This window comes from Emys orbicularis, chromosome 16 (genome assembly GCF_028017835.1).
Source record: "Emys orbicularis isolate rEmyOrb1 chromosome 16, rEmyOrb1.hap1, whole genome shotgun sequence".
Lineage (NCBI taxonomy): Eukaryota > Metazoa > Chordata > Testudines > Emydidae > Emys > Emys orbicularis.
Window position 1 is genome coordinate 2,672,985 of NC_088698.1, and position 70,691 is coordinate 2,743,675.

Sequence of the window (70,691 nt, forward strand, 5' to 3'; positions counted from 1 at the left end):
CTACCTGGCTGAGGCCCGAGCCGTCCTGGCGTCGCGAGGGGCCTCAGAGCTCGACAGGGTCGTGAGCCACTGATCCGCCAGCCTCTTACCCGGGGCCCATCCTGGGGGGCCCTTGCCCTCAGGCACAGTCAGCACATGGCCGGGCCTTTGCTTACTACCTGTTGGGGGGTCCTGGCTTTCCCTGTGGTCCTAGTCAGCTGGGTCCCTGTGCTTAGAACGGTTGATGGTTTAATAAATACCTTGGTTGGTTACCCCCACACGTCCTCGGTGGTTAGCTTTTTAAGGGGCTAACAACAAATCCTGATGCTAGATGCGGGCATGGGGACGGGTCTTGAGATTGGTTTCAACAGCAGGGCAGACTGTGGCCGGGAAGGGGTGGGCTCCCCTGCCTGTGGCTCAGTTTGGGGTGGTGCTGAGGGCAGAGGTGACTGAAGGGGTGGGGGAGGGGAGGCGTGTGAAACCAAATGTACTGCACTAAGCATGGGCCACAGGAGAGCCTGGCTGGGGGCGGGGGGGGGGGGCAGGGTCACGAGGCCTTGGGGCCAGGCGGCAGGTCATAGATAGGCGGGGGACTACTGAGACCGGGGTGGGGCAGGGAGTGGGGAAAGCATCTCTCGTTCTCCCCAGGAGTAGCTGCTCCCAGCCTTGGCCTGATCATGCTCCCCAGCCCGATTCTGGGCAATGCAGCAACTGGTCCAGATCCTCCACTCTCGCAGGTTCAGCCCCACTCCCCAATATTCCCATTGGAGGCGGGGCCGGCGCCAGCGTTTTTGCCGCCCCGAGCGGCGAAAGAAAAAGAAAAAAAGCTGCGATCGGTGGCACTTCGGCGGCCGGTCCTTCCCTCCGAGAGGGACAGAGGGACCTGCCGCCGAAGAGCCGGACGTGCCGCCCCTTTCCGTTGGCCGCCCCAAGCACCTGCTTGCTGCGCTGGTGCCTGGAGCCGGCCCTGATGGCAGGGCGTGCAAGCCCCCATAGCCCCTCCCTCCATCAGGCTGGACAACCAGCCCCTGTGGTCAGGCCCTCACTCCTCCTAAGGGCTAGTCTCATGCGCTGCTCCTCTCCCGGGAGCCACACTGCTGCACTTGGAGAGAGGGAGGGGAGAATCACACACAGGCAAACGGCTCCAGGAGCTGGGTGTGTTTGTCCTTCTTGACTTGCGGTATACGCTGGGGGGAGGGCTGTTGTTCGGGGGCCCGCTGGTTACCTCACTTCATAGCACTGCCTGATACCTACACCTGGCACTGAGCCAAATGGGGTTTGGGCATGGACACCCCCCAATTTCCAGGGCCTGGCTTCCAAAACCGGAAATGAGGTCCAGGGCATCCCCTCTTGCTTTGGGGAGGTAATGAGATGTTGGTTTGCAATATACTCTTCAGCCACTAGCTGTCTGTGTGCTGGACACAGGCTGTGTGCACCCTGGTTAACAAAGGAGACAAAACTGGGAATTGAGTAAGGTGGAAGCCTATTAGATTGGGGGTGGGGGAGGGCTGTAGTGTTTGTTAATAGCTCCTGTTTAAGGATGACTCTGGTTCAAAATAGGGTAGTGGGGGTGAGGAGATAGCATCACCAGCTGGTGGAAAATTTAGTTGGCTTATCAGGAAAATGCTCCTAAAATGGGATGGATTGGATGGGGGGAAGGGAGGGCACAGGCTGAAGCCCCATCCCTGGGAGAAAAGACAGGGGCTGGGGTAGGAGGCATGGTGTTTGGGAGTCATTACAGAAGCCAGGATGTTAGTCACAAGGATTCCCTCGCTCCTCTTGCCCTTTTAAACATTAGCACAGGCAGAACTAGCTTCTCATGGTCAAAACAGCTGGGGCAGCAAGCATGGCTCCCCCTTGGATACTGCACTCCCCATCCCTTGACAACAGCAACTGCTGCTCTAGGTGTGCACGCCCCAAGGGACAGCACCAAGGAAGCTTTCTTAATAGTGCAAACTGCCCACCCCCCCCATCCCTCCCTGTGAGCTACCTGCTGGGACAATAGCGCTTGTGTTTGGAGAGAGAGAGAGTGTGTGTGTGTGGGGGGGGGAGGGGTGTCCAAGCCCTGCCCTCCAGCCTGGGTGCATCAGATACAGAAGGGGCCAGGCAGCAGCACCAAAGTGCAGCTGGGGTTGGGGCTTGGCTCTTGGGGTCTCCCCCTCACCTTATTGAAGATGAGGGCAGCTATTCTGATAGTCAGGCCCAGGTGTTCTCCCCTCTCTGGAAGGGCACAGCAGGACCTGACCCATGGAACTTGTGTTCCCATGGCCATGTAAGAAGGGTCATCTTAGCTGGCCCCCGGCTCCCTCCCACCCCCAGGGGACTCGTTCCACACTCCAGCGCTTGGAGCAGCAGTTGGATCACTGGCTTAATAGTAGCATCCACAACACACCTTTCCTAGCACAGGAGCGTGGTGGAAGGACCTTGACCCACTGAACAGTGCCCGGTGCCCGCTGCCCCCAGCCCCTTGCAGGTCTACATTTTAAAAATCCCCTCTCGACCTAGGACTGCCAAGGCAGGACTCAGGGAGGCAGAAAGCTGGGGTGGGTCAGGAGCAGCAGCTTGTGACATGCTGGGCAATTGGCCCACGTCAGGCAGGACGCTCCTGAGATGCTGGCCTCTATCCCAGCAAGTAAATCCCCTCTCCCTGCTCCATCGCTTTACTTTTTACTGTAGTTCTCCCCTCTGGCCAGCAGAGAGCGTTGCTCTGAGCACTGGGAGCAGCCAGCTTCCCCCTGGCAGGGACACAGCCCCTGGGAGGAGGAGAAGGTGGAACAGCACCTGGAGGGGATGGAGGAATGACGTGGGGGATTTCCCCCAAAGCTTCCAGCTCCCTCTGGATGGAGTATGCCCCCTCCCCCCACGGCACTGATGCCAGGACAGTTTGATGGGGAGGGCACAGAGCTGGGGGGGGGGGGGGAGGGGTAGATTTGGGGCATGGCCGAAGCCTGCCTAGATTACACCTTTGGGGTTGACCTAGGGACAGTTCTTCCGGCGCCCTGCCCCCACCCTGGCAATATACAAACCAGGCCAGACAGGACAGGGGGGTTTGGTTCATTATTTTTATTGTCCAGCTCTACGTTCCTAGGGTTGAGGCCAGACATCGAGGGAAGCAGCAGTCTATGCAGAGTATTTATATGTACACGGACACTCAATATATTATCTATAAATACAGATGTTATTAACAAACATACAGTACGTCAGGGTCAATTAATGCTGGGAGCCCCAGCTTACTGGAGGCCGGCAGGTGCTGCCGAAAAGATGTGCAATACGATTCGCTAACCCTCCCTCCCCCCGCCCACCCCAAACCCAGAGTCAATAAAAAAAAAAAAAACATAACTAAAAATAAAGTCCAACTCCACTGCCTTCCCCTCGGGGAGACTGCTGTGCAGCTCGGTCCCTCTCTGCTACTGCTCAGAGGAGGTGTGCCCCATCCACTATGCTCTCCCCCCCAGCGATCACAGCCCTGAAGAATGGCCACCGAGCCTCTTGGGTTTCAGTGCAGAACGATGGGGTGCCTTGAGCTGGAGATCCAAGCGCTTTGGGGGTCAGAAGGCCCAGAGGACATCTGAAGGTGTTCAATCCCAGACCCCCAGAACACTTCTGGTCTGAAACCAAGGAAGGTCTAAGACACCCAGGAATCCAAGGCTCAGGAACGTCCCCCTAAGATCTCAAGTTAAATCAAAGCCACCCAGCTTCCCAGCCCTCCTCTGAGCCTCGGCTCTGGCCCTGCAAACGGAAGCTCCATCCAGAGATACCTTGAAAAATAAAAAAAACTCTGGGGCATCTGGCCGCCCACCCCATCACAGCAGCAGCAGCAGCAAGGCCAGGGCCACCACGGCAGCACATCCAAGGCAGCAGGGCGGGACATGGGGATCTGGGAGCAGCAGTGGGGAATGCTACAGGCCGGTCCCTCCATCTTGTACAAGTGGTACCAGCCCATCACGCCCAGGCGTCCTCGTCTGGCCCTCCTGGCTCCATCTGGCCCTGCGGCGGCTCCATGAAGGAGGAGAAAACGCTGTGAAAGGCTCTCCAGGGCTTGTGCTCAGCTGGGCGCTTGGGAGGGCTCCCCTTGGGTGAGGCGCCGGACGTCTTGTAGCTGAGCGGCGTGGGTATCTTGGAGGGCTTCTTATCTGGCTGAGTGTCTACACGTGGCTTGGCCTTGGGCCGCAGCTTCAGCTTGTAGATGGAAGGCACTCGGCCTGGTTTCTTCAGGGACTTCTTTTGCCTCAGCACCACCTCCTGTGTCTGGAGTACATCCGGCATTCCATCTAGGGACGTCTCACCAAAAGGCCCCTCCACGGAGTCCTCCTCGGTCTTCATCAGCTCATCTGGGGCCGAGGGTCCCAAGTCTGTGTCAGAGCCCGCAAGCTCCAAGATGGTCCAGGCCACATCCATGCCCGGACCTGAGACCTCTACTCCCTCGGCCACCTCCTGGAGGTCATTCAAGGCTGTGTAGTAGTTACTTTCATCTGAGGAACTTGAGAGAGCCGGCTTCCTCCAGCATGTGGCCGGCTCCAGGGCCATTTGGGAGTCCCAGCCAGAGCCATTCTGGAGCTCAGTGGGGCCTGTGCTACAATTGGAGGCCCATGGGCGCTGGGATGCAGGGTTCCTCTTGGGGTCGTCTTTGGACCGCTCACCAAAGTCTGCCTGGAAGCCGTGCTTGCTGAAGAAGTTTAGCGAGGAGGAGGAGGAGCTGGAGGAGCAGTAGGCAGAGTCAATGGCCCCTGGGTCTGGCGTGGTCTGCTGGAGCTGCCCTGGATCGTGGGCGCAGCCCAGGGGCTCCCCATCATCCCCGGCCAGCTCGATCATCTGGGAGTTGGCCAGGAACTCTTCCTCCAGGCACCGGTACAGCTGCTGCTCCTGGCTCGGGTCCAGGCGCAGAGGGGTCCGGAAGCTCTGTGCCAGCTCCTCCAGCTCCTGGTTGAAGCTCTCAGACAGCTGCCTGGCCTGGAGGGTGTCCCCAGAGAGCCGCTCCCTCACAGGGACCCTTGGCTCAGTCTCGCCCGCCTGCCACTGCCTCACAGACCCCAGCATCTGCGGAGGTGCCCGGACCGAGGGCTCTGCCAGTTTGTTGGCAGGAAGGGATGCTCTGCGACCGGTGGGGGCAGGGCTCCTGGAGCCCACCCGAGGGAGGTGCCCGCGAGTCGGGCTCTTGGTCCTGGGGGTAGCTCGGCCAGAGTTTAGGCCGTTCTCCTTCACCTCGTTGGCCCGTGCCCAGGAGTGCTGCCCGTCCTTTCCTCGGCTGATGAGCAGCACTGGCTCCCCGCCACCTCTCCCCTGGCTCCGCGCTCTGGGGCTGGGCCTGCCAGGCCCGTTCACCAGGCGAGGCCGGCTCCGCTCCTCTGGCTCTGCCTTCCTGGCCCCCACCGACGGTCTCGGTCCCAAGAAGGCCCCGCGCTCCCGTGACTGGCTACGGCTTGAAGGCTGACTCTTGGGGGCCCATTCGGGCATGTGCTTCCCCACCTCCTTCCTGTGCGTGGTTCGCAAGGCACCATCCTCGCCGCACCTCCTGCCTAGGGTGCCACTCTGCGTGGATGATGCGGAGGAGTCGCTGTCTCCGGAGAGGCGTCTGGCTCTGGGGGGCAGCTGGTCTCGAAGCCTGGAACGAGAAGAAGGAAAGGACGTCAGCGCCATCTGCGGCCAGGGGGGGGGGAGGGAGAGAGAGAGAGACTGCTGGAGACAATACATTTCACTGCCCATCAGGGGCCATTGCTGCACTGCATGGGCTGCCAGGGCAGGGCAGCTGTTCAGGCCCCAGCACCGGTCTGGTGGCACCTCAGGAGGGGTACGGCACCTGCATGGCTGAGATACAACGTCCCCTCCCCGCAGCTGGGATGTGGCATTCTGACCCAGGCCCCAGCTCCAAACTAAACCCTTGTAACATCCCTCTAGACCAGGGGTGGCCAACCTGGGGTGCCGGAGCCGCATGCGGCTCTTCAGAAGTTAACACGCGGCTCCTTGTCTAGGCACCGACTCCGGGGCTGGAGCTACAGGCACCGACTTTCCAGTGTGCTGGGGGGTGCTCACTGCTCACCCCCGGCTCTGCCACAGGCCCTGCCCCCATTCCACCCCTTCCCACCCCCTCCCCCCACCGAGCCTGCCGTGCCCTCGCTCCTCCCCCATTCCCCCCCCAGCCTCCTGCATGCCATGGAAGAGCTGATCGTGGGGAGGGGGAGGCTCTGGGAGCAAGGGGTGGGGGAGTTGCTAACGTATTACGGTGGCTCTTTGGCAATGTACATTGGTAAATTCTGGCTCCTTCTCAGGCTCAGGTTGGTCTCCCCTGCTCTAAACCCTCCGTGTGGGAGTCTCGGCTCGCAGGGCTCGCCCTGCCGAAGGCAATGCAGCACGCCGGGCTCGAGTTGGCCCGAGACCAGAATCGGGCCTGGCCGCAGAGCTGGCGTGGAGGCTGCTGCTGCGTCATGCCCCAGCTCACACAAGCTGAACAAGCGGCGTAAGCGCTTTAGCACAGATAACACCTTATGTTCCCAGTGCAAATAGCGGCACCATTCCCCATCCAGCCCACCGGAGGGCAGCCTCCGCCTCCACAGCAAAATCCGCTTTCAGATCCATCTGCCGGAGCTTTTCCCCTCTGCAGTTCCCAAGCTGGCAGCACAGAGCCCAGCCTCTCCTTCCTGGGCTACCAAACTGCCCCGCGGAGCACTTTGTTCTCAGGAGAGAGAGAGAGACAGGCCCTGGAATAACAACAGCCCATTCTCCGCTGATCCCTCCCAACTGGGACCAGCCGCATCTTACAGACCCCTCTGTCCATTCCAAGGCAGCCCAGTTCACCTGGATGCAGAGATCAAGTGCTCCACATTCCAACCTGAGGCTTTCCCCTGCTACGTTAAATGGGGCACATTTCATTTCCTACCCAGATTTAACACAAGAATACAAATAATGTAACATAACACAGCTAAACGTCCTGGGGCAAAGCCTTCGCCACTGTGCTTTCCTGACTTCCAGTTCCTCCATCTTAACGCTGAATCCCCCACCGCCCCTTTCTGATCTGTTCAACTAGCAGGACATACAACCTCCATGTGCAGGCTTGGGGCATTTTGGGCTTTTGTCACTAACAAATGCCTCTAAGCAGCTTTAAAACTTTACTGTTCCATCAGCACCCAACCAAGATCAGGATCATTGCGCTAGGTGCTGTACCAACATCTACGTGAGGCAGGTCCTGCCCCAAAGAGCTTACAATCCAAATAGACAACGGTGAGAAGGGAAACTGAGGCACGGAGAGGGGATATGACTCAGCCAAGGTCATCCCACAGGTCAGTGAGAGCCAGGAGTAGAACCCAGTCCCAGCCCAGCATCCTGTCCATGGGACCACACTGCTCCCCAGACAGACTTATAGACTTTAAGGCCACCGTGATCATGTAGTCTGACCCCCTGCACATCACAGGCCACAGAACCCCACCCACCCACTGCTGTAACAGACCCTCAAATCCTGATTTAAAGACTCCAGGTGACAGAGAATTCTCCATTGACACGAGTTTAAACCTGCAAGTGACCCAGGCCCCACGCTGCAGAGGAAGGCGAAAAACCTGCACATGGATAACTACAGATCTACAGGCGCTGACGTTTGGGTCTGCCGGCGGGTGCTTTGGAAGAGGTGTGTGTGTTGGGGGGTGGGGCACTCTGCCACTTTCGGGGGGAGGTTATTTTCAGCATATTTATACACTTCTTTCATATTCTTGTTATTGAATGGGTCTGTCATTGGTATCTTTACTATTTAATAATTATTCAATTGTTATAAACTACATCATTACATTAGCATGAATTACAGTATATTAAAATCATTGCAATCACAAGCTGTCTTCACTAACCTCCCAGTTTAAAGACTTTGTCTCACTGTAGCTTTCTGGATGAAACTGTCAGCAATCTTATTCACATCTAGTTCATAGAATCATAGAATATCAGGGTTGGAAGGGACCTCAGGAGATCATCTAGTCCAACCCCCTGCTCAAAGCAGGACCAACCCCCAACTAAATCATCCCAGCCAGGGCTTTGTCAAGCCTGACCTTAAAAACCTCTAAGGAAGGAGATTCCACCACCTCCCTAGGTAACCCATTCCAGTGCTTCACCACCCTCCAAGTGAAAAAGTTTTTCCTAATATCCAACCTAAACTTCCCCCACTGCAACTTGAGACCATTGCTCCTTGTTCTGTCATCTCCTCCCACTGAGAACAGTCTAGATCCATCCTCTTTGGAAGCCCCTTTCAGGTAGTTGAAAGCAGCTATCAAATTCCCCCTCATTCTTCTCTTCTGCAGACTAATCAATCCCAGTTCCCCCAGCCTCTCCTCATAAGTCATGTGCTCCAGCCCCCTAATCATTTTTGTTGCCCTCCGCTGGACTCTTTCCAATTTTTCCACATCCTTCTTGTAGTGTGGGGCCCAAAACTGGACACAGTACTCCAGATGGGGCCTCACCAATGTTGAATAGAGGGGAAGGATCACGTCCCTCGATCTGCTGGCAATGCCCCTACTTATACAGCGCAATATGCCATTAGCCTTCTTGGCAACAAGGGCACACTGTTGACTCATATCCAGCTTCTCGTCGACTGTAACCCCTAGGTCCTTTTCTGCAGAACTGCTGCCTAGCCATTCGGTCCCTAATCTGTAGCAGTGCATGGGATTCTTCCGTCCTAAGTGCAGGACTCTGCACTTATCCTTGTTGAAGCTCATCAAGTTTCTTTTGGCCCAATCCTCTAATTTGTCTAGGTCCCTCTGTATCCTATCTCTACCCTCCAGCATATCTACCACTCCTCCCAGTTTAGTGTCATCTGCAAACTTGCTGAGAGTGCACTCCACGCCATCCTCCAGATCATTAATGAAGATATTGAACAAAACTGGCCCCAGGACCAACCCTTGGGGCACTCCGCTTGAAACTGGCTGCCAACTAGATATGGAGCCATTGATCGCTACCCGTTGAGCCTGACGATCTAGCCAGCTTTCTATCCACCTTATATTCCATTCATCCAATCCATAATTCTTTAACTTGCCGGTGGGAGACCATATCAAAAGATTTGCTAAAGTCAAGGAATAACACATCCACTGCTTTCCCCTCATCCACAGACCCAGTTATCTCCTCATAGAAGGCAATTAGGTTAGTCAGGCATGACTTGCCCTTGGTGAATCCATGCTGACTGTTCCTGATCACTTTCCTCTCCTCTAAGTGCTTCAGAATTGATTCCTTGAGGACCTGCTCCATGATTTTTTCAGGGACTGAGGTGAGGCTGACTGGCCTGTATTTCCCCGGATCCTCCTTCCTCCCTTTTTAAAAAATGGGCACTACATTAGCCTTTTTCCAGTCATCCGGGACCTCCCCCGATCGCCATGAGTTTTCAAAGATAATGGCCAATGGCTCTGCAATCACATCCGCCAACTCCTTTAGCACCCTTGGATGCAGTGCATCCGGCCCCATGGACTTGTGCTCGTCCAGTTTTTCTAAATAGTCCCGAACCACTTCTTTCTCCACGGAGGGCTGGTCACCTCCTCCCCATACTGTGCTGCCCAGTGCAGCAGTCTGGGAGCTGACCTTGTTTGTGAAGACAGAGGCAAAAAAAGTATTGAGTACATTAGCTTTTTCCACATCCTCTGTCACTAGGTTGCCTCCCTCATTCAGTAAGGGGCCCACACTTTCCTTGACTTTCTTCTTGTTGCTAACATACCTGAAGAAACCCTTCTTGTTACTCTTAACATCTCTTGCTAGCTGCAACTCCAAGTGTGATTTGGCCTTCCTGATTTCACTCCTGCATGCCTGAGCAATATTTTTATACTCCTCCCTGGTCATTTGTCCAACCTTCCACTTCTTGTAAGCTTCTTTTTTGTGTTTAAGATCAGCAAGGATTTCACTGTTAAGCCAAGCTGGTCGCCTGCCATATTTACTATTCTTTCTACACATCGGGATGGTTTGTTCCTGCATCCTCAATAAGGATTCTTTAAAATACAGCCAGCTCTCCCTGGTATTGTCTTGATGCACGTTAAGGACAGCTACATATTCAGTTGTGTCTGTCCTATTGATGATTGGAGATAATTTTTAAGTCTTCTGAAGCTGGTGAATGAGCATTCTGCAGTTTAGGATCATACAGGCACAGAGAGAAGGATTCTTATGAATTTGCAGTACTCTGGAAACACAGTGCTTCCAGAGTACTGCAAATGACTCCAAGATCTCTTTCTTGATGGGTAACAGCTAATTTAGGCACCATCATTTTGTATGTATAGTTGGGATTACGTTTTCCAATGTGCATTACTTTGCATTTAACATTGAATTTTGTCTGCCATTTTGTTGCCAAGTCACCCAGTTTTGTGAGATCCATTTGTAAATCTTCAGAGTCTCTTTTGGACTTAACTATCCGGAGTAATTTTGTATCATCTGCAGACTTTGCCACCTCACTGTTTACCCCTTTTTGCAGATCATTTATGAAGATGTTGAATAGGACTGGGCCCAGTAAAAGCCACTGGGAACACCGCTCTCCATTCTGAAAATGGATCATTTATTCCTACCCTTTGTTTCCTAGCTTTTAACTGGAGTGCCTGGCAATGCTTTCAGGTTCATCTACCCATGCTTAATTTAATGACAAGCCTTTTGCTATCTTAATCACCCTTCCTCTGTTTAGAAAGAAACTCCCTGCCCTAAGGGTAGACGTTGTTAGCAACACAGAATTCATCATATTCCACACTCAAGCACTTGCTCCTGGGTGTTGAGCACCCACTATTTTTTTCCTGTGGGCACTTGAGCTCCGACTTAATCCACCTCCTCCAAACCTGGCTTGCTTTGTAAACCTGAAGGAGGCTACCAAACAAGCCAAGTTTTAAGGCATTTGCTCCAGCTATTTTTTAGGCACACCACTGCAACAGTTCTGAATGGCACGTGAAGTATTTTTATCCCACGCTCAAATAACTCCTTCAACAATAGCTGTGCTCAAGCTTTCCAGAAATGTTCACCTTTGAGCTGGAAAAAAAAAAAATTCTGCCCAAGAGGAAGTCTGAGTTGGAGAAAGTTTCTAGCACCAAGAAAATGGAAAACACATTTCAAGAACGCCTACTTCGATGGAGTCCCCTCTCGGCTAGGTGCTATTTAATACAAATACCTTGGCGGTAGTGATCTCTAACATAACATCCCAGATTGCATGGTATGGATGAGTCATTTGTGCGTAACTATATGGCTGGATAAATATCACACACACACACACACACACCCCCCAGCAGGCTGATCCTGAGCAAAGCTGATAACGAGAACTAAGAATAGATCTACAATGCAAGTGAGCTCCTGGCTGGTGGGGAGGAGCAGCACTTGGTGCCATGATACTATAAACTCACTGTGGGCCCAGGATTGTGGAAGCCCTGCCATGGGGGTCCCGTGGCCCCAGGGGCTGGATTCACCAGTGGGCAGCCAGAGCCCAGCACTCCAGAACGATGAGCCAGGCCCCAGACCACTGGGAAATTTAGCATTGTGTGACTTCAGAGCCCGAGAGAACGTGTCTGGGCTCTTCCTTTGTCTTCTGCTGCTAAGCCGTTAGGGGTCACGTTTTTCAGCTTCTCTGCCACCAGGGGGACTAGAAATTTGGTTTTACTGTCAAGCGAAAGCCGAGATTCTCCCCTCACATGCTGACTCCCGGAACTAGGCCTTGGAGAGAAACCCCAAACCTCACAAGAGAGGGGGCCACGCAGAGGTGGTGGACTCGGCCCCTGGTCCAACTATCCCCATGCCCTGGGAATCCAAGATACACTCAGGGCCGGTGCTACCATTTAGGCAAACTAGGTGGTTGCCTAGGGCACCAAGATTTGGGGGCACCAAAAAGCGGTGCCCCCAATTTTTTTTTTACATCATTCCTGCACCCCCTCCCCGAGCGCGCCGTTGCTGCTCCACTTCTCCCGCCTCCCAGGCTTGCGGCGCCAATCAGCTGTTTGGCGCCGCAAGCCTGGGAGGGGAGGAGAATTAGAGCGGGGGCGGCGTGCTCGGGGAGGAGGCGGAGCAGAGGTGAGCTGGGGTGGGGAGCTGCCGCACAGCTCCCCGAGGGGGGAGCTGCCATGGGGGAGGGCGTCTCAGGGCGGGGGGGGGAAACTGCCGCGGAGGGGTGGGGGGGGCAGAGAGCTGCCGCAGGGCTGGAGGGGCGGGGGGCGCAAGGTGGAAGTTTTGCCTAGGGTGCGAAACTTCCTTGCACCAGCCCTGGATACACTGCCATGGCTTTGTGCCCACTCTGACAGGATGGCAGGTCCTCTAGAGCAGTGGTTTTCAAACTTTTTTTCTGGTGACCCAGTTGAAGAAAATTATTGATGCCCGTGACCCAACGGAGCTGGGGATGAGGGGTTTGGGGTGTGGAAGGGACTCAGGGCTGGGGCAGAGGGTTGGGGTGCAGGGGTGAGGGCTACAGGGTGGGGCCAGGAATGAGGGGTTCAGGGTGTGGGAGGGGGCTCTGGGCTGGGGTGCGAGAGGTGGTCAGGGCTCTGGGGTGGGGGTATAGGAGGGGGCTCTGGGCTGTGGCAGGAGGTTGGGGTGCAGGAGGGGGTCAGGGCTCTGGGCTGGGGCCAGGGATGCGGGCTTTGGGGTACAGGAAGGGGCTCTGGGTTTGGGGTCGGGAATTGGGGCCTGGGGGTGGGGCACGGGTTTACCTGCGGCAGCTCCCAGTCAGTGGGGCAGTGGGGGTGCTAAGGCTGGCTGCCTGCCTGTCCTGGCACCACAGACCACGCTGTGCCCCGGAAGCGGCCAGCAGCAGGCCTGGCTCCTAAACGGAGGCGTGCAAGCGGCTCTGCGTGGATCTCCCCCGCAGGGACCACACAGATAGGGACTAGCCTGCCTTAGCCGGGCAGCACTGCCGACAGGACTTTTAACGGCCTGGTCGGCAGTGCTGACCAGAGCCGCTGTGACCCAGTGCCTTCCAGTCCGCGGCGCAGTACTGGGTTGAAAACCGCTGCTCTAGAGTGCAGGGCACGGTGGGAGAGTCCCCTGGGATTCTCTTTGAGACAAACTGGCCTGCAGTTGCCAGCTTCTGACAGTGGAGGGCGCAGGAGGATGACCCTGGTTCAGCAGAGAGCTGAGTTTAGGGGGCGTCTCATTGCTCAAAAGGGGAGCAGAGAATGATGCTCGGGGCAGCAAAGGGGGGCAGGCAGCTCCTGCTGGCCACGTGGGGGGGCTAGAGGAGAGAACGCACCCAGGGGAGCTTCAACACCCAGCTCCGAACATCCAGGGGAAGGTTTGAATCTGGGTCTAGGCATCTCTGCCTTGCCTCGGGATCCCACGGAGTCACGCCAAGAGCCCAGACTCACGGGGTCGGAGGACATTGCTTTCAAGAGGCCAACAGCTCCTCCCTTCCCCAGCAGCCAGCCCTGGGCTGGGGATCTGGGGCTGGGAGGTGCCCACGGGGAGCGCTTGGCCTTGGCCTAGAGAAGTTGTTATCGTTTGGGAAGTGGTTGCCATGGCGGCCGGCAGCTGCTCGCCTCCCCCATCCTGCAGCGGCTCCCAGGGAGTGAGTCAGTGGCTGGCTGGCTGAGCAGGCCCCTGCCTGCTGGGTGGGGAGGGAGCGCCTCTTCCTCTGGGAGGGGCAGGACGTGACAGCCACCACCAGAACTGGGGGTGGGGGTGGGGGGCTGGTTTTCCCGACACAGAGGCCCTCCTGCCAGCCCACCCACAAGGAGCCTGGAGCCCCCCTTCCCCCAGTAACCACCCCAGCCCTACCTACTCTACCTTCCCAAGGATATCGGGGTGGCTGGGCAGCCACCATGTCAGCCCCCGGGCAGCCCCTCCTCCGGGGCTGGCAGCACAATGTGCCCAAAGGACTGGAGATGCTGCACCGCTCCTCCCCTGAGAGTGCCAGGCTGGGGCCCAGACACACCCCAGGGACAGCCTGGGAGCGAGGCCCCCTGATGCCCCAGGGTTGGGGAGGGGCAGAGTCAGTTGCCCCAGGACAGTGCAGGGGATTCTCAGAGCACAGAGATAGGGAGTATGAGTCTGCCCGCAGCACACGGGGGTGGCACTCTATTACCTTCAGGAACTGGGGAGCGCCCTGTCCCAGGACACACCATGTGTGGGTCTCACTGCCCCCCAAGGCAGGGGGTGAATCCTGGCCCTATTGCACGGGGGGAGAGAAGTTCCCTAGCCATGTCTGTGCTCTGGGGACATAACCTGCGCCTTGCCCACCTCCCTACCAGGCATTTCCCTGTTCCATTGCCTGGGTATGAACACACCTAGAGCCCTCTCTCCCAGATCCCCTAAGTTTTGCCAAGTCAGGTGGCCTGAGGATGCAGAGATGGGTGGAGTGCGCGGTTCCTACTTGGCATCGCTGGCACATGCTACCTGAGAGTGGTTGAAGCTCGCGGCTCAGATACGTCGCGGTGCGCCAGTGGCGTGGAGCTCCTCGAGAGACCGGAGGAGCTCTGGCCAGATGAGGGGACTGTGCCAGCCCTTGGGGGGAGCCCTTCCAGCTTCTCCTGCCTGCCGTGTGATGTCACATTGGGGATCTGCCTTGAGGAGTCCGATTGGACAGACAGATCTCCTGCCCCCCTGGCCGGATGGCTGGACCGGTCCATCTTGGCCTGGGTCAAGTCCCCACCAGCTGAGAGCCGCTTATCCCCCGTGCGGAGGGTCTCCGTTGGCCGGTAGGGGTTCATGCCTTCCGAGGGGCGCTGGGAGCTGGGGCTGGCAGCTCGGGGGCTGGGAGAGAAGCTGCCAGGAGATGCCATCTTCTGCGGGGAGAAGCCCAGGGCACGTGTCTGCATTAGACGATGCGCTGCAGAGGGAACACAGTCATCAGCATGTTGGCTTAGGGAAGACACTGCAGCAGAGCTTCACGGGGGCCTGGCCGGGATCAATGGGCCCTTCACGTTTCCCATGACCCTCCCTCGGGACGTCTGCTAACAGGCAGCCGTTCCCTTCCCCGCTGGGCCTTCCTGCTGCCTCCCCATCACCTTGTCCTGCTCGATCCTCCAGTGCTGCAAGTGGCCAATGGATGCCACCAGCGGATGAGGAGAGCTGCACCTGTAGCAGGATTTGGCCAGAGACAGCCCTGATCCCAGAGAACAGTGGGAGCATGAAAGGGAACTAGCCTTGGGAAGGAGCTCGTGCTACTGGTGGGGCCAGAGCCTCTGCCATGGGGGCCAATGTTCAGCCACAAGGGGTCGCTATTGCAGCGCTGCACGGTCCTCTCCTCTCAGGCCAGCATGGGCCAGCCAGGCTTGCCTCTGTAGGCTTGGAGGAGCAAGGTGCAGTAACCAGCCAAAGGGACCGGGGCGGTAGAAGGGTCTGCTGCAGTGTCCCAAGAAAACTCCTCCACAAATGAGGTTCCCTGGGAAAGGAGTGAAAGTGACTGGCATGCACAGTGAGTATGGGGTGGGGGAGTCTCTCTGGCCCCAGCCCCTCTGGTAACTTGCTGGAAGGGACGAGTCCTCTCCCCACACACTCACAGAGGGATGCGCATCGGCAGGGATCGTGCTTGTCCAGGTAGTGCTCCAGGGTATCCCATCCGCCACCTACTCGCACCATCACGTGGCTTCTCAGCACCTGGCAGGGCACCAAAGAAACAACGCCCGTCAGGGTCATTGTGGCTCAGTCAGCTGGCACACCCACGCCTGTCTCTGAGCAACACTGCTCCCTCTCTCTCCGAGCAGGCCTGCAGTGGCGCTAACTCACTGCTTACAGTATTACTATGTGACACACGGGATTTTACCAATCAGACTTTAGAGGAACCATTACATCCACTGCATATGCAGGCACTTCTGGGGTGTAAGCTGGCAGCACATAGCAACCATACATAACACTTCAGGACAGGAAGTGCAAAAGAATGCTGTATCCAATTAAAGCTGCAGCAGGAATTTATGCAATGACTAAAGCTAGAATTTAGCTGGGGCATTACAGTGATTATTTCTATAGTGTTTTATGTTCAAAGCACTTTATAATCATTTAACTAATTAACCCTAAATTATACCTGCCTACCTCACAGCACTATTACCGTCCCCTTTTTACAGAGGGGCCTCAGTTTCCCTCACTTGCCAAAAGCCACACAGTGAAAGAGTAGCAGAGTTGGGACTAGAACCTCCTGAGTTCTGCAGACTGCACTGCCTCTTAGCACCCCTAGCACCATAACAGGCCATTTGTTCAATGCGGACGCCTCAGCACCATTTCTAGCAGCATCTGCATTTCCCTTCAAGGTCACCCATCCACATGCTGACCAGGCCCAACCCTGTTTAGCTTGTGAAATATGATGAGATCACAGCCACAGATTGTTAGAGCTACCAAAACCTAGCCTGCCTGGATAGTAAAGCTCTCGTTTAATAACGCCTAATTAAAAAGGTCCCTGATCATGGTGGTGTTACTACACCTATCCTCCCCTGGTCTTTTTCAGGATGAGGAGGAAACTGCTTGGCTCAAGATTTCACTTCCTGCCGTGCATTCCCCACTTGAAATCCCCATCCTGTTTGGGATATTACAGTCCGTTACTGTGGTGAGGACTGGTTGTAGCTCCAGCTGAGCTGTCAGCAGCAGCTTTGCAACTGACTGTTATACAGGGTATGGAGAGTCCAGTCGCCCTGCTTGGCACTCCCCACCATCCATTCACTATACCAAGCATTAGGCTTGTTCTACAGATGGGGAAACTGAGGTATGAGGTGAAAAGTTGAGCGAGTGACTTGCTCAAAGCCACAGAGGTTTTCAAATCCCAGCTCTGGCACAGAACTCCATAGGTTCTCGCTCCCAGTCCTGAGCTCTCACCACTAGACTGCGCTTCTTAGTCCTCCCCATACATAGCTATGGAGACCTGCGTTTACGTTTACTTTGTAGCAACAGGACCTAGGGCCACCTACAGCAAGGAGGTCGTGTGGTTAAGGCACCAAACTGGGACTCAGCAGATCTGTCTTCGATTCCCAGGTCTCCACCACTGAGTTCTTGTATGACCTTGGGCAGTCACTTCTCTCTCTGTGCCTCAGGTTCAATCTGCAAAAGGGGAATAATACTTCCCTATGTCCCAGGAAGGCTGCAAATTTGCTAATATACATAGATTCCAAGGCCAGAAGGGACCATTGAGTCTGACCTCCTGTATTACACAGGCCAGAGACCTGCCCCAAAATAATTCCTGGATCAGAGCTTTTAGAAACACATCCAGTCTTGATTTAAAAACTGGTCAGTGATGGAGAATCCACCACAACTCTTGGTAAACTGTTCCAATGGCTAGTTACTCTCACTTAAAAATTTACACCTTATTTTCAAACTGAATTTTTCTAGCTTCAACTTCCAGCCATTAGATTGTTAGACCTTTCTCTGCAAGACTGAAGAGCCCATTATTAAATATTTGTTCCCCATGTAGGTACTTATAGTCTGTCATCAAGTCACCCCTTAACCTTCTCCTTGTTAAATTTAATAGACAGACTCAAAGAGCTCAATCACTAGCAGGCAGGTTTTCCGATCTTTTAATCATTCTTGGGGTTCTTCTCTGGCCCCTATTCAATTTTTCAACATCCTTCTTGAACTGTGGGCACAGGACGGGACACGGGATTCCAGTAGCGGTCGCACCACTGCCAGCCACAGAGGTAAAATAACCTGTCTGCTCCTACTCACAGTTCCCCTGTTTATGTATCCCAGGATCACATTAGCCTTTTTGGCCACAGCTTCACAGTGGGAGCTCACATTCAGCTAATTATCCACCACAACCTTTTTCATAGTCACTGCTCCCCAGCATAGAGCCCCCCATCCTCTAAGTATGGCCTGCATTGTTCCTGGGGTATATATTTACAGGTAGCCATATTACAATACTTTGCTTTCACCCAAGTTTACCAAGCACTCCAGCTCGCTCTGAACCAGTGACCTGTCCTCATCATTATTTACCACTACCCCAATTTTTGTGTCATCTGTAAACTCAATTCTATATTAATCAGGTCCTGTATCAGCCACTCCATTACCTGGCTGGGCTCAACATCAGGCTGACAGGCCTATAATTACCAGAGTTGTCCCATTTTCTGTTTTACAGATTGGTACACCATTAGCTTCCTTCCAATCTTCAAACCCCACAGTGCTGGGGGAGGCACACATGAACCCCGATATAGGGACTTGCTGGACTTGAGATGCAAATACTTAGTCCAAGTGCAAGGGCAGCTACAGCTTTCAAATCTGCAGAATTGCTAGATCTGAAGTTTTTAACCACCCATTTTACTTTTGCAGTTCAGCTTTAAGGGCCAAAGACCCTGTTTCCCTGAAGAACAGGGTCCCCAATGAACCAGCGCTACGCAAGTGGACTTGTTTCTGCAGCACACGGGATGCATTACAAGTATGGGAGGGCCAGCTGCTCTCCAAAACCCAAAGCCAGGGGTCACTCAAAGCCTAGCTCTCCTCCCTGAAACTCCCTCCCGGTGCCCCTGGCTGTACTATGTCCTGCAACTCTAAGGCTCCACTCTTAGGAGACCCCATTAAATGTGTCAGTGGGTGTGGGAGGCATTTCACTGCCAGGGAAATTTGCAACCCCGTATCCTGCAGGTGCCCAGATATTTCAACTCCTCCCCAAATAGCTCAACACTCCCTCTGGGATGGGGCATGCCCCGACCTCAGAGATTCAATAGTCGGTTTGCGAATAACTAGTCCCAGGGATTGGGAAATGGAAATCCCATTTGAAATGAGAGCCCACATGGTACCTTAACTACAAGAAAGGCTAGTCATTCTCAGCCCATGTACTACGGAGTGATGATCTACACAGTCAGAACCAGCATCAAGAGACAGAAGAGACTGGAAAGGAAACACAGACAGGAGGGATGGGGGGAAAGAGAAAGATAGGAAGTGGTGTGCTTCAGACGACAGGGAACTGGACTTCGGAGTCAGGAGGCCTGCGTTTTATCCCTGGCTCTGCCACTGATCTGCTGTGTGACCTTGGACAAGTTATTTAATCCCTCAGTACCTTTGTTTCCCCTTCTGTAAGAGCTTTTCTCTGTCAAGTTTTTTGAAAGAGCTGAGATAACTGCGGTCTTGTTGACAGTAGGATTTTAGCCATCAAAGCAAATCAGGTCTACACTGGATGGGGGTTTGGACCAGAGCAGATACATCAGTGGCTAAAATCCTAGACAAGAGTTACTCTCACAGGTAGTAGCCATCTGAAGATCTAGCTACCGTGTGACTCAACACCCCAAGCTAGGGACTTTAGGTCTCAAAATCAAGGTTTCTGCCATATTAACAGAAAAGTTTTTCATGGTGGTTCAAAAGTTTCCATGAAGACTCTTGACATAAATACATCCCTGCCCTGTGCGGCAGCCTAGGCCAGTGGTTCTCAATCTTTCCAGAGTACCATATCCCTTGCAGGAGTTGGATTTGTCTTGTGTAGCCCCAAGTTTCACCTCCCTTAAAAACTACTTGCTTACAAAATCAGACATAAAAATACAAAAGTGTCACAGCCACTCTTACTGAAACATTGTTAGTCTCATTTTTACCATATGATTATAAAATAAATCAATTGGAATATAAAATGCACTTACATTTCAGTGTATAAGATATAGAGCAGTATAAACAAGTCATTGTATGAAATTTTAGTTTGTACTGACTTTGCTAGTGCTTTTTATGTAGCCTGTTGAGGCAAATATCTAGATGAGTTGATGTACCCCCTGAAAAACCTCTAAGTACCCCAGGGGTACACATACCCCTGGTTGAGAACTACTGTCCTAGGCGAATGCATAGGAGGAAACTGACCAACAAACATGAAACTGACCGCTCTCTTCTTCTCATCCAAACTGAAGGGCAAAAAAAAGGGGGTAGGGGAAGAGAGAGAAGTATTTAAGATTTGGGATATTCTCAGAGTTTTAATAATCTCAGGTGTCGTGAATAATGCAAAAAGAGGGTTTTATTTAAAAAATTACCAGTTTGAGAAGTTATTTAATGAACCCTAAATTAGTATTTATTATTTGTATTACATTAGCACTTGGCTGTCTTGGAGATGGCAGGTGCATTGTGCTAGGATCTGAAGTACACGTAGTACAGGGTGGGTATTTGTATACACTCTCTAAACAGACAAAACAAGGGGCAGGAGAAAGTGATATTTCCTTTCCTGATTTTATAGGTGGTAAACTGAGGCATAGGGAGGGGACACGGGGTTTGCGGATTTCTACGTCCAGAATCCCAAACCCTCCAGAGGCCCTCCCTGCCTTTGCTGCTCTGTATCCATGCGCGGAGGCCGGGCATAGCTTTTGGGTTCTTGTGGTTCCGGCACTGAGCAAGGACTCAGGACATCTAGGGCCCATTCCCAGCTCTGCTACAGACTCTGTGTGTGACCTCGAGCTGTGATAATGTTCCTGTCGGGCAAGGCACCTACCCGCTTCAGCCCATGAAGTGAGGAGATGGAGGCAGGAAGGGGACTGGCCTCAGGGGAGAAGTGGCCAGCTTTCTCCTGGCACGTTAGGCATGGACTCCCAGAGTGCCGGCCCCTTCTGGGTTGGCATCGTGAGGCTTGGGTCTGTACAGCCCTAACCCAGCCAGCTCTGATGGGCATCAGCTGGCATCAGCAGAGCTCTTCACGAGAAGCCAGCATGGCACCAGCCCCTTGGAGGCTTGCACCCTGTGATCTCCTCCATTCCCATCCCCAGCATGCTAACATTTCTCCTGCTGCCCCCAGGCCACCCACCCTCAGCATCGCTGCAAGCTCTCGTGCCAGTCAAAAAGGCAATACTGGGGCAGCACTGGGGAGGAAATAAACCTGGATGCTGTTGGCCATGTAGAACCAATGGCATCTTTCCAGCTACTGCAGATCAAGTGGTTAGCAGGACAGGGGATCGTGACCAGCAAAGAACCACGACATGAATTACGACAGGCTAAGAGATCCCATGACACAGACAAAACTTCAAGCGTCATCTGGCATCCCCCTTAATCCAGCAGCTACCAGAGCAGAACAGGAATACGGACCACTTGATAGCGGCTACGTGCTGTGCAGATACTTACCAACCCTCACAATCCCAGGAAGGGGGTTGGGCATTAGGATCCCCACTGTTGGGCTCATAGGTGTGGCAATTTGCTATAAGGTCACCCAGCGAGCCCAAGCAAAGCTGGGATTAGAACTCAGGAATTCCTGGCTCCCGTCCTGTACTCCGGCCACTAGACAACACTTCCTCTCAATGAAGCAGAACCCCCCATGCCCACAACCTCTCGTAGCAATGTCTAGGGAAGAGAGGAGGGAGATCAGCATTCTATTATTGCTGGGGAACAGCTAGTGCTCGAAATAGAAGAGACAGGGTGTGGGGAGAAGATGGGGCGGGTTAGAAAGGAAATGTGGCAATGGAGGATCTTACTCGAACAAAGATCAGCGCGTTGGAGTCTCCCACTTTATATTTACCCTCTGAGACTTTGATCATGGGAAACTGAGAGGGGCAGGTACAGCAGCCCAGAATCTCTCGCACCTAAGAGAAGGAGGAAATTAAAATATTAAGGGTCAGTGCCACATACAGGAGATGAACCCCCAGCCCACAGCAGAACCAGGAGGTGACTGGACTCCCAGCCATACACAGCGAGAGCCTGTCCTTCTCGAGCTGAGGCAGGGCACGTGACACCCAGAGACACCACCAAGAGCACCCCCAAGAGGGCCACATCCCCGCGCCCACCTGCAAGTGACTCTGGCTACAGGCCCTGGACGGGAGTAACCCAGGCTGATTTCGGAGACCTGGAGCAGATTCTGGATGTGGTGCCTGGGAGGAAAGGGAGCCAGGTCGGGTTTCTCAGCTTGCCTGGATTGAATTCTGGGTTCAGTCCATGGGAGAGGAGGACCCAGGCTGGCAGGCCGCCTTCTTTTGGCCAGAGAGTTCTTATAAGCAAACACTGCTTTGTTTGCTTATAAGATATCCCGTGTTATCCCATGCTGACCCACCCCAGCGCTGTCCCGGTTATCCCATGCTGACCCACCCCAGCGCTGTCATGGTTATCCCGTGCTGACCCACCCCAGCGCTGTCCCGGTTATCCCGTGCTGACCCACCCCAGCGCTGTCCCGGTTATCCCGTGCTGACCCACCCCAGCACTGTCCCGGTTATCCCGTGCTGACCCACCCCAGCGCGGTGCCGGTTATCCCGTGCTGACCCACCCCAGCGCGGTGCCGGTTATCCCGTGTTATCGTGTGCTAAACCACCCCAGCACTGTCACTGTACCAGGCAGCTCACGTTAGCCATGGTGTGCGAGAGGGTTACGAATCTACTACTGCCTTCTAGCGACCCAAGGAGCATATCGGAGCCCCGATTACCTCAGCGCCTTGAATGGATTTACCCTCCTAGCAGCCATAGGCAGGGCTATCACCCCCTTGCACAGACGGGACACAGGCAGAGACTCAGGGAACATCTACAGAACTGGGCCAAGGGAGGGGCTATTTAATATTTTTTTTACATGGAAGTTGAGATTCTCAAGTAATCACAGGACTCCGGTAGCTGGGGCTTTAAGTAAAGCATCAAATATTGGGAGACTGGCAATTAAAAAAAAAAAATCGCTAGAGTTGACGACACTGTATCCGTAGTTTGGGAGCCTGGCAAGCGTGCTCAGCACTTTCCATGCCTTCTCGTACAAATTGCTTTGGAGAGCAGCACAGACATTGTGCCCCCAGTTCCCACCACTTACACCTTCTCTCACACACACACAGCCCATTCAGAGCCCCAGCAGGGAGGGAGCCAAGGTTAAAGCGCTCAGCAGCCAAACCCAGCACACAAATGCAAGTTTAGAACAGATAAAAAGGCAGAGATCCTGCAGCTTCAGCTCTTTTGCTCCTGAACAAACAGTTACAAAAATATTAACCTCACAGTAGGTGGAAGGCAGCCAAGCAAGCCAGGGATGGGAAATGGACACATTGTGCAAAGTCTAGCTCCTCCATTATGAAAACTGCCCGCGCTGCATGAGCTCTGGTGACCCTTGGACACCTTGTTTATGCCAAGCTGAAAGGAGTGAGTTCCAGGAAGGCTTGTGCAGGGACAAGGTTCCCAGAGAGAATCTGGTGCCCAGAGATCCAGCTCTCCATTCCAATCCCTTTCCGCCCTCCCCCCGGGCTCTAACAGTCTGGTGGAATCAGCCCCCGGGGCAAATCGATCTATTTCCAACCAGTCTTCTCTCCGTGCTGCTACTCACAGCAGCCACATTGGTCACTGCTCCGGCGGGAAGCCACTCACTCCACGGTGGCTTGCAAACGATTCTTTTAATTGGGTTGGATCTTTCCAGCTTCTTCATGCTGGATAACGACAGGGGGCGTTCAGCTCCTATTTGCTCTTAGAGATCTTGGGACAGGCTGGCTCGTTTCCCCTGCTTTTGCTTTTTGAGAGGATTTCAGAAGATGCACAGTCTGAGCTCTTCGACGCTGTCTGAAAGGGCAAGAGGTGCTGTATTGCTAACAAAGGCCTTGTCTGCATGCAGATTTCAATCCAATGTTGGCCACTCTTGCCACGTTATCCAAGGGCTCACCATATTTGATGTTTACTTAACACTCAAGCTCCTGGAATCCCGTGATTACATGAGACTTTCAGGTTCCAGTTAACACGAAAATGGAAGTTTCTAGCAGTCAGTGTGTTGGAGAAAAAGCTTGAAAATGTGATCTGGACGTGGCCCAAAGGCTTCACAAACCAGGAGGCAAAGGCCCAGGCCCAGCACTGGCGGTCGCCTAGGGCAGCAGGATTTGGGGGGGCGGCATTTTGCCGTCCTCGGTGGAAATTCGGCGGTGTGGGTTCCTTCCGCTCCAGATCTTTGGCGGACATTCGGCGGCGGGTCCTTCACTGGCTCCGGGACCCGCCGCTGAAGTGCCCCGAAGACGCGGAGCAGAAGGACCCCCGCCGCCGAAGACCCCAGGCCCCCTGAATGCTCAGAGGAGGAGTGCTGCCACCTAGGGCGGCAAAAACCCTGGCGCTGCTCCTGCACAGGCCACAATATTTAAATAATTGTATGATTTTTAAGCCAATCTCAGGGGCTTTGGGGACCCCGACTCAGGATTCTGGAACACACGGGGACAGCAATCCTGTAAAATCAATTTAGCTAGACTAGTGCAAACTGGTGCCACTCTGCCTTCAGTGAACTTTAAACATATCCATTATTGACTCCAGCTATCTCAAAATAAGGCACTCACACCAAAGTGCGTCCACACAAGGGTTGGCAGCGGTTTAACTACGCTGGTTTAAGTGTCATGTTCTCAGGCAGACAAGCTCAGTCACCTTTAAAATGCCCCAACCACAAGCAGCTGGTGCTTTTGAGCTGGAAAATGCAGTTTACCTAAATCACTCAGCTAGGAAGTGGGCCGAGTTCGAACAAAAACACAGACAAGAGAGCGATCGCAGCGACGGAAGGGCCTCTGTCTCCATCAGCACAACCTGCCATCAAGTGTCTGCAGCAGGGTCTCTGATTTACCCTGGCTACCGCTACTGCCTGGTACGACTTCCCCCAGGGAAATGTACGGGACAGCAACGAAACTGACCAGCCTTTGGGCGCAGATAGCGGCACATGGAGGAGAGGGATTTTGCTGCTAATTAGCAATGCAAAGCCCTGAGCCTGACTCCATACTGCCATGCTAGGGCATGTGCATTCCAGTGAGACATGACAGGACCTACAGAGTCACACTCGCCTCAGGACTTGCAAACCTCTCCTCCATCTGGAAGTCCCGCTCACAGAGCTCAGTTCCCTCAGCCAGCACTGCCATCCCGCTCCTGCGGCCCAGTGTGGAATTATTGCACCCGATGTATCACAAAACAAACTGAGCGCTGGTGGAACCATTCCCAGATTGGCCTGTATGGGGAGGATGGAGCATCTGTCCTCCAGATGGAAATGCGCGCCACACGGCTGATTGATCACCACCCCTGACAGCTGCACTCCACTAGAACAAGGGGGGGGAGTTTTGTCTGGTACTTCCCCCACTAAAACCTGAACCTAGACTATGGAACTCCTTGCCACAAGAGATAGCCTTGCTGAATTCAGAAACAAACCCAGCTCTCTGACCACAGCCTTGTCTGCACCGGAGCTTCCAGCCATCAGTGACCTGTAGCTGATATAGTTGCACCAAGGCAGAAGGGCAGAGTCCTGCTAAAGCTACCATTTGCACTAGGGAAGGTTACCACTGCTTGAAACCAAGGGAGGCTGTGCTGCTACAAACTGGCTCATAGCACCCATGCCGGTTTGCACTACGGGTTGGCATCAGCACACTGAAATCAGGGCAACCCCAGCAGAGGTAAGCCCATAGCTTTCCCGTCAATTTCTGCACGGTACTTACACTAATCAAGGTGGGAAGGGAGGGGAGAGAATGTTGTTATCCAATTTTTAAAGGCTTGGCAGGTGCAGGGACGCCACTGGGAGGCTGGGTGAGTACCTAGATAGACAAAGCTTCACTGCTGAAGACAGGAAATTAAGAGACAAAATCCCCTGTCAAACTTCATCTAATCCCCCATGCTGCAGAGAACTGCAGCTGGATGCAGTGAGCTGTGGAGCTCCAGGCCACCCCCAGCCCCAGCGCTCCCTTCTCCACATTGTAATTATTCTGCAGCCTGCTCAGCCTGCACATGTGGCACAGCTGGCTGACTGTGCATCCTCCGGGAAGGCAAGCGTCCCAGCCTTGCCACGGAGACTGGCCCTCAACAGCTGTTGGCTCCAGGCCAGAGCCAGAGCATCAGGGAGAGGCAGATCCCAGACCCCAGGGTGAAGTCTGCTGTCATCTTCCACCAGGGGGATGGAGCCCTGTGGCATTTAACACAAAACAGATTTCTAACCACACAGATCAAATGGGACCCAAATCCTCCTGGATTAGCCCCAGCACCGTGTTTGAATTAATGCAGGGGCAGCTTGTGTCCCACAGAGCCAGGAAGTTCAGCAGAGAGGAAGGGCCCATGGCAGGGGGCCTCTGTCCCACATCAGCAGCAGGGCTGATGCCACACGGTGGGATCTGTCCTCTTCTCCCCTGGGGAGCTCCTCAGACCAGGGCCCTCCTCCCTCTAGATTGCAGCTCTTCGGGATCATTCACTTCAGCCCCAAGAAGTGGGTTCTTCCCCACTACCACCCACTTCCCATACCCAACCACTTGCCCTCTGACCTGCGGCAGCGACAACTGGACTTGGATTTCCCAGCAAGCTCAGAGTGTGTGTGTGTCACAACCCCAGAATGCACAACTGCTTGGCCAGAAGGTTCACAGCCCCCCACCCCCAACCAGCATCTGGGGTGCAAAGTACATGGGAACATCACTGGGGTCTGACCCTACTGCCCCCACCCCAGCAAGACTCAGCAGTGTTGGCAGAGTTCTACCTGCAGCTTCTGGTTCAACCCCAATTCTAGGGGCCGCCCTCCACCCTGAGCCAGTTACCACATTTGCTCAGGGCTAGTAGCCAGACGGGGCTCCTTTCGGAGCCCACAATGCTTCCAAATGGGGTCGCTGACAGTCTGAGGAGCAAGCCATGAGCCGAGGGCCGCTTGGGTGCCCAGACAAACAGGCGCAAGAGACCCTCGTTCCCCAAGGGATTGGCTTAGCACTGCCATCCCCAGGCTGGAGCCCCCTGGGAGCACGGACTCCTTCCCTTCATTCCCACAAGAAGTTCGGTAGTTTCCTGTCTGGGGATCTTTCAGCCGAGACCCTCAGCCTTTGATGCCAGAGGAACCAGTTGCTCTGGAGGATGTTAAATAGCTCGTGGCTCTTCCCACACAGGCCCCAATGTCCTTGGTGAGAATCAGAGAATATCAGGGTTGGAAGGGACCTCAGGAGGTCATCTAGTCCAACCCCCTGCTCAAAGCAGGACCAATTCCCAACTAAATCATCCCAGCCAGGGCTTTGTCAAGCCGGGCCTTAAAAACCTCTAAGGATGGAGATTCCACCACCTCCCTAGGAAACCCATTCCAGTGCTTCCAGTAGTCACCCTCATGCACACTAGCGTGCTGCACTCCACCCCAGAGCTGGCTGCTTTCTCAGCAGTGCAGCATGTGTCTCGCCAGGTGGGGAAGGCGCCAGGTCTGTCATACTTTCCATGCTGTAACCCCAGAGTACCTTCTCCAACTTACTGGAGGTTTCATGGTGACAAACTCAGAGTCCAACTGGCCGCCAGGAAGCAGTGATTTAGCTACTTCCACGTGGCAGAGACACTAACCCCCCCCCTCCTCCCCCACAAGGGCGTGAGCATGAGACTCACTGCGAAGGGAGAGCACAGAAGGAAAGAGAGAAGCCCAGGAACTGGCACTGTGCCCTGTTTACCCAGCTCCCTCCCAATCACTCTCAGGGTGGCACAGATGCAATGCCAGGCCCAAACTGAATGGACCCCCGGGGCCAGCAGAGCAGAAGGGAAGAGAGGAGCTGCTAGCGCAGAGAAGCAGCAAAATGCACCCAATAAGAAGGATGGTTTCCAGCACCAGAGGGCAGGGTCTGGCACCACGGTTTTGGCCCTTTAAAACGCCATGTGTCCTGCAGGGAGAAGGAGGCTCGCTCTACAGGAACTCAGTGTTATTCAGTGGGAGTCAGCCAGCAGGGTGCAAAGGATTTTAAAGGGTCAGGATGGGTTGATTTCACAAGCACAGCTTTCCCAGCCTCCATTTGGCAGTTTGCTTGAGCAGGGAGAAGGAAGGGGTTATGCAGGTCACCAGCCTGATTGCTCTGGCAACCTGGATATACCAAGGCAGGGTGATCATACCCCACACCGGAAAGGGGGCCCCCCCGACGGTGCTGGGAATTCCATGCCAAGGCAAAGGGAACTGCGAGTACAGTGGAAGCCGGGGAGCCGGTCCTGGACGTGTCAGCCCAGAAGCACAGAGCGGGGAAGCAAGATTGTGCAAGGGGGGAGGGAGATCAGCAGTTGTAACAGGGCACGTGTTGCACAAGGGAGTCATTGGGGGGGGGCTCTGAACTGTCCCTCCCCCACCCCCAGTACAAAGATCCCAGCTATGGAGGCTCCAGTTTCCTAAAGCGTCTAATGTATTTAGATCAGCACAGCATCAGGGCACCGTGACGCCAAGCAGTGGGTGAGGAGCAGCAGGAGCCCAAGTCACCTGCAGGACTCAGCCAGGGGAAGAGGCTCCCCAGGAAGAGAGACTGTGGCTCAGCTGGGGACAGGAAACTCCTGCTGCCTTCCCTACCCCAGGAAGCACCTGGTTAAGGCGGAGAAAATGACGCGACGCCATCCTTCGGGGCAAGGGGAAAGCAGGACGGCTCACCTCACCGGGCTCAGAGACGTCTGAGAATGGGAATGGGTGAGGGGATGGATCACTTGATGATTCCCTGTTCTGTTCATTCCCTCTGGGGCACCTGGCATTGGCCACTGTCGGCAGACAGGATACTGGGCTAGTTGGACCTTTGGTCTGACCCAGTCTGGCTGTTCTTATGTGTGAGCCCTGCTGGACGGTCACCCTGAGAGAGGTGGGGCAATCCTGCAAACAGCAGGTGGGTTCAACATCTCCAGCAGCAGTACCCAGGGGTGGGACTAGAACCCCCAGCTGGGCTAACACAGGCCTGGCAAGGACCTCCTAGAGGGGCACGTCCCGGCCCCTGCTCACGCAGGCAATGCCGTCATTTCATCCCATGCATTAACTTCTCAAACACCATCTTAAAACACTGGAGCCACAGCGATGCTCTAGGAGCGGAGAGAACGACCGAATCCAGGGGGGTCGGTCAGCGCGCAGCCGGTTAACCTCATCAGTAAATGGGCACAAGTCTCCTGTGACGGCTGGGCACTGCTTCCCCCAGCCCCAACAGCAACCTGCCAGCACACAGGCAGGTCGAGATCTTTGGCCAGGGGTCCCAGTCCTGATCCCTCACTCTGCAGCCGCCTGCTAAAGCAGGCTGTGTTTATATGTAGGGTGTTAATGGCTCTGCTGTCCTCTCACCACTCTTCTTCCAGTGCCACATAACCAGCTATCCCACTAACAACCACTTCCTCGAGCTCCTCTGCCCTCACCTACCACCCACGGACTCTCCATTCTGCTTTCCCCAGCCACGCCGCTGCCAGCTGATGGCTATCTTTGGGAAGGCAGTTTGAAACACGTCCGAGTCTCAATGGAGAGAGAGAGCAACGTTTACGGCACAGATTACGCAGCAGCCTGCCTCTCTCTGCCCACAACCCGGCGGGCGTTCTAGGACACCTCTCTAAATCAAAGCCTTTCTGCTCAAAATACTTCACCATGCAGTGAGGAATTCACCCATCCCCATAATGCAGCCACCTCTGGGGTAGGTAATGGCAGCCTTTTAGCAGCACACAGCAACACTACTGACAGATGAAAATAGGAAGCGCAGAGGAACAGGATAGCCAGCTGAAAATGGAAGGGAAGATCAGGGAGCGGTGCATTTAGTAGGCAGAGTTTGGTAACAGATTACCAGAGCTTGAGGCAAGAATCAAAATCAAATTCCCCACCTGGAGGCGGTGAAGAATGGAACATCTGATGTAGGTATGAAAAGTAGGCGTGCACGGGGGCTGAGCAAACCGCAGCAGCTATAGCTCGTCTGAAGAACGGGCCCCCCCAAAAAGTCTGGACCAACTCCACCCCCAGGCAAAGATTTCAGACCCAGGACACTCAGTGCTACTACACAGCTCACAGGCAGCTCGATCTGGAGCCAGACAGATTTTCTCCCAGTCCTCAGGTTGAAACCAAGTTGCTCTGCATTAAACCCTCCATCCTAACCACATGGCCAGCACCCGCCCTCGCTGGAAGGAGCCCGCCGGCCTGTGCTGCAAGGCCCAGTTCTGCAGCGATTCCCCCCTCCCAGGCAACAGGCCGGACAGGAGCAGTGTCTCTCCCAGCTCCGGGCAGCCTGATTGTCACAAAACCTGAGCCCCCCTACGTCACACCGAAGCCAGTGGGAGCTGCTGGGTGCTCAGCACCTCTGAGAGCCCAAGCAGGGCTGGGACAGGAGACTGAGCAAACCCTTTCCTGTGAGCCTGAGGCACTTCATCTACTCCAGGGCTGGCTGGGCAGCAAGAGAGCATTTCTTGTCACCAGGCCTGCGAGACAGACATCAGGTTTTCCTGGAGCAGAACAGTGATGCCAGGTGCTGCTGGCGCCGGGGGCTTTGCTGCCCACGGTAACAAGGTGTCAGCCTGCCAGGTGCAGCGTTCTGCCCCATCACAGTAATACTCCCCTTTCCTTGCAGTGGGCTCTGCAAACCCCACTGCAATGTAGGCACTATCCCCATTTTACTGACAGGGGAAACTGAGGCACTGCGGCGCTGCAACCTGTCCACGCAGTGAGTCCAGAGTGCTGACTCCCACTGCCTGTGGTAACCACTAGAGAACGCTGCCTTTTCCAGCTGCTGCTTGCTGAGACTCTTAGGACTGCAACAGGAGCGGGCATGAGCAGACACACAGGGTCACTGGCTGCCACGAGGGTCCGTACACACAGCTCTGGGTCTGGGAGCAGCCTCCTGCAGGAAGCTTGCTCTCTACTCCACGCTCCGCCCCACTTCTCCCGATGCCCATAAAAGCCCAGGGCATGTCACACGGCTGGTCATTACAAAGCAGAGAAAAATGTATTTCAGCCAGCTCTGCTTGGAGGAGGCTTGTTTAAACCCCAGAACGACAACGTGGTCACATCTCTTCTGGGGGCACAGACGGGCAGGGACGCAGCAAAACCCTGTTCGGTCACTGTAGGTACAGCCCTGTAGTCAGCCGTACTCTGATCGCTCCTGCTAGCCGGGGGGGGGGGGGGGGGGGGGGGGATGATCACCCCATCCCAGACCCCTCCCCTGGCCCCAGGGTGCAGTCACATTGTCCCACAGCAAACACCCCTTTAGACACACCCCCCCACTGCGAAACAGTCAGCCAATGAGCAGTCACTGCAGCAGAAGTCCCCAGTGTGCTCTGAGGTCACCCCTCCCCCCCCCCCCGCCCCCAGCAAGCTGGAGACTTAATGAGGAATGGGGGCAGGGAAAGGGTTTACATTAAAAAGGCCTTTGAGATTAGGGAGTCAGGGGAGGTCAGGTTCCCCCTCCTGCTCACCAAGGCTCTGATTAAATGATCCCTCAGTAATCCGGACTCGGACACACACACACGCACCGTCTTCTCCTTGGGGCTTCAGGGCTCACCAACAGCAAATGGGAGCGGGCAGATGGGCGGCAAGGCGGGCTCTCAGCTAGTGCTGTCTGCTGGGGGGCACTGCTGCTCCAGTCGCTGCCAGCCCTGGGTCCCCCATCTCCTCCAGCGTCCCCTTCCCCCATGCGGAGCCTCTCCTCTACTTCTCACCCCACCCCACCCCCCTCCTACCCACAGGCTGGATCAGAGCAACCCAAAGCCAGTGCTGGAATGCAGCTGCCAGGCTCTGGGCTCCCAGGCCGAGGGGAGCTCCCCAGCCCAGCCGCCCCCTTCGCAAGCGGGGCTGAGATGCCTGCTCCAGCTGCTGGGGCTCAGCCCAGCCTCCGGAGTGCTCACAGCCCAGCCCCCGCCATGAAGGGCTCAAGGGAACATAAGAACGGCCAGACTGGGTCAGACCAAAGGTCCATCCAGCCCAGGATCCTGTCTGCCGACATCGGCCAATGCCAGGTGTCCCAGAGGGAGTGAACCTAACAGGTAATGATCAAGTGATCTCTCTCCTGCAGTCCAACACCACCCTCTGACAGAGTCTAGGGACACCATTCCTTCCCCATCCTGGCTAATAGAGAGAGAGAGAGCAGAGGCCTCAGTGATCTTTCACCAGGGCCACTGCAGGGCCCTCTCCCCAGTCTGCTCCCTTGCACAGACACTTGGAAAACTGCCCTGTCTCTACTGTGAGGCAGCAGCACAGAGCTGCTCGCTGGACCTGACTTCCCAGCTGCACCTACACGATCACGGGGCCTGGGGAAAGCCCAGGCTGCTGGGTGCCCATGGGGCAGTACCCTGTGTCGCTGCTGCCCCCTCACCTTTTCCTGTACCCCAGCTAGCCGTGCCCTCCTTGGAGCTGATCCGACCCCACTACGTCAGGAACGGATGCTGTGCGTCGGCCCTCCAGAAGCCAGGCCAAAAGCAGCCCAGATGCCTCCTTAGCTCAGTGGAAGCCCCCTTGGAGCAGTGGAACACGGGGCCCCGTGGGCACGACCCAAACAGCACACTCCAGCCCAGGGACCTCGCATCTCCAGTGGCCATGTGGCTGGCTGGTGGCAGGGCCGGCTCTGGCTTTTTTGCCGCCCCAGAGCCGGAGCCCGCCGGAGCCCGGGGGGGGGGGGGGGGCGGCGAGCCCCGGTGGGGGCTCCGCTCTCCCCCCGGCGGCCGGGGGCAGGGCGCCGGGGGGGGGAGGGCGGTGAGCCCCGGCGGGGGCTCTGCTCTCCCCCCGGCGGCCGGGGGCAGGGCGCCGGAGGGGAGGGCGGCCGGAGCCCTGGGAGGAGGGCGGCGAGCCCCGGCGGGGGCTCGGCTCTCCGGCGGCCAGAGCGCCGGGGGCAGGGCGGCGAGCCCCGGCGGGGGCAGGGCGGCGAGCCCCGGCGGCCAGAGCGCAGGGCGGCAGCCGGGGGGAGGGCGTGGGGGGGGGGAGGGCGGCCAGAGCGCCGGGGGGAGGGCGGCGAGCCCGGCTGTGGCCCCGCTCTCCCCGGCGGCCCGAGCGCCGCGCCGCCCCCCTCCAGGTGCCGCCCCAAGCACCAGCTTGGGTGCCTGGTGCCTGGAGCCGGCCCTGGCTGGTGGGCACAGCTGGGACAGTCAGTGTAGGGCCTCAGAACCCCCCATGCAGACCTAGCACTGCTGTGCTGGCTACGCTCCTGGATCTCCAGGTGGAAAGTTCCAGTTGCTCCTCGCCGAGCCTCCGGCACTGACCTGCTGTTGGAGCAGCTGCGAGCTCCCACCACAGCACAGCTGCCAGGCGCTGAGAGCCGGCGGCCACTGGCTGCCAGAAAGGCTATAATTTTACCCTGCCCTTTAGAGAAGAAAAACATCTTAAATTGGTGCCGAGACAATAAGTGATCAGGTTTCTAAGGGAACACCGAAATAGATGGGCAAGCAGTGGCTAAAGCCAGCTCTGCCGCCATACAGCCAGGCGTGGGGTAAAGAGATCGAGGCCCTCACTAGACTACCGGACTGTGCTGCCCCTCCCTGCTACTGAAGGCCAAGATCGCCTCATCTTCCTCACCAGGTTCCTCTCCGTGCCTATTTTCAGGGAAGCAGCAAATATAGCGCCCAGACTAGACACAGCATCCTCTCCTGCTAGAGAAAGCTTCTTCCCCACCAGGCCTCAGGGCACCCCCACTTAGCAATGCCAGGCGCTCCCCCCTGACAGCAGGCTCCTAGGCCCACTGCCTGCTGCAGGATGGCCCTTTGTGGGAGTTAGGGGAGGAAGGCTGCCAGCCAGCATTGAGATCCACAAGGTTGCTTGCAGGGCCCCAAGGAAAGCCTGCCACCACTTGTGGGCACCGCCGCATCACCATGGAGCCAGGAGGCTGATGACTGTCTCGTCGTCGGGGTGGGGCCTCGTGGCCCCATTACCCAGCCCGCAGGTGGATTCCAAGAGGCAGTAGATCTAGCATGGGCAATGGGAAGCCAGTGTCCCGTTCCCTAAACAGTGCACTTCTGCTCCCCACGGCAGAGAGCTGCAGCCCTCCTGCATTCGCTGCACACCTGACAAAAGCGGCACACACACGCCAGTGGCAACAGCGTCTGTGGATGGCCGGTGCGAGGCTGCAGCATGCACAATGTCATTAAACCCCCAACACTGCTAGCCACCAGCCTCAGCCCAGCTGCAATTAGCCCTGCCGGCCATCCCCAGCCCCCTCCCCCAAGGCCAGAAGTTGCTAGAGGGACATCAGCACAAACACATGACCCACCATTACAATTATAAAGCACTTGATAAGGAGCAACTCCAGTTGGTTGGCTGGCTGCTCCCCAACCCTGCAGCGAATAGAAACAGGATCCCTGGTTCTCTCAGCTGGGAACAGGAGGCAGCACCCAGCAGCTCGATCTGGAGCCAGACAGATTTTCTCTCAGTCCTCAGGTTGAAACCACGTTGCTCTGCATTAAACCCTCCATCCTTCCATACTAACCACATGACCAGCACCCACCCTCGCTGGAAGGAACCCCGCCGGCCTATGCGGCAAGGTCCAATTCTGCAGCGATTCCCCCCTCCCAGGCAACAGGCCAGACAAGATCAGTGTCTCTCCCAGCTCCGGGCAGCTTCATTACACCAGTAGAGAACAGAGCTGAGGGAGGAAACAGCAGCTGGGACATGGCTCCTTAAACCCAGTATTACATGGCCCAGCCCAGGCCTCAGAGGAAGGATGATCCAGTGGTTAGGGTGCTACCCTGAGACTTGGGAGACCAGGGTTCAAATCCCTGACCTGGCACAGTTTCCCTGTGTGACTTCGAAGGCATCTCTCTCTGGGCTTAAGTTTCCCATCTGACCCCTGGGAGAACAGCCCTGCCCCACAGGGCTGTGTAGGGATAAATCCAATAAAGATTGTGAAGTGCTTGATACAGCGGTGATGGGGGCCAGAGAAGAACCATAGATAGACCCCTGCAGCAAATGGCACCCATTTAAGCACTGGAATGGGTTACCTAGGGAGGTGGTGGAATCTCCTTCCTTAGTGGTTTTTAAGGCCCGGCTTAACAAAGCCCTGGCTGGGATGATTTAGTTGGGGATTGGTCCTGCTTTGAGCAGGGCGTGGGACTAGATGACCTCCTAAGGTCCCTTCCAACCCTGATAGTCTATGATTCTAAGCCCCTCCCAGCACCCAGAATGCACCACATCCCGCCTAAACCTTATCAGCGCCCAAGAATACACTAAGCAAAGTCACTGGCCTGGTCTACACTACGAGTTTAGTTCGAATTTAGCAGCGTTCAATCGAATTAACCCTGCACCCGTCCACACAACAAAGCCATTTACTTCAACATAAAGGGCTCTTAAAATCGATTTCTGTACTCCTCCCCGACGAGGGGAGTAGTGCCGAAATCAACATTGCCATTTCAAATTAGGGTTAGGGTGGCCGCAATTTGACGGTATTGGCCTCTGGGAGCTATCCCACAGTGCACCATTGTGACCGCTCTGGACAGCGATCTGAACTCGGATGCACTGGCCAGGTAGACAGGAAAAGCCCCGCAAACTTTTGAATTTCATTTCCTGTTTGCCCAGTGTGGAGCGCTGATCAGCACAGGTGACCATGCAGTCCCGGAATCAAAGAAGAGCTCCAGCATGGACCGAACTGGAAATACTGGATCTGATCTCTGTATGGAGAGATGAATCTGTTCTATCAGAACTCCGTTCCAAAAGACGAAATGCCAAAACATTAAAAAAAAAATCTCCAAGGCCATGATGGACAGAGGCCACAACAGGGACTCAACACAGTGCTGCGTGAAACTTAAGGAGCTCAGACTTAAGGAGCTCAGTACCAGAAAGCTAAAGAATCAAATGGACGCTCACGGAGGGAGGGGCGACTGACGACTGTAGCTATCCCACAGTTCCCGCACTCTCCGAAAACCATTTGAATTCTGGGTTGAGCTCCCAATGTCTGAAGGGTCAAAAACATTGTCGCGGGTGGTTCAGGGTATATGTCGTCAGGTCCCCCCCGTCCCTCCCTCCGTGAAAGCAAAGGGGAAAAAATCGTTTCTCGCCTTTTTTCACTATCACCGTATGTCTACTGGATGCTGCTGGCAGACGCGGTGCTGCAGCGCTACACAGCAGCATCCCCTTGCCTTGCGGACGGCAGACGGTGCAGTATGACTGGTAACCGTCATCGTTGTCCCGTGGGTGCTCCTGGCTGGCCTCGGTGAGGTCGGTCGGGGGCGCCTGGGCAGACATGGGTGCTCCTGGCTGGCCTTGGTGAGGTCGGTCGGGGGCGCATGGACAAAAAAGGGAATGACTGCAGGTCATTCTCTTCTTTAAGTTTTGGGTAATGGAGATTCAGTCCTGCCTGCTGGAGGCTTCTGCCTCAGGCTGCTCTCCCAGTCGGCAGCACCGCGCGGTCGCACCTACCCCAGCCTACCCCTTGCTCCCAGGGCTCACAATCAGACACTTTTTGCTGCAAATAAAAAAATAAAGCTGCCGTTTAGAACTGTCCCCCAACATACATATCCTGGGACATTTTGTATTTTACCAGTGTCAACCAAAGGCCCCCACACAAATGGAGATTCAGTCCTGCCTGTGCTTCTATCCTAGTGCTCATCACAGAGTCCCATTTTCAGCTATAGGCTGAGCAAGTGCAGAATGGTGGTTCACTCGACTTCGCTGTAAGCCAACCGCCCTCCCCTCCCCTTTGATCTCTGCTTGCAGAGGCAATAAAGTCAGTGTTGTTTCAAATTCATGCATTCTTTATTACTTCATCACACAAAAGGGGGGAGAACTGCCAAGGTAGCCCGGGAGGGGTGGGGAAGGAGGGAAGCAACGGGTGGGGCTGTTGTAGGGTTACCCCCTAGAATGGCATGCAGCTCAGCATTTCTGCGGGATGTCTGGGGCTCTGACCCAGAGCGGCCGTTTGCCTCTCTGGTTCTTTAGTAGGCTTGCCTGATACTCTAGGCAGGACTGACTCTCCATTAGACAAAACTTAAAGAAGAGAATGACCTGGGGAGTCATTCCCATTTTTGTCCAGGCGCCCCCGACCGACCTCACCGAGGCCAGCCAGGAGCACCCATGACAGCAGCAGACGGTACAGTATGACTGGTAACCGTCTTTGCCAACTTGCAAAGGCAAGGGGATGCTGCTGTGTTGCGCTGCAGTACCGCATCTGTCAGCAGCATCCAGTAGACATACGGTGACAGTGAAAAAAGGCTGAACGGGCTCCATGGTTGCCGTGCTACGGCGTCTGCCCGGGCAATCCAGGGAAAAGGGCGCAAAATGATTGTCTGCCCTTGCTTTCACGGAGGGAGGATTGACGGACGACATTTACCCATAACCACCCGCAACAAATTTTTGGCCCCATCAGGCATTGGGATCTCAACCCAGAATTCCAATGGGCGGGGGAGACTGCGGGAACTATGGGATAGCTATGCCACAGTGCAACGCTCCGGAAGTCAACGCTAGCCTCAGTACATGGACGCACACCGCCGAATTAATGTGCTTAGTGTGACCGCATGCACTCGACTTTAAACAATCGGTTGCCAAAAATCAAATTCTGTAAATTCGGAGTAATCCCATAGTGTAGACATACCCACTGCCAACAAAGAGAGGAGCTGGAGGTTCCTGGGTTACGGCTGGGCCGGCGGAGAGCAGTGAACTAACTGGCTAAGAGGTGTGCACATCCTATCACAGCTGCCGCTGGCCCTGCTGCGAGGATGGGTGTCTCATCCACCACTGTGTCTGGTCTCTGACTGCAAGCTCTGCCGAGCAGGGGCTGTCACCTAGGATAGGTCTGTTCAGCACCTAGCTCACGGGGGCCCAGCGGAGTTGCTGCTATAAGGACAGGGCTCCATGCCCAACACCCTGGGTACAGGCCCAGCAGTGAGGGCCGATCCCTCTAGGGTCAGATGAACAGTCCCATCCCTGCTTCATCTCTAGCGGAGTGCATGGTGCGACCCCAGGGATGGAGCTCTCAGGTCCCACCCCTGCCCTCATTTGCTTCTGCAAATCTCTCGAGCTGAGAAGTCAGGGCGGAAAGCTCACGAGAGAGCAGGCTTGTGCCCACCATGCCCTCCTGCTTGCAGCCTGGCTGGGAAAGCCGTGGAGAACAGCTTCCCTGGAGCATTTCTGCTTCTGACCAGAATCAGGAAGTGCACAGCCTCACGTGGGAGCAGTGGCATTTGGCATGTTAAATCGCAGAGAGATTCCCGAGTGGAGACCTGCTTGGATTCAAGGACAGCTCCTCTTAGCCCCCAGACATCAACGTTTCACTCCTGGCTCTAACACCAACTCAACCTTTCACCATGCTGAGGCCTTTCCCTGTGCCTCAGTTTCTCCATCAGGACAACAGGGCCGGGAGGGTTGATTGCTGTCTCTGCAGATGTCAAGCGCAGAGGCCAAGCCACACGCTGGGCCCAGGAGCAGATTAGCGGGGGGTGGAGGGGTTGGACTTGGAGAGCAGCATTAACAAACTCTGGCTCTGTCGCAAGCACATTCACTCCCCAGTAGGTGAGACTCTCCATCCCTGGCCATGCCAGGTGAGCATCACAAAACCCCACTGGCTGTCCCAACAAACCCCACTGGCTGTCCCGACCTCGCCGCTCTTCCTGTCCACGCCCCAGCTCCTTCCAAGCACTGGTCGGGCCAGGTGGCTGCAGTGCCGGGGATGAAGCCTTGGGCTGGGGTTCAACTGTCCCAGAACGGCCAACAGTCCCAGGAAGCTACAACTGCCATAGCTACCCTGATCAACTGGACCTCCTGCCCCTATCCCACAATGCAGTGCGCTCTGGATAGAAACGGCCCCAAAGCCCCCTGTTCCCAGCAGCAGCGCTAGGTATTATGGGATAGAGGCCTTGGGAGCCCCAGAATCAGGCCCAGATTAAGGAATTTTGGGGCCCCGAGTAATATGGAAATTGGGGGCCTCCCTCACCTTCCACAAACTAGACAGCAAAGCACTCACCACATATATCCCTTCCCACAGACCCCAGAATGCCCCCTTCCCCACCCCACACACAGGCCCCCAAATGCCCCTCCCACTCCACATGTACTCCCCCACAACCCTCCCCATCTCCCACTTGCCTTGACAGCTCCCACGCACTCCTGACATACACCCCACTCACCACAGTCCCCAACATCTCCCATTACTCACCCCACTGCCCCCACCATCCCTCAACATTCCCCAGCCCCCCAATCCTCCCTAACTCACACCCCCAAACTGCCCACTCACCTCACAGCCCACCAACAACTCAGCCCCAGCCCGCAGGACCTGCCTGGACGTTCACCCCCACCTCAGTGCTCAGCTGGTCCCCATGCGGCCGCCCAGCAACTCTGCGTGCTCCCATCGCTCCCTGCGCTCGGGTTTGGCCCGCAACAGATGAGCGGCCAGGCCACACTAAGCAAGTGGCGTTGTGAGCTGGCGCACGGTTGCAGTGCTGCTCACTTCTGGGCTCTCTCCCCTGGGGTTGGGGGCCCCGTACGAGTGCACCAAGTGCACATTGGTTAACGTGGGCCAGCCTGGAATGCCCACATCCGAACGGTGCTGTCAGGACCGAGGGCCTCTCACATTACCAGAGCAGCACAAGAGGCCTTAAACCAGGTGGAACCAGCCCCCCTAGGATTCCTCCTACCCAGGGTGATCCAGGCTCAGCACCAGCCCAACTTCCAGCCCTCAGGTAGGGGTCAGCCCCCCTGGGTGTGACACCCAGACCCACTGCAAGGGGGAGAGAAACCAGGGTTTCCCCAGGCTGACTCCCCTGCACCAGCCACCTCCTCACTTAGCAGGACCTCTCCCATGAGCAGGCCCCAGAAGGTAGCAGACTGCTCTCCCTGCCTACAGCCAGGGCAAGCCGCTCCCTGGTTTGCTTTGCAAAGTGGGTGTGTCGCACCTTGGGAAGAACCAGCATTTCTGCATGTTTCCACTTGAGAAGCTATAAAGCAAACTCCATGTCTAAAAATAAAGCCAGCGATTTATCCCAGGGCTTAATTTCAGCCTGGGTTCTTTGGGAGAGAGAGACTGCTCCAGCAACCACAGGGCCAGTTCTGAAAGCAGCATTCAGGACCTGCAGCTCCGGGAGAGATCTCCCTTGGTCATATTCCCTAGGTCCCCAGCTTCAGCATAACCCCACCAGCCCCCCCGCTTTCCGTCCTAGTCCAGCACTAGGCTTCGAACAAAGCCCGGACTGGGAGAAGAGCTGTTTTCTCAAGATGGAAGAAAGTGTGATGAAGCTTCAGCCGAGCGGAGAGAATCTGATTACAACGATCTCATCTCCCGGGGAGCCCTAGGTCTCCATTAGAGACGGGCGCCTGCCGCACAGCTCTGAGCCACAGCCTGGCTTTGCCAGAGCTTGCTGGGATGTCAGGGTGTTTTTCCCTCCGTGGGCGCCAGGAGTCCCTTTGGACAAATAATAAATAAGCAGCAAGATCAAAATCCTCACAGATAGAAAAGGTACCCAGGAAAACAGATGGGTGATGACGCATGTCAGACTTTCCTCTAAGGGGATCACGTCCCTCACCCACACAGACAACTTGCCGGGCGGTATCTGGCTTTGCTATTGGACCACTCTGCCCTTTCAACTGAGCACACCCCAGGAGCGGCACGTTGACAGCTTTAGAGCCTGCAGCCCTTGTCACTGGCTATAATGATACTAACCCGCACCAGGCTCAGAGAGGTGGCAAGGAGAGGAAATCGGCCTGGCTACCTATACAAGCCCATGGTCTTTGCTACACGACTCAGCAGTGAAATAGTCAGAGAGACCGAAGTCAACTTAAAATGTGGCCCAAAATGGCAATCCTGAAAAAAAGCTTTTATAAGAGCCCAGAGACCAACAGAAATGCTCCCACAATCAGTACAAGCACCAGTGAAAAACGCGGTGTTTGTTCAACAAGCCAGTCCCTGCTGCCCCAGGCACCCAAACCCAGCAGCATCAAGAACTGGAAAGTCAAAGAGCCACCTGCACTGATTTCCAGCATCTGAGAGAGGGGGAAAAAGCAAACAAACCACAAATAGCACATTTCACTGTCACTCATCTAAGACGTCATTAGTCACAAATGTTTGCTTACGATGCATTTTTAAGGTGGCACTGTCCCTTTAAGGATGCTGACACATTCTCTGTCGTTCAGTTTCAGAGTTAATGCCACAGGGAGATGGATGGGAGAAATTCACTGCAGAGTGGTTTCTAGTGACAGGATCAGACAGCACTGCTTTGGGGCCCATGCAGAATGACTGTTTCCCAGGCATAAGGGGTTAACAACTTAATTTTTAAAGATGGTGAAAGTTTAAACCCTGACAGAACCATTGGGGTGGCCAGAGAATTGCTGGTTTGGTACATCCCCACGTACCAGCTCAGCCCAACACCATCCCCGCAGACCGGGTGGTGGCACTGCACACTTCCCCGATGCCCCACTCGGCTGCAACCAGGGCTCACGCTTGGCCTGGCACACCCATCCCTGGGACAGGAAGGCTCAGTCAGTGCCCAGGACTATCCCACCATCTCTGCCCAGCAGGTCACGACAGAGGTTTGTTGAGATGCGGACACAACTCCTGCCCTCCCATCCCCATTTCACACAGGCCACCACACTGCCATCAGAGGGGCAACTTCTCACCAATAACTTGGGGCCAATTCCAACTGCCCACTGGAGGTGGAAGGCCCCATGCTCCCCCATCACCAAAGCCTCCAAGCTACGCAGCACTCCAGCCTCCACATTTGGAGAGAACTCTTCCCCCAGGCTATCCAAGTTAGGCCTGCCATGATCCCCCTCAGCTATAATACACCACGTGATAGTCCCCTTCCCAAACTGGGGCCAGCACGTCTTTGTGGGTGGGTCTGGGGGACCAAGTGGGAGAATGCACCAGGCCTACAGATGCTCTGAGCAAGAAAAGTAGAAACAAGTTGGAGTGGGAGGAAATGTAACCACTGGTGGGTGGCATAGGCGTGCGCAGCCCATTTCATTAGGGTGTGCACCCAGGGAGCCCCGCCCTAGCCCCGCCCCTGCCCTGGCCTAGTCCCGCCCCCATCCACTCCCTCCTACTTCCCCCCTCTGAACCCCCAACCCCCCCTGCTCCTTGTCCCCTGACACCCCATCCTGGGACCCCTGCCCCTAACTGCCCCCCAGGACTCCACCCCCTACCTAAGCCTCCCTGCTCCTTGTCCCCTGACTGCCCCCTAGAACCCTACCCCCTACCTGTCCCCTGACTGCCCCGACCCTTATCCACACCCCCGCCCCCAGACAGGCCCCCGGGACTCCCACGCCTATCCAACTGCTCCCCACCACCTGACAGGACCCCCAGAACTCCCGACCCATACAACCCCTCTGCTCCCTGCCTCCCCCAACCCCTCTCCACACCCCTGCCTCCTGACAGCCCCCCCAAAACTCCTGACTCATCCAACCCCCCCCAGCTCCTTGTCCCCTGACACCCCCCACTAACTGCCCCCCAGGACCCTCCTTGCTCCCTGTCCCCTGACTGCCCTGACCCCTATCCACCCCCCACCCCCTGACAGACCCCAGGACTCCCATGCCCCATCCAACCCCCCCCCCCCCCCCGCTCCCTGACTGCCCCCTCCAGAGACCCCCTGCCCCTAACCACCCCCCTGGGATCCCACCTCCTATCCAACCCACCCTGACTGCCCCACCCCTTATCCAACCCCCCTGGCCCCGGACCCCTTACCATGAGATGAGGCTCCTAGACTCCCCGCGGAGCCAAACACTGCCCCGCGGGAGCGCGCAGCCCCAGCCCCCAGAGCGCTGCGCGCAGCAGCATAACTCCAGAGGAGGGGGAAGCGTGCCTGACTCCCCGCGGAGCCAAATGCTGCCCCGTGGGAGCGCGCAGCCCCGGCCCCCAGAGCGCTGCACGTGCGGCGGTATGGCTCCAGGGGAAAGGGAAAGGTGGGGGAGGGGCCGGCGGCTTGCTGCGTTCGGCCGGGCGCTCCGGCCCGGGAGCGCGGACCCCGCGGCTTGCTGCGCCGGGGAGTGGAGCCATTTGCCCACCCCTGCATTAGGGTGTGCCTGGGCACACCCGGCACACCCCGTGCGCACGCCTATGGTGGGTGGAGAGAACCAATGCCTTCCAGTTACCTCCCCCCAGTACAACACTAAAGTGGCTTAGATCACTAGGAGAGCCACAGTGGGTAATGGTGGGAGGAGAGGGTCTCATGTTGCTTGTACGTTACTTGGGGGCACAAGATACCAACAAAATGGAACAGTCTCTCACCAGCTCATCCAGGTTCTTGAGGTCACACAAGGAGATTCTCTGCACCCTGCTAGGGTAGACAGGTGACTCAGGGCCCAGGTCTTGGCTATCCTCCTGGGTTTCCAGCCCCCCATAGGCTATCTGATCCCTCATTTCCTCCTCAATCTCCTGCTCCATCTGGATCAGCATGGGGGCCAGCATCCCAAACTTGGAGCCCCTCCTAGCGACCTCTAGAAGGCACAGGACGAAGTTCTTCTCATTCTTCTTCAGCACCAGGTCATTGGTTTCGAACATCAGCACGTCCTGGATGCCCAGGTCCTGCCGGCACCACTGGATGAAATTTGAGACGTTGTCCCTGGCGATGAAGGAGCCGGGCACCACATTCTTGGCCTGGTAGACAACCTCATTCTGGGGCACCCTCATGCAGGCAGCAACTTCTGGGTGCTGTTGCTGGAACTCCAGAGCAATGCGGTTGACATTGTTGGCATGTTGGCAGAGATCACACCCGGTCTCCAGGGTCTCCATGAAATTCTCCACCTGGACATCCCAGCCATAGAGGATGTTGAGCCACTCAGCCAGGTCCTCCTTCATGGCGTAGAGATACTCCTCACTGGACCGGAAAGGCCGGATGCTCTTGGAAGCTGCGGACTGGATGTTGCTCAGGTCAGCCATCTTGCATCCCGTCCCTGGGCGTCACTTCAGTGAGAAGATGACACACATTAGAGACAGAGAAAGGCAAAGAGACCAACACTCCTCCCCCACCTCTCCAGTGAGCCGGAAGCCACGCCCAGCTCCTCCTATGTAGCAGACAAGTCCAGCGATGGGAACAGATTGCATCATCGGGATCCAGATGCCAGCTATTGAGTGGAAGCAGCATGGTCCCATTGGCAGGGCTGATGTCACTTTGGGCGAGTTGCTTCCCTTCCCCTCTCCGTGCCTCAGTTTCCCCAATCTGTAAATTGGGGACTCTGAGCCACACCCCACATGCATGAAGTGCTTTGAGGTCTTGGGACCTGATTTCCAGGAGTATTCAGAAACCCTGAATCCCACTTACTTCATCTGAAATTGCAAGTGCTCAGCACCTCTGCAAACAGGGCCCATCACCCAGTACCCTTAGCTCAAGTCAGTGACACCCTGAAGCTTTCGTCTCATGGCCCCTTCCTTCTGCTCTGTCCTCATTCCTCCTGTGGGGGTGGGGAGGCCATGCCCGCCAGCAAACTCTGGGACTATTTCCAGCCCTTGATCATCAGTTATTTTTTAACTAAGGGAACAAGGAGCCGGTCGCCAGTCATTGAACAGAGGGGAGACACCCCCGCAGCCAGGCGTGGCCTGCCCTGAGTGATGAAGTGGCAGCAGCCGGTTGGCTTTCAGGGCCATATTTACCAGCTCCTTTCAGGTGCCTAACAGGCCACTTTTGGCTGCAGTCCTTGTGCAAGGATGACTCACAACAGGCATTTACCAGCCGCCGGTGGAGCTGTGGCCCATATTCAGAGCCAGGGCCGGCTCTGGCTTTTTTGCCGCCCCAGGCAAAAAAGCCTCCGGCCGCCGCGCCGCCCCCCCCCCCCCCGCGGGGGGGGGGGGGAGGGAGGGCGGCCGGAGCCCCGGGGGGAGGGCGGTGAGCCCCGACGGGGGCTCCGCTCTCCCGCCGGGGGGAGGGCGCCGCGGGGGAGGGCGGCTGGAGCCCCGGGAGGAGGGTGGCGAGCCCCGGCGGGGGCTCCGCTCTCCCCCCGGCGGCCGGGGGGGAGGGTGGCGAGCTCTCCCCCCGGCGGCCGGGGGGGAGGGTGGCGAGCCCCGGCGGGGGCTCCGCTCTCCCCCCGGCGGCCGGGGGGGAGGGCACCGGGGGGGGAGGGCGGCTGGAGCCCCGGGGGGAGGGCGGCAAGCCCCGGCGGGGGCTCCACTCTCCCCCCGGCGGCCAGAGCGCCGGGGGCAGGGCGGCGGGCCCCGGCTGGGGCTCGGCTCTCTCCCCAGCGGCCAGAGCGGCGAGCCCCGACTGGGGCTCGGCTCTCTCCCCAGCGGCCAGAGCGGCGGGGGCAGGGCGGCGAGAGGGCGGCGAGCCCCGGCTGGGGCTCGGCTCTCCCCCCGGCAGCCGGGGGGAGGGCGCGGGGGGGAGGGCGGCCAGAGCGCCGGGGGGAGGGCGGCGAGCACGGCTGTGGCCCCGCTCTCTCCGGCGGCCCGAGCGCCGCGCCGCCCCCCTCCAGGTGCCGCCCCAAGCACCAGCTTGGTTGCCTGGTGCCTGGAGCCGGCCCTGTTCAGAGCTTGGGAAGCTGGGGCCTTACGGCACTTTTTTGGAGAGGGGGAAGAAGGGGTGCTACATACTGGCCTAGCACTAGGAAGGGACATGCAAGATACACCCCCAAGCTGCAGCACAGGCCCTTTGTAAAGCAAGGAGCTCAGGAATTGGCTGCCAAGTTCTTTCCCCAAACAGACAGAGACGCAGCCGCTGGAGCTGCCCAGGTCACCCCAGGAGGGTTCAGCCTCCCCGTGCCGGGCGCTGCTGCTGACAGCCCAGCGCAGGACAAGGGCCAGGCCACCTACAGGGCCCGGGGAAGAGGAGAGAGATCGGCGCTGCTCACCTGAGTCGCCATCCTCCCTGCCCCTCTCCCCAGCCGGCGCAGGCCGCTGGCGCTCCCCCGAGCAGTCCCGGGCGGGCCGGGGAGGGGGCTGGCGGCGGGTCAGACGCTGGCAGCAGCAGAGGGGGAGGCAGAGCAGAGCCACGCGGCCCTGGGGAGCCGGAGCTCGCTGGAGGGAAACTCACCCTCGTCCTTCGTCCTCCAGCTGGTTCGCGGGGACCCGCAGCCGGAGCCTCCCCCCGCCAATGCCTCGACTAGACTAATCCGCCCGGCGGAGCCCGGGGCGAGGTGAAATCCGCCAGGGCTGAGCCGCGCCCGGGAGCGGAGCAGCCCCCAGCCCCAGCCTGGCTCCGGGGCGCGCCCGGAGTTCCCCGGGGCCGGCTCGCTTCTGTTCCCGGGGCGGGCGGGAGGGAAGTTCGGTGGTGCCCGCTGGCGATGGAAACTCCCCGCTTCCCTCTGCTCGCCGCCGGCTCCAGCCGCCAGAGGAAACAACCACGCGGGCCGCCCACTTGGCTCTGGAGCCGGCCCAGGAAGGGTGGGAAGCGGGCGCACCCGCTATTAAAGTGACCGCGCTCCGATATTCCTGTAGCAACGCACTGGCTGTGCCCAGCCCGGGCCCTGCCGCTTCGCCGCGAGCCGGGGGTCGGTTTTGGGCCTTGGAAGCGATCAGGGGAGATGGATTTTCAGCGAGTCACGGGACGGGCGGGGGGCAGTGACCTGGGCTGTGCAAAGCCAGAAGCCAGTTAAATCCCTTCTGAGGCTACCCGAGAAGGCTCATTGGCGAGGGCGCAACTCCCTGCCTGCCGAACAGGGCTAGTGGCGGCCCTGATCCTGCAAACGGCTCCACGCCCATGGGACCGCGGTGCCGACAGCTAGTCTGTGGGATTGGCACCGTGCCAGCCCCCCCTTGGGGACTTTGCTACGGCACCTTGAGACCGACAGAGGAAACGCAATAGCTGCAGCAGACTGGGAGTCAGGAGACGCGGGTTCTATTTTCAGATCTGCTGTAGACTCACTAGGTGGCCTCGTGCCTCAGTTTCCCTATCTGTACAATGGGCAAAATGATGTGTAGCTTTGTAGTGCACTCTAAGGTCCACAGCTGAAAGGTGCTATTGAAGTGCTGAGTGTTATTAGAGAGATAATTATTAGCACAATATATTCTAACAGTGATCCCTGCCTTACACAAGGACTTGAACCCAGCAGTTTTGCCCAGTTGCAGAATTGGCACTGAAATTTGCACGATCTAGTTTCTCTTCCATTTTAGAAGAGAAAAACAAGCAAAACTATCCCTGGGATCTCAGTGTCCAGAAGGCATCTCAGGTTTGTTAAGGATGGCCAAGCGAGGCTGCCATGAGGCCTCACCTCAGCTGGGCTCTTAGGAACAGGTCGCCCACCATGAGAAGAGTAAAAACAAGGAGAACTGGTGGCACCTTAGAGACAAACACATTTATTTGGGCATAAGCTTTCATGGGCTAAAACCCACTAAGCTTATGCCCAAATAAATTTGTTAGTCTCTAAGGTGCCACAAGGACTCCTCGTTGTTTTTGCTGATACAAACTAACACGGCTACCCATCTGAAACATGAGGAGAGTGAATTCTTTGCAAAGGTTGGTTTTGGACATGGAGGGGCTGTGTCTTTAAGACATTAAATGATCTAATTCTTCCTGCCTGTGACACAGCCAGTTCGACCATTATTTGTCAGCTACTGAGTCATGATCTCATTGTCACGTTTAAATATTTAAACGACTGGCAACTGCACAAAGAAATCCATAACAGTTTGCAAGTAGGAGCCAATGTTTGAAAATAAGACTCACTTGGGAGCTTTTGTAAAGAGGAGAGAAGCTGCGTTCTTGGAGAGAAGGTTACTTACTGTAACGAGGTTCTTTGAGATGTGTATCCTATCCTATCTGGATTCCAAACGCGGGTGCGCATGCGCCAGAGCCGGAACTGTTCACAGTAGTGTCCGTTGACCCACACGTGCTTTAAGAGGCTAGACGTGTCAACGTCGCTCCAGTTCACTCTTACCTGGAAGCAAGGGAGCCCAGAGCAGAGGGATGGAGGGCAGGATTGGCATCCAGATAGGGACCAAACATCTCGAAGAACCTCCAGTTACAATAAGTAACTTTCTCTTCTTCGAGTGCTGGTCCCTAGGTGGATTCCAAACATGGGAGAGTAGCGAGCAGTGGTCAGTGAGGAAGTGGGCGGGAGGGCTCACGAGAAGAGACAGTCTGTAGGATAGTGTGCGACCGATGGCTGCATCCATTGCAGTGGCAGGGGTGATGGCATAATGGGTGGAAAAGGTGTGGACGGAGGTCCAGGTGGCTGCCCTACAAATGTCATGCCACAGGACGTCCACTAGGAAGGCCAACGTAGCAGCATATGCCCGCGTAGAGTGGGCTGTGACCCCCAGAGATGGGGAGACCCGGGCGAGCACACAGCAGTCGGCAATACACCAGTTGATCCATTTAGGGAGTCACAGTGAAGACCCTGGCAGCATTCAGCAATGGTGATGAAGAGTCGCAGAGACACACAGAAGGCGCGGGTACGCGGATGATAAGAGGCCCGTCGAACATCGAGAGTGTGGACATACATTCTCGAGGGGAGGTGTGTGGTTTAGGGTAGAAGGCTGGGAGGTGCACACACTGGTTAAGGTGGAACATTGAGGCCACTTTGGGGAGAAATTTGGGATGGAAGCATAGGGAAACCTTGACCTCGCGGAAGACAGTGAAAGGTGGATCCACCTGTGATGGGTTGGATCATAGAAAACCCCTTGGGAACTGTCAACTGATGTGCTGAGACTACCCCTGAGCCCGCTTTCCCTGCCAGCTTGGGGGTTCAGTGCCCTGCCTGGTTTGAGCCAGACCCGCTAGCCTGCTGCAAACCCAGACCCAGGTCTGAACCACGTCCCCTAACAGCTGTAGGCTCAATTGAAAGCAGCTTAAGAAGTGTTCCTGTCTCCAGCACTCAGATGCACAACTCCCAATGGGGTCCAAACCTCAAATAAATCTGTTTTACTCTGTATAAAGCTTATACAGGATAAACTCATAAATTGTTCGCCCTCTATAACACTGATAGAGAGATATGCACAGCTGTTCCCCCCCCCCCCCCCCAGGTATTAATACATACTCTGGGTTAATCAATAAGTAAAAAGTGATTTTATTAAATACAGAAAGTAGGATTTAAGTGGTTCCAAGTAATAGCAGACAGAACAAAGTGAAGTAAAATAAAATAAAACCCGCAAGTCTATGCCAAATACAGTAAGAAAACTGAATACAGATAAAACCTCACCCTCAGAGGTGTTCCAGTAAGCTTCCTTTTATAGACTAGTCTCCTTCTAATCTGGGTCCAGCAATCACTCACACCCCCTATAGTTACTGTCCTTTGTTCCAGTTTCTTTCAGGTATCCTTTGGGGACGGAGAGGCTATCTCTTGAGCTATCTGAAGACCAGAGCAGCTCCAGGCACCAGCTTAACAAGCAGGTGCTTGGGGCGGCCAAGGGAGAGGGGCGGCACCTGCGGCAATTCGGGGGCGGCAGGTCCCTCACTCCCTCTAGGAGCGAAGGACCTGCCGCTGAACTGCCGCCGCCGATCGCAGCTTTTTTTTTTTTCTTTTTTTCAATTGCCGCCGCCGATCGCGACTTTTTTTTTTTTTTTTTTTACTTGGGGCGGCAGAAATGCTGGAGCCAGCCCTGCTGAAGACAAAATGGAGGGGACTCCCAGGGGTTTAAATAGACTCTCTCTTGTAGGTGGAGACCCCCCTCCTCTCTCCTATGCAAAGTCCAGCTCCAAGATGGAGTTTTGAAGTCACCTGGGCAAGTCACATGTCCATGTATGACTCAGAACTTACAGGTAGCAGCCATGGTTCACATGCTGCCTTGAACATCCTCAAGTAGACTTCTTATGTGGATTGGAGGCTTCCAAGATCCATTGTCCATTAAGTGCTTCTTGATTGGGCACTTAGCTTGCACATTCCTTTCTCAAGAAGCTGTCCAAATGCTTTACTAAGGCTACTTAGAAATCAAGCAAGTACACAGCCAATATTCATAACTTTGAACACAAAAATGACACATGCATACAAATAGGAGGACTAGATTCAGTAGATCATAACCTTTACATAGATATGTTACATGGCATATGTAGCATAAAACATATTCCAGTTATGTCATATATACATTCATAAGCATATTCCATAAAGCCTTATGGGGTGCACCGTCACATCACCATCATGGCCACCAGTTCGCTAAGGCATCGTCCAGAGGTGACAGCCACCAGAAAGATCTCCTTCATGGAAAGATGAGTGAGGGAGCAGAGTGGTTCAAAGGGTGGCAAGGACGAGATTAAGGTCCCAGGAAGGAGTACCAGACTGTGGGGAAGGCGTTGAAAAGGCCGCAAAGGAAGCAGGGTGGATGAAGACGGAAAACCCATCCACAGGGTGAAGGAAGGCACTAAGTGCGGCCAGGTGGACGCAGACGGAGGAGTGGGCGAGACCTGATTGGCAGAGAGAGAGCAGATAATCGAGGATGATGGGAATGGAGACAGTGCAAGGGGTGTTGGTGGCACTGTGCCCAGATGGTAGAATGGCACCATTTGGCTCGGTAACATGCGTGAGTAGACGGGCGCCGGCTCTGGGTAAGGATGTTGTGGACAGGAGAGGAGCATGCATTGTCTATGCATGAGCCCCATCTGAACCCCAGGCTGTGAGATGGATTGGGGTGTCGCAGCTGGCTGTTCGCTTGTGTAAAGAGATGTGGGAGGTCTGGGAGATGAATCGGAGGGCGAGATGTAGGAGATCCGGGTACCAGTACTGGTGAGGCCAGGCGTGGGCAATGAGGAGAAGAGTTGCGCGGTCGCGCTGCACCTTGCGCAGGACTTGGGGAAGCAGGGGCATAGGTGTAGCATAGCAGAGGCTGGTGGTCCAGGATTGAAGGAGGGCATCACCCCGGGAGCCCTGGCTGAGGCCTTCCCTGGAACAAAACAGGGAAAGCTAGTGGTTCTCTGGGGTGGCAAAGAGGTCCCAACGCAGTGTGCCCAGAGACGGAAGAGGGACGGAGAGTGGGGTTGTGAAGTTCCCACTTGTGTTGGCATGGAAGGAGCAGCTGAGCATGTCCTCCAGGGAGTTGCTGGTGCCTGGAAGGTGAACAGTCTGTAGGGTAAGTTGTGTCAGAGGCACCAGTTCCAAAGGAGCCTGGTCTCTGCACAAAGAGAGGGGAATCAAGCCCCGCCTTGTTTGTTTATGACGACCACTGTCATGTTGTCGGACAGCAGATGGATGTGGTGAGAGTGGAGAAAGAGCAGAAAAGCTTGGCAGGCAAGGCGGATGGCCTGCAGCTCCAGGATGTTGAAGAGCATCCGCGCTTCCCTGGGTGACCAGAGGCCTTGAGCTGTGTGGCCATCCAGATGAGCACCCCAGCCGATGAGGGAGGCGTCTGTCGTGAGGTGGGTGAGGTGTCAGGGGTGTGAAAGGGATGCCAGCCAGGACCGTGGATGGGTTGCGCCACCAGGTGGGAGGCGAGGACCGATGGGGGGATGAGAACCGGCTTGCTGAGATGGTTGGACAGTGGGTTGTAGACAGAGTGGAGCCATGGATGGAGACAGGCATATGGCGTAATTGAAGTGCAGGCCGCCATCTGGTCCAGAAGGGAAAGGCACTGACGGATGCGCGGGTGGCAGCAGAGCTGCCCAAGGAGTGTGGTGAGAGCAGTGAAGTGGTCTGAAGGAAGAAAGGCATGTGCCACAACAGAGTCCAAAGGAGCTCTTATGAAGGTAAGAGCAAATAGGGACGAGGCTGGATTTCTTCTCAATGCAGATTCCCAGGGCATCGAAGCAGGAACGTAGGGTTCAGGTGGTAGCCAGAAGACTGGTTCGGGATGGTGCCATGAGGAGCCAATTGTCCAGATAAGGAAACAGCAAGTGACCTAATTGACGCATGTATGCGGCCACAACAGCAAAGACCCTCATGAACATGCGGGGGGCCCTGGCCCCAATCGGGGGGCGGGATGAGTTCTATGGTGCCCTTCCACAGGAGGGAGTTAGAACAGAGATATTCAGGCCTGCCTGTAAAGCCTAGACTTTAAGAACTTAGGTGTATTTTTATCACTTAGCTAGTTACAGGGGTGTAAAACAAAGAATCAAAATCACAGTCAGCCTGTGTCTGGGCCTTCTCTCCCTAGGAGAGTCTGAGGCCTTGTTCTTAAGACTAAGGCCTTTGGCTAAGCAGCAGGGGCAGCGATACGCTGGGAAGCGACCAGTCGCATCCTCACATCCCAAACCAGTTACACTGAAATAAGGTGGTAGTGGGCTGTTAGGAAGACGATCCTGTCCTGATAGTGCCCATCACCACCAGATAAAGAAACAGATCTTCAGATGGTTAAAGAAAACTTGGTTTGATAGCATCCTGTCTGGCAAGAAATCACTTATCAATGGCTGTGGTTGTGAAACCTCATTTTTGTATTGTTTTATCTTTATGGCCCCCACTTTTCTATTGTTAATCTGTCTGGTTCTCTATTTGTTTCTGTCTGCTGTGTAAGTTAATTAGGGTAGTGGAATATAATTGGTTAGAGAATTATGTTACAATATGTTAGGATTGGTTACTTAAATTTCAGTAAAATGATTGGTTAAAGTATAGCTGAGAATATTACTATATAAACTGGGGTCAAACAGGAAGTGGGGGGAAGGGAAATTGGAATCATGTTTGCTAAGGAGGGGGGAACTGGAACAGGGAATAGGGAACAGGGACACAGGTAAGGCTCTGCGGTGTCACAGCCGGGAAGGGGCACGTGGGGTAAACACGCTGCGGCGTCGGAGCCGGGAAGGGGGACACGGGGTAAACGCGCTGTGGCGTCGGAGCCGGGAAGGGGCACGCGGGGTAAACGCGCTGCGGCGTCGGAGCCAGGAAGGGGCACGTGGGGTAAACGCGCTGCGGCGTCAGAGCCGGGAAGGGGGACGCGGGGTAAACGCGCTGTGGCGTCGGAGCCGGGAAGGGGGACGCGGGGTAAACGCGCTGCGGCGTCGGAGCCTGGAAGGGGCACGCGGGGTAAACGCGCTGCGGCGTCGGAGCCGGGAAGGGGCACGCGGGGTAAACGCGCTGCGGCGTCGGAGCCGGGAAGGGGGACACTGGGGAACAAACTCTATGGGCGTATAGAGATAAGCCTGACTGGTGTGAAGGGCTTCGGATTATGCTTGCTTGGAAACTAACCCCAATAAACATCACATTGTCTGCGCTTCAGACTTCTGGTCTTTTGCTGCTTGCTGTCTGTGTGACAAGAACCAGGGAGAGGGTGAAGGGAAAGCCCTCCAACAGAGGGCATCTGTTTCCTCTCTGAGAAGGTGGCACCGTGAGGGAGTGTCCAGGCGCTGCTGGCGGGGGGGAAAGGAGAGGAATTTGATGTCCAGCACCCAGCGGTCAGTGGTAGTCTGACCCCAGTTGTGAGCGAAGGGGGCAAGGTGGTAGGAGGGGTGGAGGAAGGTTTGCAGGTCTCAAGTAAGAAGTCAAAAGGGCTGCTTGGCAGGACATTGCAGAGAGATGTGGAAGACGTAGTGGTAGCAGAGGAGCATGGCCATTGTGAATGCGGGTGACGGCGGGAAGAGCCAGGCGGGCGCTGGGGGTAAGGCTGGAATGTGGCGCAGGGATGGGGTTGGAAGGATGACCGTAGCTGGCAGCGAGCTGGGGCTGGGGAGTAGAGGCCCAGGGACCGGAGAGTGGCACGAGAATCTTTGAACAACTTATTGTTCTCGAAGGGAAAGTCCTCCGGAGTAGTCTGGACTTCCTGTGGGAACCGCTGGACTGGAGCCAGGCGTCTCAGCGGAGAGCAACCCCAGATGCCAGGGAGCGTGACATGGTGTTGGTGGCATCAACCGTAGCCTGGAGAGCCACTTTAGCTACCAGGCGTTGGAAGTCCTGCTGTTTTTCGGGGGGGAGAAAGGCCTGAAAGGCCGCCAGCTTAGAGTACAAAAGAAAGTCATACTTGAGCAAGGTGGCCTGGTAGCTGGCAATACGAAATTGGAGGCCAGTAGGTCGAGCTTCTTAGCAGCCCAGTCGGGCGGCATGGAGTGAAATGCTGCTGGCAGGTGAGCTCAGTCGCAGCTTGCACCCACCAGCGAGTGCGCGGATGGGTGGGTGAAGAGAAAGTCTGTGCCCTTAGAGGCAGGGCCGGGTTTACAATGGCACCAGTGGTGCCATGGAGCCGGGCCCATGCACAGAACGGGCCCCGGCCTGCTCCACTTGCACTGTGCTGAGACCCCCCCAGCCCGCTGGCTCCCCCCAGCCATCACTTGCTCCTCTCGGCCTGCCCACCAGCCGGTCAAGCACTCCTCTCTGCCTCCTGGACGGACCCCAGTGCATGTCCCGCTCCAGGCAGTCTCTGCTTCCCACCACCTGTGGGGCCCCACCTGTCTCCCCAGAGCTGAGCCGCCTGGGACTGGTGCAGAAGCCTGGCCAGTCTCGGTAGTCGGGGGGGAGGGGGGAAGACAGTGTTGGGGGGCTTGGCTGGGCCCCTCCAGGCAAGTGGGCCCTGAGCTGATTGCTCCACTCCAGAGGGGTCGGAGCGATTCCCCGCCCTGGGACTAGGCTGCCGGCTCAGCCCGGCAGACAGAGTCACCTCCCAGCAGGGCCGGCGAGTGCGGCCGGGAGGCAGGGCGTGGGGGAGTGGGTCTCTGAGGAGTCTGGGTGGGGGGTGCTGGGCTGTGAGGTGGCGGGGAAGATGTGCGTGTTGGGCACTAGGGAGTGGGGGTTCTGTGTAGGGTGCTGGGCAGTTGTGGTGGGGCTGTGGGAAGGGGGGCGCTGGGTAAGGGTGGTGTTGTGCAGGGTGCTGTGCATTTGTGGGAGGGTTGGGCGGGGGTGCTGGGCATAGCGAGTCCAGGGGGCCTCTGGCCACAGGGAGTCAGGAGGATGTTGGGTGGGGGGGCTGTGTGGCGTGGCGTGGGCCCACCCCCAACAGGAAGGCCAAATCACACTTGGAGTTGCGGCTAGCAAGAGATGTTAAGAGTACCAAGAACGGTTTCTTCAGGTATGTTAGCAACAAGAAGAAAGTCAAGGAAAGTGTGGGCCCCTTACTGAATGAGGGAGGCAACCTAGTGACCGAGGATATGGAAAAAGCTAATGTACTCAATGATTTTATTGCCTCTGTCTTCACGAACAAGGTCAGCTCCCAGACTGCTGCACTGGGCAGCACAATATGGGGAGAAGGTGACCAGCCCTCTGTGGAGAAAGAAGTGGTTCGGGACTATTTAGAAAAACTGGACGTGCACAAGTCCATGGGGCCTGATGCGCTGCATCCGAGGGTGCTAAAGGAGTTGGCGGATGAGATTGCAGAGCCATTAGCCATTATTTTTGAAAACTCATGGCGATCGGGGGAGGTCCCGGATGACTGGAAAAAGGCTAATGTAGTGCCCATCTTTAAAAAAGGGAAGGAGGAGGATCCGGGGAACTACAGGCCAGTCAGCCTCACCTCAGTCCCTGGAAAAATCATGGAGCAGGTCCTCAAGGAATCAATTATGAAACACTTAGAGGAGAGGAAAGTGATCAGGAACAGTCAGCATGGATTCACCAAGGGGAAGTCGTGCCTGACTAACCTAATTGCCTTCTATGATGAGATAACTGGCTCTGTGGATGAGGGGAAAGCAGTGGATGTGTTATTCCTTGACTTTAGCAAAGCTTTTGATACGGTCTCCCACAGTATTCTTGCTGCCAAGTTAAAGAAGTATGGGCTGGATGAATGGACTGTAAGGTGGATAGAAAGCTGGCTAGATCGTTGGGCTCAACGGGTAGTGATCAATGGCTCCATGTCTAGTTGGCAGCCAGTTTCAAGTGGAGTGCCCCAAGGGTCGGTCCTGGGGCCGGTTTTGTTTAATATCTTTATTAATGATCTGGAGGATGGTGTGGACTGCACTCTCAGCAAGTTTGCCGATGACACTAAACTAGGAGGTGTGGTAGATACACTAGAGGGTAGGTATTGGATACAGAGGGACCTAGACAAATTAGAGGATTGGGCCAAAAGAAACCTGATGAGCTTCAATAAGGACAAGTGCAGAGTCCTGCACTTAGGACGGAAGAATCCCATGCACAGCTACAGACTAGGGACCGAATGGCTAGGTAGCAGTTCTGCAGAAAAGGACCTAGGGGTCACAGTGGACGAGAAGCTGGATATGAGTCAACAGTGTGCTCTTGTTGCCAAGAAGGCTAACGGCATTTTGGGGTGTATAAGTAGGGGCATTGCCAGCAGATCGAGGGACGTGATCGTTCCCCTTTATTCAACATTGGTGAGGCCTCATCTGGAGTACTGTGTCCAGTTTTGGGCCCCACACTACAAGAAGGATGTGGAAAAATTGGAAAGAGTCCAGCGGAGGGCAACAAAAATGATTAGGGGTCTGGAGCGCATGACTTATGAGGAGAGGCTGAGGGAACTGGGATTGTTTAGTCTCCAGAAGAGAAGAATGAGGGGGGATTTGATAGCTGCTTTCAACTACCTGAGGGGGGGTTCCAAAGAGGATGGAACTCGGCTGTTCTCAGTGGTGGCAGATGACAGAACAAGGAGCAATGGTCTTAAGTTGCAGTGGGGGAGGTCTAGGTTGGATATTAGGAAACACTATTTCACTAGGAGGGTGGTGAAGCACTGGAATGGGTTACCTAGGGAGGTGGTGGAATCTCCTTCCTTAGAGGTTTTTAAGGCCCGGCTTGACAAAGCCCTGGCTGGGATGATTTAGTTGGGGATTGGTCCTGCTTTGAGCAGGGGGTTGGACTAGATGACCTCCTGAGGTCCCTTCCAACCCTGAGATTCTATGATTCTATGAAGGGGCATGTTGGCAGCACAGGGCCGGGTAGGACACAGTGCGTCTGGCAACTGCTGGTTTGTAAATAGCGCCCTCGCACTGGGCTGGGCGTAGCGGGGCCGCCCCTGCCATGCCAAGCCCCTGGCCGGCCTCTCGCTCCGGGGACCGACCCCCCCGCACCATGCGCCATTGCCCCTGGCCGGCCTCTCACTCCGGGGACCGATCTCCCCGCACCATGCGCCATTGCCCCTGGCCGGCCTCTCGCTCCGGGGACCGACCCCCCCGCACCATGCGCCATTGCCCCTGGCCGGCCCCTCGCTCGGGGGACCGACCCCCCCGCACCATGCGCCATTGCCCCAGGCCGGCCTCTCGCTCCGGGGACCGACCCCCCCGCACCATGCGCCATTGCCCCTGGCCGGCTCCTCTCTCCAGGAACCGACCCCCCCGCACCATGCGCCATTGCCCCTGGCCGGCCTCTCGCTCCGGGGACCGACCCCCCCGCACCATGCGCCATTGCCCCTGGCCGGCTCCTCTCTCTGGGAACCGACCCCCCCGCACCATGCGCCATTGCCCCTGGCCGGCCTCTCGCTCCGGGGACCGACCCCCCCGCACCATGCGCCATTGCCTCTGGCCGGCCTCTCGCTCCGGGGACCGATCCCTCCGCACCATGCGCCATTGCCCCTGGCCGGCCCCTCACTCCGGGGACCGACCCCCCCGCACCATGCGCCATTGCCTCTGGCCGGCCTCTCACTCCGGGGACCGACCCCCCCGCACCATGCGCCATTGCCCCTGGCTGGCCTCTCACTCCGGGGACCGATCTCCCTGCACCATGCGCCATTGCCCCTGGCCGGCCTCTCACTCCGGGGACCGACCCCCCCGCACCATGCGCCATTGCCCCTGGCCGGCCCCTCGCTCCGGGGACCGACCCCCCCGCACCATGCGCCATTGCCCCTGGCCGGCCCCTCACTCCGGGGACCGACCCCCCCGCACCATGCGTCATTGCCCCTGGCCGGCCTCTCGCTCCGGGAACCGACCCCCCCGCACCATGCACCATTGCCCCTGGCCGGCCTCTCGCTCCGGGGACCGATCTCCCCGCACCATGCGCCATTGCCCCTGGCCGGCCCCTCGCTCCGGGGACCGACCCCCCCGCACCATGCGCCATTGCCCCTGGCCGGCCCCTCGCTCCGGGGACCGACCCCCCCGCACCATGCGCCATTGCCCCTGGCCGGCCTCTCGCTCCGGGGACCGATCTCCCCGCACCATGCGCCATTGCCCCTGGCCGGCTCCTCTCTCCGGGGACCGATCTCCCCGCACCATGCGCCATTGCCCCCAGGGGGGCCCACAAAAGGTTAATCCGACCCTGTTTAGAGGGAACAAAATAATGGCACACACCCATTTCAGGGTAGGGGCACAAGAGGCCGGGATCAGCCAACCAGCTTGGGCTGACTGCATGAGGGGGTCATGAATAAGGAGGATGGTACAGGAGGATCCAGGGGGTTGCAGGATGTCCAGGAATTGGTTTTGTGGAACCTGGACATCTTCGACAGGCAGGTTGAGGGCTGTAGCCGTGCGTTGAAGCAAGTCCTGGTACTGCACGTGGTCATCAGGATGGCAGAGTGGGTGGGATAAGAACATCATCAGGGGATGAAGAGGCGCCCGTATGGACCAGAGGGGTGATGGCGCTGTCGGTGCTGCTGGTGCAGCAGAAGTGGGAATATCGGAGGCTCCTCATGCACAGAAGGGGGAGTGGTATGCGCTGGAGAAGGGCAATGAGGCGGGTGGAGTGGCACGCCTCGGTAGGGGTTCCAAGCGGTCCAGTAGGGCCAAGCATTGGGGTCACCAGGCATTGGCAGAGCTTGTGGGTAGCAGAACCAGGATCAGTTGGCGGAACGTACGTCGGATGGTACAGTTGGTGCTGGGGAACTGGGCTGTACGACCGGGCAGGGAAGAAGGCAGTGTCCAGTTCTGAGACCACTCAGAGTCTGAAGACAGGTCCGGTAAGGATGGGGCTATCAGAGCCAGCGGTACTGGTGGTGCAGTGAAGGATGGACAATCCAAGAGAAGCAAGGTGCATCTGAGGGCGCCGGTGGAGAAAGGTGGAGCAGAGCAGAAGGCTGGAGCAGGAGCAGCTCGTCGGCGGGAGACAACAGACAAAAGGTGCCTGAAGGACCGGGGCATGGAGGTGAACCAGCATGAGCTCAGCCGTGGGCATAAGAGGCAGGAGACAGCCAGGTGTCCATGGACCTGCAAGTCCTGATGGTTCTGGATGAGTGGTGACCAGACAGCAAGTGTAAAAAATCGGGATGGGGGTGGGGGGTAATAGGTGCCTATATGAGAAAAAGCCCCCCAAATTGGTCACTCTATATCAGAATGACAGGTGTCAGCACCACTGCTTCCCAGATCTCTGTGCTCTGTTGCCAGCCCTGTTCCCCTATGGGTGCAGGGTAGGATGACAGTACAGCTGGAAACAAAGGCCAGAGTAGAAATCCACAGAGAAAGACAGCTCTGGTCTGCACTTCTGCAGAGCCCAGAGTTAAAGCAGGGTTTACTTTCAGACAGGAGGAGGAAGGGAGGATAGTCTGGGAAATGCTGCCACCTCCTGGTTGTTATGCCAGGCACACTGGGTCAAGGGTTAGGGGGAGCGCAGATCTCAAGCTCTTTCAGTGGTCTGTCCAAAAGAAGGTCAATAGAGCCTCCCTTCTCGGCAAGCACCTGCCAGCCTGCACACACAGACAGGTACGTACAGGCAGAGGGAAGGCGTTTTCCATGCTGGAATGACCCAGTAGCGCAGTGCTGCTGTGGTGCTGAATGGATTTGGAAATACACTGGGGTTGTCTTTTTGTTGAAGATCCTTCCAGTATTAGCAGCTAATTAACCCCCGTGCCTGGGGTATCTGGGATACTCAGTGGTAGGGATGTGAGCTTTAACCTTGTACCTTAAAAACAGGAATGAATCTCCTCTACCAAAAAATAAAACCACCAGGATTCTGGCCTGCGTGTCATCTGGCTGCCATTGCTAGGCCATGACACTGAGTTTATAGATCAAACACATAAAGCAAATCTAGGGGGATTCCCTTTACAATGACATCAATTTCTTCCTTCACTCCTAATAGGAGATCACTTCCAACCAATCATAGCTACAGGAACCCCCCCCACCACCACCACCACACACACACACCCCCATTTATGTGAGGTGGAGGGACTTTTGCCAGAGCTGATGCTTGAGTGCCCTGATTTCCCCCTGCCCGTACACAACATCCTTGGATGATATTTGCTCTAAAATGTCCCACCCTTGCTATCACATGCACTAGCAGCATTGTAGCCACCACATTGTATAGATAGGTTGGAAGGATTTGATTTTTCTCCACGAATGATGGTAAACATCAGTTTCACCCAGGCAAAAACATTTCCATCAATAATAAATGAAATTTACACAAAAGCAAAGTAAAAAAAATGCTGCTTGAGATTAGAGGTTGATTTATGATTATTTAAATCAAGAAAAAATTGGGGGGGGGAAACTATAATTTTGCACAATTATGAACATTTAAATTGACAAAAATCTAAAAAATTGCTTAAAATAAACAGTGATATTATCCAACAAAATTATATTTAAAAACATCAAATTCTGCCAAGCCTATGGCTAGGTGTGTTCTGCGCGCCAGCATTCCCACACGCTGCTGAACTGGGCAATGGTTGGGGGGAAATTCGAATGGAGTCAGTCTCTCGCGCTCTCTCTCATGCACACGCACACAACCAAGGCCCCAGACTGACTCAGAGCAGGCCTGAGGGTCTACCCACGTGGCTCCAGCTGCAGAATCCAGGCTGAAGGATTGGTCATGGAATCAATGACTGGGTCTCACCCATCTGCTTCATTTCATCCTTTTTGTGCTTGGAGGAGGAGAAATGGTTGGGGTTCTGTATTTTAGTAATAGTTGGAAAGTTGATGCAGAGTCAGCATCAGAGCTGGGCCAAGACTGACCCAAAACAACCAGCCAACATCCATACACATTTGTATTTAATTTGATTCTGCTTTGTTAGTACTGGGCCAGGACTCACTCTCATTAATATCCTAGCAAGTGAGTTTACTGTGAAGAGCATTAACTGAAACAACTGGGTTTAAGCCAATATTGGGGACTATTCCTGGAGATGGATTCCCTCCTGTGCAAAAGGAGGCCAGGTCTTAGATAATAATAATACCTTATAGGTAGAGCTCAAAATGGGCAGTCTCATTATTCCCATTGCACAGATGGGAAAACTGAAGCAGAGAAGTGGCTTGCCCACCGTCACCCAGCGAGCCAATGGCAGAGTGGGGACTAGAACCCAGATCTCTCAAGTCCTAGCTTAGTGGCCAAGCCACTAGTCCATACTGCCCCACCCAGTAGTGCATCAGCCTCCACTGGCCCCCTGCACAGAGGTGTATTTTGTCCAGCCAGCACATCATGCCTTTGAAACTGTCAGACTATTTGCCCCAGAAACCTGATTCAAAGAGTTCATTATGTGCATCCAGGAGGAAACGGGAACCTAGCCAGAGACACCAGCGTCCAATCCAAACAGCTCAGATTGTGACTGTCGAATCCTCACAACAAGCTGCCGGCGAATAAGCGACTGAGGGAGGATGATGAGCCGAAATCGTTCAGTGAATAATTTTAGAATCACAAATGCACCCAAGAAAATCATGGTCTATTGACAGAAAACTGTGAGAGCAGGAAAAGAAGAGCTGCCTGAGTGATGAAATCAGATGAATGAGCCATTAGTCACCCTAGTGCTAATCAACTTTGAAATATAATACTTAATATTATTACCTATTCAGTTTTATTACAGCAGCATCTAATAATAATACCTAGTTCTCATCTAGCACATTTCATCAGTTGATCTCAAGGCACTTTACAAAGGAGGTCAGGATTATTATACCCATTTTACAGATGAGGAAACTGAGGCCCAGAACAGGAAGTTACTTGCTCAAGGTCATTGAGCAGGCCAGTGGCAGAGCCAGAACTGGAACCCAGGTGTAGTGAGCCCCAGTCCTGTGCTGTAACCACTAGACCACACTGCCTCCCTCCAATCAAACATCAGGGCCCTAAGTGTTAGGCGCTGTACAGACAGGTATCAAAGAAAGCAGTCCCAACCCATGGGAAGGAGCTCACAGTTTGGGAGTTAGGACACAACAGCATTTAGCAGGAGTCTCAGCTCGTCATTTGCTTCTTTGCTTCTCTAGAGCATCTTCCGTCAAAGGGTACGGCTACACTGCATGCTTCTTTTGGCGGTGGGTAGAGTACAGATATGGGTAGCCCCCATAGTAGGGGTATAAATAGCAATGTGGCCCATGAGGCATGGCTTAGGCAAGTAAAGACACACCTGAAGGTTGAGGGTACGTACCCTGCGCAGTTCTCCACTCACCCAAACCAGGTTCCCTGTCTACACTGCTAATTTTACCAGTCTAGTGTCTGCCTCCCCCCGTGCCAGTGCCTTTCCTTGCCAGTGAAAGGGTCCCGCAACAGGGACCTGCTGAAGCCTTTCGTTGCTGCCTGAGCTTTTCACTGCCACATGTAGCTACGTGTACTCCACATACCGCTGCCAGTGGTGTGTAGTCTAGACATAGCCTAAGACTCCTAAATAGCTTTACATTCATGAATTCAGTACCGCAGCCCCTCTGCAAGGTACACGCCTTATATTGCCATTTTACAGGTGAGGAAACAAGCACAGAGAGATTGGGTGACTTGGCCAAGGACTTAGAGTATGGCTGGTACAGAGCTGGGAAGAGAACCCAGGAGTCCTGACATCTCACCCTGTACTTTAGCCATCACACCATCTTCCCACCCATCTGTCTCATGAGTGGTAAGGATTGTTTCCAGCACTGCTGCCTGACCACTCCCAACCCTTCTAGGGGAAGATAAGGCCTCACCTAAGAATTTCACTTGGGTGTTAGGTTAAGCACAGCCATTAAAAGACAGTAGGCTGAGGGGGAGATGAATAGCTAGAAATAGGTACTGAATCATCCAGGAATTTCCCCGAACATCACAGGAACCAATCTTGGCTGACACCTGGATTTGATTTTCTGCCCCAAACCCAACATGCTCTTCTGGAGAGAAACTTGGATGTAGCTGGGTAAGCATGAAGCGCTCTCAGGTACACTCCATTTTGGTACCTATAGACAAGACTTCATACTGAGGGCAGGCTGCAACGGAATAGGTGGTGGGTCAGCAGCAACTGGCCTCTCTATCAAGGGGAACGCATTGGTCTGATTCCTGAATGTTAGTACCTTCCTAGCTCACAAACCTTCCTCAAAAGATTAAGTCTTGCTTTTAAGGAGCCAACCTCTCTCTTTTAAGTTTAGAGGGTCTCAAACTTTTTCCTAGTGAGGACCACTTCTTAACAGAGATGCATTGGGCACCTCCCTTCCCCATTCCTAAGTGCATTAGACCCCTGCAGCAGCTGAAATAACTTCTTCCATGGAAAAGTATGTGTGTGTCTTTTTAGCTGTCTTTAGTGAGACAAGAACTTTGTCCTTTCTGAAGAGTTAATTGCAAACCATCTCCTGCTCTCCATTCCAACTCCTGCTCCATTCTCTCCTCAGGATGCGAGGAGAACTGAGTTTCATCGACTTTGACTTTAAATGGGCCAATCGCATCTGAAAAGTAGATTTTATATGACTAGAAAAACAAATTGACAATTGCCTGGATTTTCCCTTGTCCGAAAGGCTGCAATAAGAAAGATGGTGAAGGGTTGTTCTCTCTTGTCACAGAGGGCAGGACAAGCGGCAATGGGTTCCAACTACAGCAGAGCAGATTTAGATTAAATCTCGGGAAAAGTTTCCTAACTGTAAGAACAGCAGGACAATGGAGCAGACGCCTCAGGAGGTTGTGGAAGCTCCTTCCCTGGAGGTTTTCAAAAGGAGGCTGGATAGCATCTGTCTGGGATGGTTTAGACCCAACAACTCCTGCATCTTGGCAGGGGTTACACTAGATGACCCTTGCGGGCCCTTCTAACCCTATGGTTCTTTGCCTTTCTTGTGGCCCCAGGTGGGACAAGTTGGGACTATGTATCTGGCTAGACCCACAAAGCAACACAAGTCCAACATTTGCAGCTCACCTGATTTTGGCTGGATGAAGTGAATGGGCTAGGGCAGAGGGTGAGAACTCTTCACATTCATGTAGCGCAGGGCCAAGGAGCTGCTTTGAAGTTTAGCTCAGGGCCCCATTTACAAGTCTATGAGACTTTGCCTTGTCTTGCTACAATGAATACATTCCTCCCTGTGCTGAATCACAGCACTTGGGGGAGGGGGTGTCATGGTGCCAACTTCAATCTCATATTCTCAGCCTCTCCCTTCTTGGAAAGGGGTAGTTCCGAGATGGCTCCTCCTCCACTTGGATCTTCGACCTACTGGATAATAAAGCTGTCCTACCAATCAGGCAGGCTCCTCATCAGTGCTGCACCTGTGGCTATGTCACCCAACACAGATGTCAGTAAAGTGTCCCACAGGACAGTAAGCACCTCCAGAGCTGGGCTTAAACTGACAGTTTCCCACTGTAACTGGGTTGGTTTTTCATCCCTCAGTCCTCACCCAAGCAATGTTGCCGTAAACGACCAGTGTCGCATTGGCACTGCAGATTGCTCTGAAACACTGCACCATCCCCTTCACCTTTCCTCCTGCACACCATTGACATTCCACTCCCATCAGCGGCAATATGGAATAGCTACCCAGAATGCACCTGTGACACTACGCCCCCATAGCCTTCAGAGCGATATTGCTATAATGTGATTATGGCATAACTAAGATGTATTTTATGAGAGATGGGTCATATGAGATATCATTGAAAAGGTTATGATTTACTGAATATGATTATCCTATAATCACATCGGGCTTAGCAATGTCGTCAGACGTCACTGGTGTGGTGCTCTGCTCTGTTCAATGTTGATAACAGTCGGCTACGTGCGTGTGTTCCCTCGGTGTGCTGCCCCGGCTCTGCAGATAGCTGACACAGCAGACCTGAGAGAACCCCAATGACCACAGACTCTGATAAGGTACGAAGGCACCGGCCAGGTTTATTGTCAAACAAAGCACAGTAATAGTTCCCCGCAGACTCTACAGGACATACTACGAATATGTGCCCCCGACAATGGACCGGCTCAGTCAGGGGTGGGACTTACCACTGCCCCCTAGGCTGGACAAAGACACCGCCCCACAGGTACACTTTTATACACAGGTACAAACAAGTTACACATCACTCTCGACATAGAGAGGTGCAACCCCTCTACGTGTTAGGGTGCCGCCTCTCACCTTGTACATGTTGGTTCGAACAAAACAACTCTATCATATTACCCTCCTGCCCCTGTCTTTAGGATGGGTCAGCCTGCTCCTTGTTATCTGTGGGGAATGTGGTAGTCCCAGACTGTTCTGGTACCATCCTGGCACATATTTATATCACTAGTACTTAGTACCTTTTAGGTATGTGTGTGTTTGCAGCATCAGCCTTCTTCTTGCCAGTTTCTGTGAGCAGGGCCTGCCTCTGGCTCACAGCTTAACTTTGCTTTATGTTAGCAAAGTCTTGACCATTACTTTAGTTCAGACCTTAAGTCTCATACCGGGCCTCTGATACAAGGGCTTATGTTTCAGGGCCTCATCTTACCACAGTATACATGTGTCATTTTTGTATCTGAAGTTAGAAATATTGTCTGTGAAGTTATTACAAATGTGTTTACACCTGAGGAACGCCCACTAGACAGAATACAATCAGTTTAGATTGCTGGCTGGAAAGGGCCATTAGGCAGAACAATAGGTCTTTGAAGATGCTAATCTCCCACCTTTCTGGAAAGCCTTCCTGTGGATGCTCCAATACACTGAGTTATGGCTGCAGGGTCATGTGATCATATCACTGGATACTGGACTCCATGATAAAAATTAGTACTTTTCCACTGGCCGGGGGTGGGAATCATACTGGAAGACAAAAGGTTCCCGCCATATGTAAAACCTATTTAAGGCAGGGGAGTGACATAATTGAGGGTCGTTCTTCACTGAATCCCCACCCAGGATGACTGCTGAAAACATCTAAGAAACATAGACAAAGGGGGGTGGTGGGAAAGAAGGACTGAGCCCAGGCTGGGAAGGTGTCTGGCCTGTGAAATAAATACCTGGAGTTTTAAGCTGCAAGCAAGAGCAGCTTGCCTTCAAGAACCTCTTCAATCCGCCTGAAACAACATTTAGGGTGAGAAATTACTACTTGTAGCCAGTTTCTTTAGTATCTTAAGCTTATATTGCGTTGCTGTTTTATTTGCTGGGTAATCTGCTTTGATCTGTTTGCTATCCCTTATGATCACTTAAATCTATCTTTTGTAGTTAATAAACTTGTTTTGTTTTCTCTAAAACCAGTTTGTGGAATTCATAACTGGAGGGGGAGGGGAAAGCTGTGCAGATCTTCCTCCATACTGAGGAGGGGGCAAATTTCAATGAGCTTACGCTGTGCAGCTCTCTGTGCAGCACAAGACGATACAATTTGGGGTTTACACTCCAGAGGGGGGGTGCACTTGAGTGCTGGGCATTTCCCTAGCTGAAGCCTTCCCATGCAGAGCTGATCTCAGTGTCTTGTGTCTTTCTGCAGTTGGGGGTGTCCCTACCTGTGTGTTTGCTGGAGGAGGCTTGAGGGCCTGGTTCAGCCAAATAGTGAAAGGGAGCCCAGGTTGGTGGCAAAGGTGGACTCAGTGGTCCCCAGTACATCAGGTGGCATCCCAGAGGTGGGGTAACCCATCACAGCACCAATGCAAACATCTTTAGGTGGCCGGCAGGTAAAAAGGGAGTCAACAATGAGAAGGCAAAATTTGTAGACAATACAAAATTACTCAAGATAATTAAGTCCAAACCTGACTGCGAGTTACAAAGGGATCTCACAGAATTGGGTGACTGGGCAACAAAATGGCAGATGAAATTCAGTGTTGATAAGTGCAAAGTAATGTACATTGGAAAATATGATCCCGACTGTACACACAAAATGATGAGGTCTAAATTAGCTGTTAACAACTTAAGAAAGAGATCTTGGAGTCATCGTGGACTCTGTTTTCATGACTCTGAAAACATCTGCATGTGCAGCAGCAGTCAAAAAAAGCTACCGGTCAGGAACCATAAGGAAAAGACAGTTACCTGTTCTGTAACTGGTGTTCTTCGAGATGTGTTGCTCATGTCCATTCCATATTATTAGGTGTGTGTGCTCGCCACATGCACCGGTGCTGGAAGCTTTTCCCTCATCAGTATCTGTAGGGGACCAGCTCTGGTGCTCCCTGGAGTGGCGCACACATGCCGCGGTATAAGGGGCGCCACAAGCTCCCCCTACCCTCAGTTCCTTCTTGCCGGAAACTCCGACAATAGGGAAGGAGGGCGAGTCATGGAACGGACATGAGGAACACATCTCAAAGAACACCAGCTATGGAAAAGGTAACTGTCTTTTCTTCTTCGAGTGCTTACTCATTCCTTTCCATATTAGGTGACTCCCAAGCAGTACCAATGGAGATGGGTAGGAGTTCACGGACGTGCAGATTGCTACACAGCTCTGCCGAACCCAGCATTGTCCCAGGCTTGCTGCGTGATGGCATAATGCGCCGTGAACGTGTGACCAGAGGACCATGTTGTGGCCTTGCAAATGTCCTGGATGGGGACGTGTGCCAGGAAGGCAGCCGAGGACGCCTGAGCTCTAGTTGAGTGGGCTCTATCGGCAGCGGCGGGACCCCCGCCAGCTCCTAACAGGTGTGTATGCAAGAGGTGATCCAGTTGGAAATCCTCTGTACGGACACTGGGAGGGCCCTTCATCCTTTCTGCTGTGGCAATGAAGAGCCGAGTTGATTTCCAGAAGGGGTGTGACGTTATTGACATGAACTGTGACCGTATAGATCATTATTGCAACCAAGGTTCTATAGATGCACCAAATCTTGTACAAAGGAGGTCAAGTAAGGTGTATATGAAAAGGTTGTAATTTGCTGGTTATGATTATGCTGTCTCATAGACTCATAGACTCACAGACTTTAAGGTCAGAAGGGACCAATATGGTCATCTAGTCTGACCTCCCGCATGATGCAGGCCACAAATGCTGACCCACCCACAACAGAATCCTCCAGCCTGCAACCCCTGCCCTATGCTGCGGAGGAAGGCGAAAAACCTCCAGGGCCTCTGCCAATCTACCCTGGAGGAAAATTCCTTCCCGACCCCAAATATGGCGATCAGTAGAACCCCGAGCATACAGGCAAGATTCTACAGCCGGACCCTCATTTTACCAGCGATGGCACGTTAATGCCTAATTGACTAAAATCACGTTATCCCATCAAACCATTCCCTCCATAAACTTATCAAGCCATACTGTCTGTATGTGAGTATCATTTTTGTATTTGTAGTTATGAATATTGGTTAGATACTTGTATCTCAATGTGTTTGATTCTAAGTAGCATCAGTGAAGCATTTGGTCAGCTTCTTGAGAAAGGACTATTCTGAGTAAGTGCCCAATCAAGAAACACTTAACTGACAATGGACCTTGGGAGACTCCAATCCACATCTGAGGAGCCTTCCTGGGAACGTTAAAGGTACCGCAAACTGAGTCATGCATGGACATGTGACTTGCCCATGTGACTTCAAACTCCATCTTGCTGCTGTGCTTTTCCACAGTAAGAACAAACGGGTCCTTCCATATGGCAGAGGATATAAAAGGCCCTGGAAACCCCTCCATTTTGTCTTAAATCCTGCTTCTGACCTCTGGAGGAACTGTGCTTGAAACTTAAGCTCTGAACAAAGGACTGAACGACCCATCCAAGCTGGGATGTTTGTACTCCAGAGACTTGATTGGTTTAAATCAGCAGTAATCTCATCAAGCCTGAAACAAGCCAGAACTAAGAACTTTGCAATTGTTGTATGTATTTGATTCCATTTAACCAATTTTAACTCTCAGCTATATTTCTTTCTTTTATGAATAAACCTTTAGATTCTAAAGGATTGGCAACAGCGTGATTTGTGGGTAAGATCTGACTTGTATATTGACCTGGGTCTGGGGCTTGGTCCTTTGAGATCGGGAGAACCTTTTTTCTTTTACTGGGGTATTGGTTTTCATAACCATTCATCCCCATAAGGAGCGGTGATGGTGATGATACTAGGAAACTGGAGTGTCTGAGGGAATTGCTTGTATGACTTCTGGTTAGCCAGTGGGGTAAAACCGAAGTCCTCTCTGTTTGGCTGGTTTGGTGCCTTAGTAGTGAAGGACCCTGAGCTTGGGCTGTAACTGCCCTGCTCTAAACAATTTGTCCTGAATTGATACTTTCAGTAGTGTCCCGCCAAAGGCCGCTTTGTTACAAGGGGTTGGTATGTTCTAGACAGAAGGCCAACGCCCTTCGGACATCCAGCGCATACAGACGCCTCTCTTCGCTGGTCTTGTGTGGTTTACGCCAGAGTACTGGAAGGAAGATGTCCTGGTTCATATGGAAGGTAGTTACCACCTTTGGCAGGAAGGCTGGGTGTGGCCGCAACTGAACCTTGTCCTTGTAAAAGACTGTGTATGGCAGTTCTGAGGTCAAGGCTTTAATCTCAGAAACTTGTCTCGCCGACGTCTCCGCCCCCAGGAATGCAACTTTCCATGACAGGTGGGAAAGAGAGCAGGAGCCCAGCGACTCGAAGGGCGGGCCCGTGAGCCTGTAGAGGACCAAGTTAAGACCCCACTGTGAGACAGGGGTCTGCACCTGCAGGAAGAGTCTCTCAAGGCCTCTCAAGAATCTGACCGTCATGTCACGAGAAAACACCGTCTGGCCCTGGATTGGAGGATGGAAGGCGGAGATGACCGCGAGGTGCACTCTACTGGAGGGGTGTGCCAGGCCCTGGTTCCTCAGGTGAAGCAGGTAGTCCAAGATGGACTGAACAGAAGAAGGCAAGGGAGAGATGCCCTGCTCAGAAACCCAGTGGGAAAACCTTGTCCACTTGGACAGGTAAGTCAGTCTGGTTGAGGGCTTCCTACTCTCTAGGAGGACCTGTTGGACCGCATCCAAACAGTCCATTCCTCTGGGTTCAGCCACGCAGCATCCATGCCGAGAGGTGGAGGGACACGAGGTTGGGATGCAATAGCTGACCAGGGTCCTGTGACAGCAGGTCCGGACAGTTGGGAAAGGCCCAGGGAGGGGCCGTGTGCCCGGCTCATGAGTGTGCCGAACCAGTGCTGGCGAGGCCACGCCGGAGCAATCATAATAACCTGCACTTTGTCTCTCTTGATCTTTGTCAGTACCTTGCTGATGAGCAGAATTGGCGAGAACATGTACATCAGGCTCCCTGACCACGACAGGAGGAAGGTGTCGGAAAGGGATTCCCTGCTCAGACCTTGCCGCGAACAGAACCGATGGCACTTCCTGTTCTGTCTGGTGGCGACCAGGTCCACTTGGGGAGTTCCTCACCCTTGGAAGATCATGCAGGCTACCTCTAGGTGGAGCGACCACTCGTGGTGAGAGAAGTCCCTGCTGAGCTCGTCCACCAGCGTATTATTGATGCTGGGAAGGTGACAAGCTTCCCGGTGGATTTCATGGCTGATGCAGAAGTCGCACAGATGGACTGCCTCCTGACAGAGAGCCAACGAGTGCACTCTCCCTTGCCTGTTGATGTAGAACATCGAGGCTGTGTTGTCTGTCAGGACTCATTCCACCTTGCCGGATTGCTCTGAGCTCTTTGACATTTATGTGCAACTTCGCCTCCTCTGGGGACCACATCACCTGTGTCTGGAGGTCGCCAAGCTGCACCCCTAGCCAAGGTCCGAGGCATCCGACACCAACTTGATGAAGTGAGGGGGGTTATCGAACGGAACCCACTCCAGGACTGTCCTCCGGCGCCGGAGGTAAGCTGCTACCACCGACATGCACTTGGTAAACACTTTCAGTGCTGTCGCCAGGCCGAACAGGAGGACCGCAAACTGGTAGTGGGGGGCCCCCCTCTGTAAACCGGAGGAAGCGTCTGTGCCCTTGAAAGATCGCTATGTGGAAGTACGCGTCCTTGAGGTCGAGGGTGGCATACCAGTCTCCCGGATCCAGGGAGGGGATAATGGAAGCCAGGCAGACCATGCGGATACTTGTTGAGGTCTCGCAGGTCCAGGATGGACCGTAGACCGCCTTTGGGATTAAAAAATACTGGGAATAGAACCCCTTGTTCCTCTACTCGAGAGGAACTTCCTCCACCGCACCCAGCTGTAGCAACCCCTTTACCTCCTGCACGAGGAGACTCATGAGAGGGGTCCCTGAAGAGGGACAAGGAAGGCGGGTGGGAAAGGGGTGTAGAAAAGAACTGGAGGGTATAATCCTGCTCCACTGTGCTGAGTCCCCAACGGTCTGGGGTCATAGTGGTCCGAGCAGGGAGGAAGAGGGAAAGGCGGTTGGAGAACACTGGGACAGATGGATCCGGGGAATAGTCTGGTAGGTTGCCCTCGGACGCACTCTCAAAATGACCGTTTGGCCCCTTGTTTGGTACAGGTCGAGCCCGACTGGGCAGAGGGTGGAGGCGGGTGGCTCGGATGGCGCTTGTAGCCCTTGGCTCGTTTGTGGGGCTGGTCGTGCCGAGGCTGGCTCCCCTGGCCCTGAGGCTGCTCTGGTTTGAACTGCTTATGCGCCGGGGCTGGGACATAGAGACCCAGGGTTTTCAGGGTGGTGCAGGAGTCCTTGAGGCCATGCAACTTGCTGTTTGCTCCACAAATAGGGCTCGGCCGTCGAAGGGCAGGTCCTGCAATGACTGCTAGGTCTTGGTGGACAACCCAGAGAGGAGCAGCCAGGAGGCTCGCTACATGGAGACTGCGGAAGCCATAGTACGGGCAGCCCATCAGCGGCGTCCAATGCTGCC

General features: G+C 55.0%; 1 protein-coding gene across 1 annotated transcript; it reads right to left on the bottom strand.

Annotated features, from left to right (window-relative positions):
* Positions 1 to 3,921: 3,921 nt before the first annotated feature.
* GAS2L1 (growth arrest specific 2 like 1) lies at positions 3,922 to 43,198 on the bottom strand. Its single transcript, XM_065418017.1, has 5 exons — positions 42,548 to 43,198; positions 21,228 to 21,335; positions 15,384 to 15,480; positions 14,278 to 14,710; positions 3,922 to 5,581 (listed from the first exon to the last, which is right to left on the bottom strand). The coding sequence occupies exons 1-5, from the start codon at positions 43,196 to 43,198 to the stop codon at positions 3,922 to 3,924; spliced, it is 2,949 nt and encodes a 982-aa protein (XP_065274089.1).
* Between the last annotated feature and the right edge of the window lie 27,493 nt (positions 43,199 to 70,691).

What these genes read in the sequence shown, in the direction of transcription:
- GAS2L1 (XM_065418017.1), bottom strand. Translation starts at nt 43,198, where the DNA reads ATGGCTGACCTGAGCAACATCCAGTCCGCAGCTTCCAAGAGCATCCGG. An exon ending in TCAAGAACCTGGATGAGCTG is followed by an intron (nt 21,336 to 42,547) that starts GTGAGAGACTGT and finishes TCCTTCTCTTAG; the next exon opens with GTGCGAGAGATTCTGGGCTG. An exon ending in CGAGCTTCAACCACTCTCAG is followed by an intron (nt 5,582 to 14,277) that starts GTAGCATGTGCC and finishes TTCTCGTTCCAG; the next exon opens with GCTTCGAGACCAGCTGCCCC.